This window comes from Daucus carota, chromosome 9, assembly GCF_001625215.2.
Source record: "Daucus carota subsp. sativus chromosome 9, DH1 v3.0, whole genome shotgun sequence".
In the NCBI taxonomy this organism is placed as follows: domain Eukaryota; kingdom Viridiplantae; phylum Streptophyta; class Magnoliopsida; order Apiales; family Apiaceae; genus Daucus; species Daucus carota.
The window spans coordinates 8,329,133-8,394,431 of NC_030389.2; the positions used below are offsets into that span (position 1 = coordinate 8,329,133).

A 65,299-nucleotide genomic window follows, 5' to 3' on the forward strand; every position below is an offset into this window, starting at 1 on the left:
TTGGATACATTCCGAACGAAAAATTTGTGGTAAAATCAATAGTGCGTCTTTAATCATGAAACCCTAGCTCCTCTCCCCCAATTTCTTCATCAATCCTGTATTATTTCATACTTTTCTCGCTTCATTTACTCCCCAATTTCATCACGTTCCCAAATTTTTAGCCTTATTTTTATCTAATTTTATGTAAAGTTTTCAATCTTTATCAAAAACACAACTTTTTTTCTTTCACAATTTTGATATCGAGAGAGAGCGAGAGAGAGATATGATGAGAGATCGAATTAGTGCATCGTCAGGTCAGAGGTGGTAGGAGGATCGATTGATCGAAAGCAAATCAACAATATGTCGGATAAGCATTTTGAGAAATCATCTTCGAGGTTTGTGGGTAATAAGGAGGAGGTGTTATCTGTTTCGGTTGGCGGTGGCAATTCGAAGCAGGAGAAGCGTGATACGGGGACGTCTTCGTCGATGCTCAGCTCGAAACATAAGTGTTCTGATGGTAAGTTTCAATCTTATCAAAATCAATGTTTGATGATAAATTTGTCTGCTTGTGAATTTCTATAAATAGTTTTATCTTGATTGGATATGATAATTAATTTTGTTGAAGTAGATTGTTACTCTTCAAGATCATTAGGCACTATTTGTTTAGTGGATGTGTTGTTATTAAATAGGCAACGTATCATGATACGTTAAGCGTAAATTGGATGTGCATCTTTTGCTGAATAACGGTTAAATTGTATAACGATAAAGGAATCATGGTAATTGTGAATATTATATAATAATAATGAAAGCGGTGGTGTGTGGTCTTGTTCAATATGGAGTTGTACACCTAACTATTTTCGTTGATTTTCTACATGCTACACAGCTTTAGGCAGCACCTTTTCTTAGATTGAAGTTTTGATGGGGCATCATTCTTAATTTAATGATGCCTTCTTTCTTTTCTTTAAAGTCTTGGCTGCTTTTAGCTTTTCATATAATTAAAATGTAGTAGCAATATTGCCTCATTATATTTAATGAATTATCATTTTTAGTCCTCATCATATTGGCGTAAGGTTGTAGCGCATACCAACCTGTCCTGATGTTAGAAAAACAAAATTCTAGGCATGAATTAATTGCGGCAGAATAACATGAAACAAATATAAAATTAGGTTGACCACATCATCTAAAATTGGTAAAAAGAATTTCCTTGCTGCATAAGATAATAAATTATGATAATGACTGATATAACTGGACTTTGGGGATTTTAACCTAATTTTTATTATTATTTATTAATTGAACCCTATATTTACATGTGAAACAATAAGCTATTAGATAATAAATAACATCTCAACTAAATTATAAATTACTAGATTATGCCAATTTTCATAGATCGGAGGAGATTCTTTTGTTGTGTATTTGGGAATAATTTTGCTCGGGGAGGGCAGTGTTGGTTCTACTTGATGATTGTTATGCTAAAACTATAGTCTAAAATCATATTTCATGATTCTTGCTATATGATATTGTCTACTTATAAACTTATACCAAACCAAACCAAGCATAATCAATATATCCCGCTTAAAGCAGGGTCTGTGGAGGGTAAGATATATGCAGACCATTGTTTTCACAAAGAGTAAGAGGGTTGCTTCCGTAAAGACCCTGGGTGAATACCCCCGGCTTAGTGCACACGACAAATATAGTTATTGATACAAATAAATATATGTATATATATACACAAGTGGATGTATATGTATGTGTAGCCGATTAATCAACACAGAAGAAGAATGTAACAACCAATGAACCACATTATGCGAAACAATATACATGCATAAAAATAAAAATGGAAAGTGATATAAGACCTAAGGACGACCGTTATTAATCATCCTAAGAAACGCATCTGACGAGAATTATGTTGGCGCTTTTTCCAAAAATGTGTTCTTCTGCAACTCCTTTCTACCCTTGATGTTGTTGCAAATCTCTTTGACCCAAAACAATAGCAATGTTGTACTTAAATTGTAGAGAATTTAATGGGTCTACCGGTTATAAGATTATATAATCCAAAAGTGCAAGCAATAGTTATGGTGATTTTAAGATTGATATGATATAATATATATAAACATATAGTCTATATATGTGTGTGGTGTGTACTGCAATATTCAATACACCTGTTGTATTGTTGGTGGTTTCAGGTTCTTAGGTTGTCTTCACTTGGATGGAATGGAATGAGAAGAGAATGAAATGAAAAATTATAAAGGAGTTTTATGGAGAAATAAGAAGGTATGAGAAAATAGTGAATAGATATGAGTGAGTCTAAATTCTCTATGATGAATAATGTTGGAGAACATGATGAAGAAGTGGAATGAGCATTCCTTCCAAAACATGTGGTTTAGAGTTTAAATAGTTAGAAACCGAATGATTGAAAGAATGAAAATCAGAGACATTTTCTCCAATCGCCCCCAATTCAGATTACAAATTTCATTACATTCTCCCCCACTTTCATTCCATCCAAGTGAATGTAGTCATAGAGATTAATGTTGTTGTTGCTGCCTTTTTGCAGAAGATTCCGAAACTGATAGTGAAGAGTCTGATGTTAGTGGATCTGACGAGGAAGACACATCTTGGATCTCATGGTTTTGCAATTTGAGAGGAAACGAATTTTTTTGTGAAGTTGATGAAGATTATATTCAAGATGATTTTAACCTTTGCGGTTTAAGCAGTCAAGTTCCATACTATGATTATGCATTTGATCTGATACTAGATGTTGAGTCCTCTCATGGTAAGGAACTCATGATAAAAGTTTGTTTTAGTAGTTGTTCCTAATTCTAGTGTTTCCTATGATAGGCTTATAGCATATTGGGGAATATGTATGTACAAAAAGTATCATCGTCTTGGACTGAAATATAATAATAAAAACCGATTATTTTAAAGATATTAATTTTACTTGACAGAAATTAATAGAATCCTCACCACATGCAACTTTTTTATACTTTCTTGTCTTTGTTCTTTTTTCGAACTTATAGTTATAGTAATGCGACTATCCAAATGTATAACAACCTCCAATGAAAAAATAACTTTTTACTTGCAAAGTTACGAGAAAGTAACAAGTACTGTTGCTTTTAGCCATACCATTTACCGTTTATCTGTACAAACAGAATTGGAGGGCATTTGTCAACTCATACAAGTTTGGCATTTCAAGTTGGGCTGGCAATTTCGGGCTTGGAGTTGTGTTGTCAGTCTCAGGTCGAAATTTAAATGAACCCGAACCTAACTCAAACTATCCATGAATAACCCCGAAGCGGACCTGAAATAATAGCAATTCATTGGTCAATATATATTTTATATAGTAGATGATTTAAGTTTTTAAATATAGATAATACATTAATAGTACAAATTACTGGTGTTTTTTTATAATATATAACGTATTATATCATACATAGATACATAATTTTGAGTCAGTTTCGGATAACCTGAGGATAACCTGATAATTACGTGATTCTTTCATACTTTGAGGGTTGAATTCATTTTTGGTTTTCCGGTCGGTCTTCTTTTGCCACCCTTAATTTCAAGGCGATAAAATAATATTTTGAAAAAGGAGAGAAGACCGGAAATGCTAAGTAAGTTTAGTATGCTAAAAAGAACTGTGAGTGTCTGAAATCTTTACATATTGTACATGCTCTGTGGCATTTATACTTCTCCTATATACTATATGTTGCAATTTGTCCCTTCTGGCTGCCATATCTTTGTCGCTGATTACATTCAATAACCCCCTGCTCTGCTTTTCTAAAGCAGATACATTTACTGAAGAACAGATTGAATTGATTGAGTCAGCAGCTGAAATGCTGTATGGTCTCATACATGTCCGATACCTATTGACCAGCAGGGGAATGGCTGCAATGGTGAGATTACAAGCTGCAGGATTATCATCTCCTTTAGTTGTTGTATTGTCTGTACGCAGGGGCGGATCTAGGATTCGAACTTTATGAGGCACCAAGCAAATTTTCAGAAAACTCTTATATAATTTTAAAATTTGCGGGGCACTTTTATCATTTTGCAAAATTTAGTTAGATGAAAAAATGGAAAAAAAATAAATTAGATGAGGACACGTGTTCGGTTGCCTCTTCTCAGATCCGCCCATGTTTGTACGTATTATCCTAGCATTGAAGGTTGAAATCCTTACTCTGTCAACTACGCAGTTGGAAAAATACAAAACCTATGATTTCGGGCGGTGCCCAAGAGTGTATTGCTGTGGACAACCATGTCTTCCAGTTGGTCAGTCGGACATTCCACGTTCAAGTACAGTAAAAATATATTGTCCAAGGTGTGAAGATATTTACTACCCTCGATCAAAGTACCAAGGCAGTATCCTTATGTCAAAAGCACCAACTTTATGTGAAGTATATGAAATTTAGTTATCGAGCTTGGTGTTAGTATATACAGTCCCATGGTTAATTATGATTTGTTTACAAATACGCATGCATGCATATACTTTTTCATACTTTAGCTTAGTGTGTTTGTTTTTATATGCTGTTATGTAATGGCTTAGAGAAACACATATCATATGAGAAAGTAGTACTTATAAGTTGAAGTGGGCGATTGTATATGATCACAATTGACCAAAGTATATGGCTCCAAAATTGTCCTGGAAAATGCATCTTTCTTTAGTTTCCATTTCTGTTGTAACTGGAGTCGAGCAAGTCGAGTTTTGAGCCGAGCCTAATTCGAGCCAAGTTTAATCGAGTTGAGCCGAGCCGGCTCGTTTAGCTAATTGAACCTAAACCTCTACCCGAACTCGACTCCTTTAATTTTACGAGTCGAGTCGAGCTGGCTCGTTTAGCTAAATGAGCTGGTTTTAACGAGACGAGCGAGCCAGCTCGTATAATTTTACACTTAATCGAGCCTAAAACTCTACCGGAACTCGGCTCATTGAATTTCACGAGTCGAGCCGGCTCGTTTAATTATACGAGCCGGATTCTTTGCCCGAGTTCGAATCAAGCCGAGCCCAGTTAAATGAGTTCGAGCCGAACCAACTTGCAAGCCGCTCCGACTCGAATTACAGCTCTGCAGCTAGTTGCTTGTGTGTCATTGATGCTCCTTGTAGTTTTGAAAGGTGATCAACTGAAATATTACTTATGCTGGAAACTACTAAAATGCATTAAGGCCTTTTTTTTTACTTTCATGTGCATGCTTTTTTTTCTTCATTTTTCTTTCCAAGCAGATGTTGTTTCTGTTTATTATGAAATTCCTTCTCAATTATTATTCTCTCCCTTAACTTTCGAAGATATCGACGGGGCTTATTTCGGAACCACATTTCCTCACCTATTTTTCATGACTTATGGCCATCTCAAACCACAGAAGGTAACACAAAGCTATGTCCCAAGAGTTTTCGGATTTAAGCTGCACAAATCGTGATAACTCTTGGACTGGATGTTGTTGAGACCCGTGTGCTGCAACTCGGTTGTACTAACATTGCAGTCACAAAGTTGTAGTTCTTGAATTGTGAAGATGCCGTGACATTGCAAATGTGGCGATAATGATATGGAAGGAACAGCATTAGACAGCATTGTTGTTGAATTGACAAAATCATGCTTTGATGAAGAATTTGCTACTGGCCTGTGTCAAGCCTGGAATTGCATTTTAATTTATCTACACGTCACAGACATGTACTTTTGTTTTGCTCTTGTTTTTATTTATTAAATGAACTTTATCTGTATTTTTACTTCCATATTAGCCATTAGGCAATTCTGCCATCATGCATTACCAAAAGTGAACATAAAGATCTAAGTATATTAGGGCATATCCAATCACAACTTTAAATTTCATATTTCTTCGATTTCAACTTCATAAATGAAGTAATCAATCTCCAATCATCCATTACTTTATCTTTATATATAAAGCCATCTACTATATTACTCTCTATATATGAAGTTGCACCATGCATATAAAGCAAAAGTTGCTTTATTTATAAAATGAAGTAATGGTTGGAGATGGAATCAATATATAAAATGAAAAAGATAAAAAAATGAAGATGAAGTTGTTTTATTTATAAAGTTGTGATCGGAGATACTGCCGGACAAAATGAAGTAATGGTTGGAGATGGAATCAATATATAAAATGAAAAAGATAAAAAATGAAGATGAAGTTGTTTTATTTATAAAGTTGTGATCCGAGATACTGCCGGACAAAAGGACTCCCTATGTAGTTTTTTCTTTTCACAATTTAGGATTCTATACGCCTTATAAATGAGTATCTTTGTTCTGATATTTCTCGAGATGAGTCAGAATCAGACCCAGATGTTCCGGACAACAGAAGATAAACCCACATTGTGTAATTTTAATTGTGCATCTATGTGTAGCCGGTGGGGTCCAGGATAAGATGCCAGTGTGAAGTGCCCTTTGAAGCCAATGTGAGGTTTCTAATCTTTCATTGGATGATACAGAGTGATCTTAAATCTATCTCGAATAAGCGTGAGATTCTCTCCGCTTTACCGCTCTTCCAGTTCAATGAATCTGATCAACAGCCTAGGAATCCACATTTTTGAGCCGGGGTAAATTGGTATGTTAAACCAAGGATGACAATTGAGGCCAAGTAATTATGAACTTGCTCTGAATCCTTTTAGGTTTGTGCTACCAAGTGTTTTCTCAAGTTGATAGATTCTCCTTTAATGCTTCTAGATGCTTCGATTCCATTGCTGATAAAAAAAATAATAATAATAATAATTTGTGCCTTTATAAAGTCTTTTCCCCGAGAGTGTGTTTCGGGTTGGTAAAAAATATGGGCAACTTCGTCAGGCATACGGTATTTCGCACCCTGTTCATTGCTCTGGATAAATTATTCTGGATCGACTTGTTTGTTTGTAGACACCGGTCCACGGTCATCGACATTTAGTTTTTATCTATTGTAATATATTTGCGTTAGCAATGTACTCTTGTGTATTAAGGGAGTGTTTGTTTCCGGTTTAAAAGCCAGGCTTCTAATTTATAAGTTAGAAACAAATGCTAACTTTTGTTTCAGGGCTTGTACTTATTTCCCAAACACTTTAATCACTTATAAGTCTTAACTTGATTCAAATTTCTACGCCATTTTTTATTTTAAGTAAGAAGCACTTATTTTAAGCTCTCCCAAACGGCCCCTAAATAAGTTGCTTCAACTTTTTCCACCTGATTTGAGTTGTCAAAAAACATGCTTTTAAATATTGTCTTTTCTTATTTTATTTCTGAATAGAAATATAGATATCAAAATAAAATTTGAAAATAGTTCGGAGCCGTATGTTTGTTTTGCATCTCAAATTATATGCAATAAATTAAAGCAACACTTATTTTGGAATGAGAGAATGTTTTATATAATATACTTATAATTACAGTCTAAGGTCTTTTGATAATTATTTTCAGTCAAAATAAAATGCACCAAAGAGAGATTTCAATTTTCATATTAATTACATATTTACAATTACAGCCAAAGGTCGTATTATTATTATTTTTTGTGACAATATAGAAAAATTCACTGAAAAAGGATTTTAATTACTGGAAAGTCCATCGCGAAAAATGAGAGGAGTAAAGTTTCAACTTTATAACCTTACATTTTATGAACTAAGTTTCAACTTCATCACCTTATTATTTTATAATGAATTAATTTCGTTCGCTAAAAACTAGTTATATATTTCGAGATGTACCCAGGAAGCCAGATTTTGGATAAAAAAAATATATGATTGTCATGGCCTCCCTAGAAATGTTGGAATACGTGGGTTTAAGTCCCACATTGTTATGTTAATTTTGAGTCACAAATTTGAGGGATTATTGTTGTGCGCACACGACGAGTGACGCTTGGAATGCGTTGTCCGAGAAATCTTTCGAAGACATTTTGAATCACACAAAATGACTAAAAGATGAATGAGATAAAAGTATCTAAAGTTGGTCTCTTAGAAGTGGAAAATGATGTTTGAAACTTATATCCCACATTAAAAAACAATATAGGCTCTTTATGTCTTTATATAGTTATACACCCATGTTGTGTTTAATTGTGTTTAATATGTTATGCTCCATCTTCTACTTGTGTCAGGGTTTTTGTTCATATTCTTCGTTTAATCTGTCTTCAATCGTTTTTATTCAGTTACATAAACACATATATTATTTTGCACTGATTAGACAACAAGAAAACCAAAGTTGTTTTCACCATTTTCTAGCCCTTTCAACTAATTCTTTTCTATTTCCTCTTCTCTTCGTGAGTAAATGAAGATCTTCTCTTTAATTTCAAGCTTCACCGGGGATCAATTCGATCAACTATGAACATTAGCACATTGGTTCACCCTCGCATGAATCAACCTGTGAACTCTTACTAAGGTTCAAATGTACGAGGTAAAAGAAACTGCGTTTTGGAATTTCTTATTGGATATACAACCTTAAATAATGTAAAATTAAAAGCTCATAGTACTTCCTCGTTACTTGTGTACGTGATATCGGTTTCCTGAAAAAAGATACGACGATCCAGATCGGGAGGCCAAGATATTTGGAGAAGCCACTTCTTAATTGTGTCGTGCACTTGTTGCATGTGACAGATGCCCATAAATTCAGCCTCGTTAAATGCAAGATCTACACACAAATGCAATATACTTAACTTAGCTATACCATGGTTACACGTATACAAAGAATGGATCCCAATACTGGAGATGTGATGCATCTTCATTCGAATCATTCGCATAGATGCGGCACCAAATGCCATACTGAATCTTGTCAGTTGTTAACTGTTTACAGCTGTGTAGGATTCTGGATTCGAACTGATGACATTCTTTTCATGGGTACTAAATTCTGCATGCACATGGACAATTAGTACTCCCTCCGTGCCTAAATGCTTCTCTCGTTGATATGTCGGCAGAGATAAATTATCAATTTATGTCTAATTTATAAAAATAAATATACTCATGAGTGATGTTGTTGGATTCGTATTTACGAGTACTTTAATACAATGAACTTTTTATATTTAATATTAATATGAAATTAAAAATATAACAATCAAAAGTGTGTGTTGGCAAACGTGATAAAGAGAAATAGAAAAAGTATTAAGACATGGAGGGAGTATAAAGACAAAAGAAGTCGATTTGACAGTAATGTTCAAAAATGGTACCATATATATGATGTTTTAAATGGATTGTCATACTAAAAATTGATAATATTTTCATAATTTAATATATAATATAAGTATATATTCTCTATATCTCAAAATAACAATCTTCATTTGATTGATTTGATTTAGTTAGCTGACCAAATTTTGGTCAATAATTAAACATATTATATAATTAGATTTTTTTAATAATTATACTTTATTTGAAAGTATATCTTTCAAAATATATTTTTTTAATCTTTAAGTATCGTAAAAAAAATTTTTATTTAAAGTTAAAATTAGATCAATTTGACTGCTTCGAAAATTATTAATTCGAGAAGGTGAGAGGTCTGAAACAATTTAGCACAAAAGCTGAATAGACTACCCTTCCAAAAACGAAGGAGTCCTGTTTTCGAACAAGTTGCCAAGTTGGGATCGACTGATCTTATAAAAACTGTTATCTATAAAGTCAACAAAACGACCGCTCTTGAAACTCGTTTAAATAACAAGGCAGAATTTATAATTTTTCAACGAAAAAGGAAATGGAAATAGTGTAAATTATATACGAAAACTGTAGGTTACCTTGCGGAGGCTCGTGAAATTGTAGGTTAAAATGTGGGAGATGAATCACAGGAATATTGGCAACCCTACCTACCATAAAATCACAGGCCCTCACATATTAAAGTACACAGGAGGAGGAAAATAGATGAAGTTGAATACTCCCTCCGTCCCATTTAGATGTATATATTTATATCGGGCACGAAGACTAAGAAAAGTGTATAAAGTAATAAGAAAGAGAAAGAAAAGTAGGTAAAGTGGTGGGACCCATTAATATTTAAGTGATAGATTTAGAAAAGTAGATGAAGCTAGTGGGTGAGTGGGATTTTTATATTATAAAAATTTACTATTTTAGGAAAGTTTTGAAATGTATAGAATTGAATGGGACATCCCGAAAAGGAAAGTGTATAGAAATCAGAGGGACGGAAGGAGTACATCCTAGTCTTGACTCGAATAATATCTACTATTTTGTTGACTTTTGTTAGCCTTGAAATTTATACTTAAGCTGATCTACATTGACCAGTTATGTCAAACTTCCAATAATGATAGTCCAAAGGGTCGAACAAGTGATTGGCATCAAATGTGATTTTCTACGATTAAGTAGAAAATCTCAAAATTGCGGTTTAGACTGCGGATGAGTTTATGTAGTATGAACCTCACATATATACGAAAAATCAAGCTTTTTTGAAGTATTTTTGAAGTTCTTTAAATATTTTAAGTTGTTTCTATTTTTTTTACGTACTGTGTAGCAAAAGAAAAAATATTTTTTTATGTTTTTAAGTCAGTAGCTCGAAGTCAAACATACTAGTTTTTTTTAGTGATTATCCATTTTATTATGAAGTTTTTAAATTTTTTAATATATATGTAGTCAGTTTTATTTATTAATAAATTTCTTGTATTTTTAATAATTTGAATTTCTTTAATATAAAAATTAAATTACCAAACACTCAATTAACTTAAAGTTATCTAAACACGCCTAATAATTAATAAGTCAAGTTCACTTATCACTTATAATGTTGTTGTCTTTTAAACAATAAGTCATCTTCTTTTATATTAAGTCAAGCAATTCTATAGTAAACTTGTATATATATATATATATATATATATATATATATATATATATATATATATATATATATATATATATATATATATATATTTCTTTCCCCAATAATATCATTGTAAAAGAGGTAAAGAAATTAATTGGTCAGTTATTAACCAAAAATATTTGATGAATATGGGACTTTTTGTCAAATGAAAGATGATATATTACATAAGAATTAATTGAAATTTTCAACAGATGAGGATTTTTACAACTTACAATCTGTTACCGTATATAGCAAATATTCAACTCTTTTTAATTGTCAAATGAAAGATAATATATTACATAAAAATTAATTGAAATTTTAAACATATGAGGATTTTTACAACTTACAATTCGTTACCATATATAGCAAATATTCAACTTTTACTATCAGAAAAAATGCCTTCGTTCTAGTTGCATAAAATGAAAACTTATTTTGATTATTACAAAGTTAAATTTTAGAAAGAAATATATGAACTGAACATTTTCTGCTATGACCACTGTCTTGTATCAGAACAAGTTCCACAATATTTTAAATAATGTTTTAAACCAAAATATAAGATATTTAAAATGAATTAGCATTTCAACATTATTTTTATGATATATTTAAAATAATAGGACATTCAACATCATCCAACACCTGCCTTATTTTTAAGATAACATTATGATTTTCATAAATCATTTTTATTAATAGGCAACTAGTTTATCTAATTTTCAACAAATCTCACTCATTTTTGCCTCACTTCATTAATAATTCAAATATATTACAAATATAATAAAAAAAATGTAATTATAAGCGTTGTTAAGTGCTCCATTTTATTTTTTCATTGAGGTCAAACCTTGTTCGAGAGATTGTTGTCTATATAAAGGAATGTATTCGACCTCAAGAAGAGAGAAGCCATGATGGTCTCCCGGACAGTCTGGATCTCACGCGTGAATCAACGATTTTTCTAGTATGTATTATGGGCACGCGCTAAGTGCAGAATTTTATATGTCTGGTTCATCTTTATTGATTCCTATATTTTAATAATAGTGGACTCACTGCATATACAATCATCACATTAATCAAAATCTCCCAGACATATAAAATTCCGCGTTTAGCATGTGCTCATGAGCACACATTAGACAAATCCATTATAAAAATATTGTTAAATTGCGCACCCAATATAAGAAAGAATCTGGGTCAAGTTACTCTGTAAGATAAAAATTGCTCGAAAATATCATTCTCTTCGTACAAAAAGTAAATATGCAGGGGTGCAGTTATTCAAAATTCAACCAAATTGACTTGTATTTAATTAGCAGACTTTGTTTCTGAAGATATGGTTGGGAGACTCGGGTCTCTCTCATTCACATGGCGCGAGCCCCACTATCTGCAAACATAAATATTTTGTCTATATTTCTTCCAGAAGAACAGCACACCACGGAACAGAAATTGGGCATGCTTGGTAATTATTTGTGCAACTTCTGATTTAAAATCAATTTATGTTATTTGCCTGTATAGAATATTCAGATTGAAAAATTGTTCATCATGTCAAGTATGATAAATTATACAATCTTTAATAAATATTTATCAGTGATACAGACTCGTCAGTTTGTATAATTATTCTCCAAGTTATTCAAAATAAAAACTTAGACCAGTAATCATTCAGGAATAGGATAAATAATCCTTTTTACCTTCTACACATATAATAAATGGATAAATATTTTGTTAGAGCATCTCCAAGCGACTAGAACCATTAGCTAAATTATCTACATGGCATCTAGTTGGCATCTAGTGGCACTATTTAGATATTATGTAAAAAGTTAAGCACTCCAACCATTAACCCTTAGCAAAAAAATATAGATAACTAAAAATGGGGTTGCTATATTTGTAAAACCTCTAAAGATATTATGTATAATTTTAGATGATATAATTATACATAACACCATTGGAGTGAATCTAGGATATTTTAGCTATAATTTTAGATGATTATTCATATATCATATTATAGCTAATAAATATACATAACACCTTTGGAGATGCTCTTATAACATTGAGGACATGTGTATTATCTATATTTTACATAATTGCACTCTATCATTATGTTAAATTAAAAGGATAAAATGGACTTAAGAACCAGTAACAATATATTTTAGTTAATTCCTCAGTCTATCTCAACCTTTTAATTTGCACAATGAGACGTCGAAATGGATAGATTTGAGACAAAAGGGTTCATAATGAGGCGCCAAAAATGTTAAGTGCATTGTGCAATTATCTAAAGTATGGGTAAAAAAATGTAATTATTCTGAACCAAAAGGGATGCGTTTTGCAATTAATTTAAATATAAACTTAAATGTCAACGAATGTTTTCATAAATATATATAGAGATTAGAAAGGTTTGTGAATTCCTGAAATGGATTTCGAAATGAGCCTTGACAAGATTTAGGTGGGGCCTACTGAACAAAGATGAGGTAAATTATTAGCTCTTGGACCTGTCTGGAACCCTTTTACATCATGTCCGAGTCTTTTTTTTGATAACAAGGAATCAATTCATTAATTAAAAGCCATGCGGCATCTACAAACACAATCGAAATTGGACAGACGCTGAAAAATATCGCTGTTGAATCCTTCCTTCTTGGAGAGGCAACTGAGCGATTTGAAGATGATTTGAATATACACACTTGTTTCCATCTGATTGGTTTTCATCTGAGTGTTCTGAACAATCGACCATAGATGCGATCCCATAATAACCTTCAAATTTGAATCAAACCCATGCAAATCATGCCGATCTATAACCTCGGTCATGAAAAACATCAAAACACACCAAAACAAAACAAACCAACTCTCACAAGAAGGAGAGACAAACAAAACCCAAATAAATTGGGAACTTATTGAATGAGAAATAAGATTTCAAAACAAGAAAACAGAAAAAAAAAAAAAAAATTGGGGCTTTCCACCAGTGAAAACCGATGGAAGCCCCTTCAAAAATCTTTAACGGAGGCTAGAGAGGCTAGGGTTTTGAGAGAGAAGGAGGCTACAAAGAGAGGGATTATGTCCGAGTCTTATTGAAGCTTTAGGAGACTCGAGGTGGATTGAGTGAAATCGGGAGTGGATCTTGAATAAGTGATGACATCTAGTGGTGGATCGTGACATCGAGGATAAATTATTTCATGTACTCCCTCCGTCCCATTTTAGTTGTCACATTTCCTTTTTTGTTGGTCAAATTGACTAATTTTTGACCAAAGATTACAAGTCACTCCTTCATTATTTCAAAAATCTGAAAATTACATCTTAAAGTAGATTAAAAGTTATTTCCGGTGACATATTTTTTTTATTTTTTCAATTGATAAAATATTAATAAATTGCAGTCAAACATGGGTCAATTTGACCGGCACAAAACCAAATGTGACAACTAAAATGGGACGGAGGGAGTATATCTGATTTCTCTTAATTCGCATTTAATAGTTTGTAATTTGATTATTAACCTATGTATATACATTAATACTTTGACAGTAAGATGGGAGGTATCGTGTTAGTTTTCTCCCGTGAACCCTAAAGAAATATTGAAATATTGATCAAGATTCTGGTCCACCCTCCATAACCGCGTCAAATATCCTGCAAAAGTCTTATCAGTTGAACAAATAAAGGCAATCAAAGTCACTTAAATTAGCCCCCTCATTCATCTATTGCCTTATTTTCTTGCTACCATATTTCGGGCAAGTCCTCCTTGCATTCTTTTTCTATAGCCTCTGCACTCGGTAACCAATTTCGAAAATACACCCCTCAAATATTTTATTTTGTAAAGGTCAACATAGACATAAAACACATCTTCATTAATTTCTAACCTTATATATATGTTTGTCCAAGTGTGTGAGTGTTACACTTGCTCATTCTCAAGTTTGTTTCACTAGGCAGAGAGAAAGAAATGAAGTGTTTTCACTACTTCAAGGATAAAAGTAACAGAAGCCAAAGATCAGAGCCTATACTCAAGAACACAAGCAGTTTAAACAACTCATCAAGTGTTTCTGCAGCTGAGAGGGTCATCAAATCTTCGGGCTCAACGTCTTCTCCCCGTGGCATACCCGAAATGTACGAAGAAAAGGCGGTGAATTTGAGGGTGTTTACGTACTCGGAGTTGAAGCAAGCAACTAATGATTTTAGTAGGTTACTTAAGATTGGAGAAGGCGGATTTGGAAGCGTTTACAAGGGTACAATCAAGCCTGTTGCAGGGAAGGGTGAGGGGATTGAGGTTGCGATTAAACAGCTCAACAGGGATGGATTTCAGGTAAATTTATGGCCGTTAGAGAAATTTAGATACTCACGAACACGTGTTTTTATCTGTACTTAAACTATTAATACGAACATGATCCCATGTCGCTGAAATATCTGGATAGACACTCGAATGTATGTCGTGTCCAAGTAACATCCGTAAAGATATAGATCAGGACACCGGCTCACTAATAGTGATAGTAACTCTTTTCATCATTTTTTGTTGACAACACAAGTGAGATTAGTTGATCTCCACAGGATGCACATTTTGACTATTTGCCTAATGAATTCCTCTAATAGGGCATTTGGAAACATACATTTCATTCAAAAAATGGATTTCAAATGATAAAATTTGAGTTGTCATTTCAAATTCTCAGATTTATACTAATATTTAAATGTCTGGATTTCAAATGAAATCCAAATCCCAATTCCCAAACATGTTATTTGTTCAAATCCAGAATTTCAAATGATATCCAAATTTCCAAACAGACCATAAAAGTAATTTGTGTATCCTGTTGAATAATTTCTACAGGGTCATAAACAATGGGTTGCAGAAGTACAATTCCTCGGTGTTGTGGAGCACTCAAATCTTGTCAAATTAATTGGATATTGTGCTGTCGATGGAGAAAGAGGAATCCAGCGCCTGCTTGTATACGAATTTATGCCTAATAAAAGCCTGGAAGATCATCTATTCAGTAAGGCATATACCACTCTGTCCTGGCCTAAGAGATTACAGATTGTGCTGGGAGCAGCTCAAGGATTAGCTTATTTGCATGAAGAGTTGGAAGTACAGGTCTGTCTTTATTCTAATGTTAATCATCTTTTGTCTTGTAAAAGTGTAGGAAGGCTTAGAAGCATGTTGTCTGTTGTCAGGTGATATTTCGAGATTTTAAGGCATCAAATGTCCTGTTAGACGAGGATTTCATGCCGAAGCTTTCAGATTTTGGGTTGGCCAGAGAAGGGCCAACTGGTGAGCATACCCATGTCTCAACAGAGGTAAGCAAAATTTTGGTTTTCCTCTGTTTCCGAACACTTGATTCAGAGAGACTGAAGAATTTAGTCCATGGGATGGTGAGATGTTCCTAGTGCCTTATGTTAACTTGTTTAATGTGAATAGGTTATGGGAACATTTGGTTATGCAGCTCCAGATTACATTGAAACAGGACATCTAACCAGTAAGAGCGACGTCTGGAGTTTTGGCGTGGTGTTGTATGAAATGTTAACCGGAAGGCGTTCATTAGAGAGAAACAGACCTAAATCAGAACAGCAGCTCCTGGAATGGATCAAACGTTATCCAGCTGACAGTAAAAAATTTGGTATGATAATGGACCCGAGACTTGAAACTAAGTACTCCCTCACCGCAGCTCAGAAAATTGCAAAGTTAGCTGACAGTTGCTTGGTGAAGAGCGCGAAGAATCGTCCACTGATGAGTCAGGTGGTTGAAAGTCTAAAACAAATAATACAGGTCTCAGGCGAAGGAAGCCCCTTTAGCAAAAAAATTGAATTCACCGATTGTGAAGAAGTAGAACTGGCTGATAAACAAAAGAATCAGGGAGTATCCGACTCAGCAAAACGGCGAATAGCACACTTAGCTAAATTAAGTGAACATGTTGGTGGAATCAGCAAAAGAGGGTTTATGCTGATGCAGAGAGCCAAAGTCACCTAGAGAGCTGTTTCGTCGAGGGGCCTGAGTTGTGCACATATGGTAACTGATTGCGTTATCGACCACGGAGTTGAAGGCAAAGGTTCTATGAGGTGAAGGTTAAACTTGTATGAGTAGTTCTATGCCATGAAAAAGCAAAACTTGACAAATAAAACTGTGGTCTTGTTATTCATTTGTACAAGTAATATCAGGAGAGTTGGGTCAAAGGCCTGTGTTCTTCTGGATATCCTACATAGTTCAGATATGAATTTCCGATTAATAACAATACCAGAGAAGTCAATAAACCCGAAAAATATTAATTCAAGTTACCTGCTCTTACGGTAACTTGTGAACAATCTTGCTCAAAATGTAGAGCTTCGCTATCAATACATTGAAGACCTTGGCTAAAACACTGCTAGCTGGATTACTATTCATATACAGTGTGTCAAGATATAAATAATTGCAATGCTTCAAAGTTGTCAACCATAATCTGCTGACTCATAATTATAGATGTTGCCTCTGTTTGCTTTTATCTACTTGGTGTTTTTCTCTTTAAGGATGTTTTAATTCAACAAAGAAGACGAAGTCAAAAGACATGAGTAAGAGATTGAGAGAAAATTCAAAAAAGAGCGGAAAGTACAGACTAGCACTTGAACCCAATGTGAAATATAATGTGAGTCGATACCAAAGGAAATAGGGGACAAGTTAGCAAACATCTATGCTTTTAGACATTGACTAATTAACTTAATTTGATGAAGCTGTACACTTTAAAATTGGATGAAAAAATTAATTTTCATGTTCAAATCAGTTATTTTAATCCGCTAATATGTCGTCCGGCTAATGTTGATGAGCCAATTAAAAAGGAGGAACAAACTCTGTTGCTATTGTCATCATTACTGAAATCCTTCGAGTATTTCAAGTAGACGTTAGTACTTAGTAGGGAGCAACTCTCTTACGCTTGATGATGTGCTAAAGACGTAAGAAGATGATGAGAAGATGACAAAGGATGTTTTTTCTCGAATGGGCGAACAATCCTAGCTATCAAAATTACTGAAAGAAGGAATCGCAAGCGAGCTGAATCAAAAGAAAGAAGTAAATCTCGACCGAATAAAAGGATATGAGCATGAGCAGTGTTATTATTGTAATGAAATCGAAAGCGCGCTGAATCAAAAGAAGGAAGTCAATCTCGGCCGAACAAGAAGGATATGAGCATGAGCACCGTTGAGTATTATTATTGTAATGATATGCGTTATATACATATGTTTTGTCCAAATTTGAAACCGATATTTAATTGTACGGAGAGAGTTTTTAGTGTTTTCTCACCGCTGCTAGATGTTAAAGACTTGATTAAAATATAATTTTCATCAATAACTAATCAATGGAACAGCATGAATTAATTAAATATATCTCAAATTGCTCACGATATATTTAATATTGGGTGATTAACATATGTCCAAGCCACCAGGTTTATGCATGTAGAGCTCTTTCATGGAACGAAAGCAAAGCAATTCTGTTTATTGTTTTTATACTTTATAATCTAAATTAGTTGCCCTTCCCTTATTTAATTCAACATTCATTTAATCTAAATTAGTTGCCCTTCCCTTATTTAATTCAACATTCATTTGATCAGAGCCTCTTGCGTTAACTGAACAACATAACAAATTTTGACTTAATGTTGGGGTACAAATGACAAATCTTTAATAAGCATTGACCTGAAATACGTTCTATAGCCACTACTCGTACTTTTCTTGGCCTCAATGTACTGTCAGTGTACTCTCAGTCATGAGATTGGTACAACCACTGTCAAACAAACAATGGGACCGTTTGAATAAGATTAAAATAAGTGCTTCTTGCTTAATGTAAATAAATTGAAGTAGAAGTTAGAAGTAAGTTTGAACTTATAAATGATTAAATTGTTTGAGAAATAAGTAGAAGCCGTGAAACAAAAACTAGTATTCCTAACTTTTTATAAGTACTTCTCGACTTATTACACAAATGGTACGAATAAGTGCTTCTAACTTATAACTCCAAAAGCGGAGCTTAAAAGCTCCCCCCAAACACCCACAATATCTCAGTTTAATGAATAACTGCGAAGCAACAAGCAGGACCGTTCCGTGTTATATACGGGCCCGGGCCGAAATGAAAAAAATGGGCCCTCGATTTTTTCTTCATTAATCCTATACGATAACGCGAATTAAAATTGCAGAAAATATGATATCTTATCAATGATAACGTAACTCATATTTAGCAAAATAAGCGAAAAACGGGCCCTTACTTGTATTAGGATCCTATTAGAAATTAATAATTGCACAAATAACACATACTAAAATTCACGACGAGACAAGTAAAAGGACACATTTATAACAATTTTGATTTTTATATAAAATACATGAACATATATTATTAAGATATCTGAATTTTGGGCCCCTTTGAAGGTATGGATCCTGGACGGTCGCCCTCTTTGCCCTCCCTCTGGGCCGGGCCTGGCAACAAGCTATAAAGAGTTGCTCCTCTTCCTTCTCAAGTTGACAACATTCTTTTGCTCAAACTTTACTTGTGTCACAATATTTTCATTTTTGGTCTTGCGAATTTTTGATGTCGTCCCATTTTCTGACATCTATAACATTACAGGTCAAGCTTTTTCGAACAAACAAAGATTAACTTGACCTCTTCTTCCACAATGTCTACAAGTAGAGCAATCATTTTTTCCCTTACTGGTGTTGGTAGAATTAAAATCCGAGTGTCTATTGTTCTTCACCTGTTTCTTCCATCATTTTTAGAGTCACTAAGCTAATGCATATATAGAAGTCATAAGCCTTCTCTGATCATGTGCCTGCAAAGCACAAGACTTTGCATCTTACACAAACAATTCGGACTTCAGACGCCTTCTCTGTTTTACCAAATTAACCTTTGACAAAATATAATAAAATCATGAACATCAAATTTTTCACAAACATTTAACAAAATTGGAATAAATCTGGAATCAGAAATTTCAGAACCCAATTGTTTGTGACGCCCAGCAATCTGTCAGGGTAATTTTCACTATTCAGAATCCTTAATCTTCTGTAGCTCAAAATCTCCGATCAGGTTCAGGAAAAATGATAATTTATGTAGTATTCCTAAATTAATGTTTGGAAAGAAGAAAGGGAGGATGAAGGAAGATCTCTCATTGCATTTACAAGTTCTAAAATAGGGAAGCGAAGAGAAAATAATGGAAGAATTAATACAAATCCTCGCCAAATCTTCTTCCCGAAAATGAGATGATAGCAATTCTTGTTCAAAGAAGAGAAGAGAAAAGAAATGGATGGAAGATTTGCTTCAATGCCTTCCATGTGTGGAATGATTTTAAAGGAAGCACTTAAACAAGTTTATACTCTAAATATAATTCAAAAAACACATAAAATATTTTTTCCTTGAAAAAACGAATTAACATTATTCATTTTCAGAAGAGATAGCAGAAAAATCTATACCTCTTGCCTACAATTTTATTGGCTTGCCCTAGTAATTCTTCACATGTGAATTTGCAGGTACCTGAGAGGCTTTTTTCTACAGGTTCTAATAGAGCAATTGCCTCCATCCTTGCTGCTCACTCATGATTACCTTCACCATCAGAAACTGGTAGGTCCTGCGCAGCATAATATTTAGAAGTAACTAAAGAAGAGAGCAAAGATTTCTTTATTAATTAAATAAAAAACTCAATCACAGGTCCCTCAAGAAGAGAGCTGCGACTGCCACTTGATAAGAATTTTGAAGGGAAATAAGTGACTATTAAATGTTCAACAGTAAGGACAAAAAGGTTGATCCACAAAGTTTTATATTTTGTTAAACTAGTTATTAGTTTTAACATTGAAACGACTGAAGAAACTAAAACAAGAGGAGGCACTGCATGGAACCAATTATCACGATCTTCGCTTAGCAATTAACAACTACTAGTGACCATGTTATTAGAAAAGTGAACCAAGTAGGAATTGAAAAGGAAAACAATCCAAAATTCCAGCATAGCATATTGAACAAAGGAACACAACAATTATTTGCATTAACATTGTTGTGCCGATTAGAGAACATCTTCATCGGAAATCTGTCACAGGGTTATAAGTTAATTAACAGATAAACTTAACATAGAGGAAATTATCAAGATCTTCAGAACCCATATTACTGGCCAAATGTCGTATGCCGGACTTCTTGCAAAGTATCTTCATTATCTCAACCTTCCAGATTTCATGTTAGGGAAAATAGATTTTTTTGCCACTCAACTTATTGTGTTTTTAGAAACTTACCACCCAACTAAATTTTTTTTCCTTTTACTCACTAATGTTAGGTTTGGATTTTTTTTAGCCACCCCCTTAGGTTCAGATTTGATTACTAGCATTATGATAATTTTTATAGCATCATTTAGACATTGTGATAGTGTGTAATATTTTGATGATGTGTCATATGTTAATATCTTTATATATAGTAATAACAATATAAAATGAGCCGATAAAAAATTAAAATCAGGAAAAATCGTAATTAGAATTCTAAAAATTCAATAAATCATGAATATGAAATCAATGACTTCAAACAATTCACCCAAACAATTCACCCTCCCTGATAAGATAAAGTGTAATTGGATGATATGATGCATCATCTTTCGCTATTAAAGTTTCAATCGACTAGCTCAGTCTAAGATCTCTCTTAAATTTATCTTCATAAATTTTAATAACTTTATCTTATTACAAATTTCAAGATATATAAATAGAGAGAGAAACTTAATTTTCGATGATTGTCCTCTATAATACATCATTATATGTTATTATTACTCCCTCCATCCCTCTCAATATTAGTTTATATTTTTTTCTACTGCTTAGCACGTATTTTAATACTCTTATAAAACATAGTTTCATAACTTATTTTTGTGAATTTTTTTTGTGTGTGTAAAAATTCAAACGTTGAAATTTTATTCGGAAGAAAAAAAAAATTATTTATGAAACTACAACTTTTAAAAGCCATAAAATGCGTGCACAATTCTTATCACCAAAGGTAAACGACCTTGGGGACATAAAAAGTACTATATATAAAGATATAAACATATATCAAATCATCAAAATATTACAGACTACAACTATATTTTAATAATGCTACACAGAATTAATGTAATGCTAATAATCAAATCTGAACCTAACTTCACTGACAAAAAAAAACTGAACCTAATATTAGTGGGTAAAATCAAAAAAAAGTTATAGTTAAGTGGTTAGTTACTAAAGACGCAATAAGTTTAGTGACCAAAAAAATTATCATAATGCTAGTAATCAAATCTGAACCTAAGTCGGTGGCTAAAAAAATCCAAACCTAACATTAGTGAGTAAAAGGAAAATAAATTTAGTTGAGTCGCAAGTTTCAAAAAACAATATAAGTTGAGTGGCAAAAAAATCTATTTTCCCTTCATGTTAATTATATTATTTATATCTGCTTCTGAGCAGTTTACAAACCTTGCAGAAGTAGAGTTGTTCCCTCAAGAACCTTACAGAAACAGAAAATGTTTAGAAGCGTAAAGCAGAAAGCTAGCAATATACATCTTTAAGATAGGAAAAGATGCAAAACATGTATTTATACAGTAAAAAAGGTAAAATATGGTCCAACATGGCGCTCTTTTTGCAAAGAATCAAGAAACAAATCGACAAGAGAATTTAGTGGTACCTGCTGGATCGACTTTTTTGGCAAGGTTGATAGAATTAGTAGCCATGATATATAGAAGTCACAGCTTTCAAGACTTTAGATCTATTCATGAGCTCCCCAATTTTGTCTGAAACATAGAATAGTGAAAGAGTCAATTTTCAAAATATTAGGTATGTTAAATCACCGATTTGGAATCGTATGCCACATCACTTGGCTAGTACTCATGACTCAACCAACAATAAAAGTCCATAATCATCAAGATAACTTCTCAGTCGTAGGATATAGCAGCTAACTTACTCAAGCACAAAAAAATTTCAGCACCTAAACTTATTCATTCAAGCAGAATTCAGCATTCGCCAGTACAGCCTGGTATCTTACATCATCCATATCTGCAGATGAAAGAAAACTCTGCTTTCCAAGGGAACAATATCTTCACCCTTTTTCAACGTCGGCAACCTTTTGTTCTGACTTCTCATCTGAACCATTATATTACTTCTTTTCGCTTTATGTCCCCGAGTTCCTGCAAGGAAAAAAGTGTAAAGATGTAAGTAGAACATGACATCTTATTTCCAAGTAATTTTGAGTAACTGGAATCATATCAAGTATTAACACACTGTATGAAATCATGAACAGTGCAAACTGCCTTCTTATACACCTTAAATGAATTAAAGGAACACCAGGAATACAAAATTCACACACAAAGAAATTTTTGGCAACTAAGAGAAAATAAATACCTAAGCGAAGCATGCCGGATTGTACCAAGGACGAACTTGATGTATCATTATCTCTGGTATTCAGATGAATGCATTTTTCAGAATAGCAAAAGATGAAAACCTGAATAACATGAATACTCTGGCTGCTCTTTCGTACAACTACAAGTTTTAGTACTGGCAACATTCACCAACCAAAAAATTGCTGCTCTACGAAATGAAATGGAAGCTTTTAGCTCGTCATTTCAAGCATTTTTACGGATCCAACAGATTGGTTGTTGATCAATTTCAAAGAATAGTCAGTTGATTCATTATGAGGCCTATTTCTAGAGAGATAATCATAAGTAATGTACATAAGAACGTCTAACAAGAGACTATTTTCCGGCGTCACTTCTAATAGCACAGCATCATCTTGAGAATCACGATATGCTCTCTCCAGTATATTATACGTTATATCATCAAATTCAATGCAAACCTGCATCAGTTTCTCCCCCCACATCAATGCCTTTACTGGTTGCCCTTGCTTACGAAGTTGAGATAATAACAAGTTTGTCGTAACAATGTTCGGTACAAAGGCCATCTTAAGCAGTTTTGCAATCAAGATCATGGCGCGGTCGATTATATCATTACATACAGCTTTCATCATAGTGTTGTATGTTACTGTATTTGGCACTACTCCACAGGTGACAAGTTCATCTAACAACATCACAGCTTGATTTATTCGTCTACTAATACAGAAACCATGGATTCGTATATTATAGGTGAAAATATCAGGGTCCCACCTGCTAGTGTACAATTTATCCAGAAGATTATCTGCATTGACCAAGTCAAATGCCTTGCAGTATCCATTGAGCAATGTGTTATAAGTAACGATATCTGGTTCTAACCCCCACCGGTACATATCCATGTAAGTGCCAACTGCAGACTGCATTCTTCCTTGCTTGCAAAACCCATTAATTATAATATTGATAGAAAATATATCAGGGAGAAGACCTCTTTGCCTCATCTGTCTTATCAATGTTAGTGCCTCATTTAATCTACCACATTTACAGAACCCATCAATCAAAGAGTTATAAGCAAAGTTATTAGGTATCAGCCCTCTCCTAGACATTTCTAGAAACTCATTATATGCCTCATCAATATAACCAGCTTTCGACAGTCCATCGATATAGGCAGAAAAAGCTACAGCATCAGGTGCCACCTCTATCCTAACCATCTCCTCCCACAAACTTTGAGCACTCTCTATGTGCCCTCTTTTAAAATAGCCATCTAAGAGAAGAGTGAATGCACCTTTATTAACAGGGAAGTCATTCTGTATCATCTTATCCATAATATCTTCTGCTTCTTTTAACCTACCCATTGTTGTAAATCCAATGAGTAGAGAACTACATGTGGAAGATGAAGGAGGGATGCCAAATTTTAACATTATACCATAGACTTCAAAAGCCTTGTCCTCCAAACCTGCTTTGCCATATGCAGTGATAATTGAATTGAAAGCTACCACGCTAAGAGGTAAACCCTTCTCAAGCATGTTCTTTAAGAAATTAGTGGCATCATGTAATCTTCCTGCCCAACATAGCCCTGCAACCAACACATCAGTAGAAAAATGATCTGGAACCACCCCTGCTTCTGAAAACTCCCTAAACAAACGGCCAGCATCCTCTTTTTTCCCGTACTTGTAGTGACCACCAACCAAAGTATTAAAGGTCACACCATCCGGAGCTACACCCTTGTTTCTCATATCCAAATAAAGCACAATGGCATGATGAATTTTTCTAGCCTTGACATAACCATCCATCAACGCATTGTATATAGTAGTATTGGGAACAAGACCAATCTCTAGCATTCCGTCAAAAAGGTTTCTTGCATCCACAATATTTCCCTCCTTGCACAAGGCATTAATTAATGTACTAAATGTAACCAAACTAGGGGAGCATTGCCTTTTAACCATCATATCCACCCAATGCCACGCCTCCGGAATTCTACACCTAATGCAATACGCATTAATCACAATGTTATAACTAACAGCATCCGGTTCACAACCAAACTTTATCATAACATGTAGCAAACTTTCTCCCGTACTCAAAAACCCTTTTCTACAAAACCCAAGTATCATCGTATTAAATACATAATTTGAAGGCCGAGGACCTTTCCTCATCATATCCCTAAATAACTTCCACACACTACAATATCCCCCTACTCTAAGTAACAACCTAAACAAACTAGACATAGCAGACAAACTCGGTACCAATCCAACCTCCCTCATCTTTCCTACAATCATTAACGCTTGCTCCGCCATCCCCACATTCAAAAAACCACGCATAAGCGAATCAAGAACTGAAAAATCCGACTCGTACTCCCAATGCCCTCTCCACATACACTCAACCAATTCCCCACACCTACTCCCTCCAATTTTCAACATAACCCACGAGATCATATCCTGCGCCAAATACCTACTCCCCTCCCTCGCCAAAACATGACACGCTAAACAACACGAAAACACACTATCCTCCAAATCATCACAAAACGAAAACCTAAAAAACGCAAACCCGGTCTCCCGATCACCTAAAAGCCTCAATATCTTTACAAGTATATACGGACAAAAATTCACCGAAAACAACTTCAAAAACTCACATTCCTCACTTTTAATCATTCTAGCTAAGCCTAACATGATTTTTCGCCTTTCGTTCGAGTTAATCACCGTATTCAAAGCATTCGACGAGTTCTTAAGAGGCGCAAATTGCGAAAGCACATCAAATGTTTGATCAATTGATGATGAATGAGCTGATATATACCTAATTGATGTGTATGTATAATGTGTGTATTGTAGTGAAAGAAATTGAGGATGCGTAATAAAATGAAGAACCTGATTGATAGAGTGCGCGCGGCGCACGATAGCAGACATAGAGCAGCGGTGAATATTCCGGCGACCGGTGGTTGCGAAACGACGGCGGTTGGTGGAGGGAGTGGTGGTTTTATTACGGAGGGAAAGAATGAATTGAAATGACAATGAAATGAAGCAGAGGCATTTTTAGTGGGCTGGGCCAAGTGAAAGTTTGGGCCAACTTTATTGTCTTAAAGACGGTGGACTAGTTTAATTAGCACCGCCTACATTTTACAAATAATGTAATTTCGAGAAAATTCACAAATCTTTTTTACGAGTGAAAAAAGACGTTGGCTGTTTCTTGAGGTTTTACTTCTTTTTTTCGAGAAATTTTTTTGAAGTTTCACTTGTTCTATTTATGACTATAAGAGGTCGAAACGTTGATTTGAGTTGGGAATAGTTGGAATGTATTCCGCTTAGGGTGGGTGGGTTGACCTGGATCGGATGAAATGAAGATAGAATGTAATAAATTTTGTACGATTGAAAAGAAATGTATTTAATTTTCATTCATTTATTCATACTATTTTAACTAGAATTTTAACACATAAAAGGATTGCTTATTTCATTTCTATATATATCCTTATAATCTTCATCACAAAAAATTTAAATTTATTTATATTTAGTCATTTTTATCTTATATTTTCTTCTTTATTCATAAAATTTTTATATAGTATTTTGTTTCGTTCTTCACTCATTTTATTCCGTTTAAGTGAACACAATCCAGAGAATTATAAATTGAGCATCATGGATTTTATTGATTTATAATTTGAAAAAATATTAAGTTGAAAAACACTTTAAAGAAAAGTGTTCTTTCATGCTAAATTTACACGAGGATTACAACTTTTCTAATTTTTATGCTAGGTTAATAGGAAGCCTAGGTTTTGCCTTCACGATTTAACTTTACTTTGTTAGGAGCAGGCCTGGTTTTGCTGACTGATAAAATCGTACATAATTAGTTGCTGAATACTGAGGTTGTAAACTTGTAGCAATAGATAGTTCGATTTTTCTATGGTGTGCTCATGGGCACATGCTAAGCGCGGAAAATTTTGTGCTTAAATCATTTTGATTGGCTCCTATCTAATGATAATGGTGGACCCTCCTACAACTACACGAACCACACCAATCAAAATTTCCCAAATATAAAAATTTCCGCGAGCCAAACCCTAGATAGTTAGATACCATCGTGAACATAATCTCATATTTTGCGATTCAATTAATTAATTTATCTATTCTTGCCGATTCAATTAATTAAAGTGAGATTACGCATCAATTATGTCTCTTAAGAGAAGAATATGCTACCACTTCTATTAAAAGAGATTGATGGAGTACGAAAACTGAACCTTTGTAGCTCAAGTTAAATCCAATCTTTTCTTGATGTTCATCAATTTATTTGTAAATTTAATCTGTTTATTTCCCATGTAGCTTAAGAAATTGATGAAGCAAAGCCAGATCTATATATAGCAGATATATAATAAACAAGATTTATAAAGGACAACCAAAATTGTATGGTGCCAAATCTCCTCTCTCAATCCCATCCCCATACTTTCCTTTCTGACTTTCTTGTTCTTGGACATCTCATCTTATGTCCTCTCACAACATTTTTACAGATCATCAAAACCAAGGTTTTCTTGCCTTTCTTACAAGATCTCCCAGAGGAATGTTCATTTTCAACACTTTTACCAAAAAAACAGAAAGATATAAGTAGTTATATATGTTTGTTTTATGTATCAGGACACAGCTATGGTGCCTGTCTGCACAGTTTTGCTGGATGGTTTCTTGGTTGAGCTTGTTGATGATCTCTTTGATGATGATGACACTTTCCACTTCCTTTCACTCCCTTCATCTATTTCTATTTGCTCTTGCCTGCACTCTTGGCTACAAAATGGTGTGTTTCCTCTGCAACAATTTCATAATAAATATTAGCGAACGGAAACAGGATTTCGAACAGTCGGGACTAAAAATAAATTCTGTTAGTTACCTGTACATGAAGATGTCACAGTTATGGAGAGACTTTCTGCAGAGAAAACAAGATTCGAGAAAATGGGAATCTTCAAAAGCAGCGTACGATAGTCTGGCTGATTTCATTGTGGAGGTGAGAGCTGCTAAAATGAGCTTGGCTTGGTGTGTAGGCGAGGGAAGGAAGAGAAGATTTGGTGAGTGTGAGAAGAAGTTTAGCAAGGGTGGTGCTAATTATATATACACAAAAGGGAGGAGCCTAGAAGAGTGAGATTGGAATCCAGTGTTGTGGAGACCAGTTTATAATCTGTGGGCTGCAGCATTCTGATTTTGACATGTTTTCAGATGCCTTTTTTATTTTTAATTACAACTGCTAGGCTCCAATTATTTGGTTACAAAACCATGAGAAATTTACATAAATGACATGGAGAATGAGTCAATATAGTACACTGTAAATAATTCCTTTTAACAATTCTATAATTACACTGCAAACTCATTTTTCTGTGGAAGCTTTGTTATATAAAATGACCGTTCCAGTCAGTTATTTATATCAATCAATATACTTATATAATGGAGAAGCGAAGCTGAATCTGATTTTGTTTCAGATTATTTATGGAATGTAGTAGCTTAAAAGTTTTAATCTGATTTTATTTAAGATTATTTATGGAATGGGAAAGAGTAGCACACAAGTCTCTCTGCACCTATAAATACCCCTATATGTTGTAGGTTTTAGATCATCTAAACACAACCTCCTTTCTCTCAATACCACAACCCTACCTCTGTCTCTGGCGTGATATATATAGTTCTCTTGCTCGATTTCTAATTCTGTGGTGCCGTTCTTCTGCAACGATAAGTGAAAGCTGCTTATACGGTATTAAAAAATAAAAGTTGTTGCAAGCAAAGGTAGTTATAAACCGTTATGTGAGAGTCAACAAATCCAAATAGGGGATAATAATATAGTCATAACATGATATTGATAGATGATATCAATAAATTAACTATTAGTGATGTATGTTTGTTCGTTGTTCTTTATAATATTTGTTTTTTTCATTGGATATGTTTGTTTTTATTAATTTTTATATGATTTACTTTGTATACAGAAAAATATTATTCATGCATTATAGACCGCTATACAAGGAAAATCCTTATATGAAGGAGAAGCGAGGGGTGTGTAGGTGGCGACTCTTAAATCGCTCCGTTCTATTTTTCTAATTTTTTGGAATTTTTGGATGAAAAATATTAAAAATTGGTCCGTTATATAGTATTAAAAAAATAAAGGTTGTTACAAGTAAGGGTAGTTATAAACCGCTATCTCACGGATTTAAGTTAGACGTTTTTGTGCACAATCAATCCAAAAAAATTGGAGGAAGGTGATGATGTAAAAACATGATTACTTTTCAAAAAAAAAAAACACAAATAAAATTAAGATCCGTTGTTCTTTAAATTGTTAATTACATGTAGAAATTTATTTTCATTTTTCACCATGAATTATAATCCAATTTTGCAATTTTATATATTAGTATTGGTATTACATCAAGATTTTTATAATATAAAATTTATTTTATCCTACAAATATTAATTTTGAATCACTAATATACTTTTTATAGGCAGCCACAAAATTATTGCATCTTACAAATGTTAATATTAAATAATTAATATAATTTTTATAGGCCGCCGCAACGCGCGGTTTCTCAACTAGTTATTTATATGGAAGATGAGACTTGTCACGCATTATCATATTCTCATCAAATATAATTTGATAAATTATTTTAATTTTTTCTTCTAATTAAAAATTTAATGTTTAAATCTTTATATAAAAAAGAAAATAATTATAAAACTATATTTTATATGCGACTTAAAATACGTGTCAAATAACACAAAAAACCGTAAACTCGTAAAGAAATGAGAGGGATAGAGTATATAAAAAAGGAATCACGAGCCTAAAATTTGATAATAAAATTTAATCTAAACTATTTTAATTAATAATATAAATCATTTAAAATATTCGATTATGATACGGGACTATAATTTATTTTATTTAATATAATATATGATATTGATGACTTCATTTTCAGAGCCATGTCACATGTGGTTGTATAATTTTCATTGTCATGTCACCCAAATATGTGAAAAATATCAACTAGTAACAAAATAACATAAACTTGGTTTTCTTGGGTGGAACCATCTATGATGGTCCCTTTGACACTACAGAATTGCTTTTTCAAACAACTAAAACCATTTACAAGGATTCCACAAACCTAGGGGCTGATTCCAATGAAGTGGTACCTTGTATATTGTAGTCGAGAGAGTATTTGACAAGCACTTGAAAATTTAAAAATGTACTTTTTTCTTGCATTGGTCCCTCATGTTAAAGATGTAATTGATGTGTCCATTAACTTATGATGTGTATTAAAGTTAGCTTACTTTGTTAGAATTTCAGTCACTTGGACCCTTAACAAAACATTAAAATGTTCTAATAAATCTTTACTGGTTCACTTAAATTTTGTGGGGTTTGATAGTTTGATGGAAACTCTTCGCGAAGAATATTTGTATCTTTTGAATTTTTTTATGTATTGTTTACGTTGTTGTTTATACTCATCGATACAAGATACCAGTTGGTTAATATTTTAGTTAATTTTTTTGTCAGATATTTTTGTTAAATTTTAGTTACCCTCCAACGGCAGTGGTTTTTCCATCGGAGACTGCATTTCTTACTTTAATTTTATTTTTCTTTCAATAAATTTGATCCTCCGGTGAGGTGTTTTTATATATTCAATTTTTTGCATTGTTTGATCTATTTCCTTGAGAGAATTTAGTATATTTGTTTGTATTTTGTGTCGATCTTTTTGTTAAGAATGATCAATATGATACGGAAATACTCGCATCAAAGTGGTGTGGTGTTGTGTGATGTGGAACGACGGTGGAAATCACAAGAGTTCACTCCTTGTGACAGAAAATTATTCATACTATAGGAACATTTGTATCTTTGATCTTATTTAATCCGAACACGGGACTACATGTGGATTTAATTGTGTGAAAGTTAATTGTGATGCTATTATTGCGTAAAAGATATTAAAAATTATTTTAGACTTAATTACTCGAGAAATCATCAAATTTTTTTAGCTTCAAGCATATACGTATTCAACATGTTAAGATATTCGGAAATAAAGTGATTAATGATCTGATTTGTTTATTTGTTTTTCAACATGATTGAAGAGCCGGTTGCGGATTTATCTGAGCTGTGAATGAGTTGATGCGCTCGATAACAGCTCGGTGTTCGGTTCGAAAAAAGCTCATGCGCTCGATAACAGCTCGGTGTTCGGTTCGAAAAAAGCTCGGTTCGATTCATGAACGAGTCGATCTTGAGCACAATTTTAAGATTCGTTTTATAAACGAGCTGAACTAGCACGGTAGAGTTCGACTCGATAGTTCACGAACAAGTTCGAATTATGAGTTCGTGAACTCACATAGTTCGTGAACTAGCCCGTGAACATGGTTCATGAACTCGGCCTGTGAATTAGAATATTGTAAGAATTTTAATTTATTTTTTAATTAAATTAAACAACAAACAAGCTCTTAAATAAATTTATGAGCATAAGCTAGCTCGTCAGCAAAGTTGATTCAACAAAAGCTCGTGAACAAAATTAATGAGCGCTTAGTGAGCGAAAATTCGTGAGACATGTTCGTGAGCAGAAGTTGATAAGCGGTTCGTGAGCAAAAGCTTGTGAGACATGTTCATGAGCGGTTCGCGAGCCGTTCATGAACAGAATTATTCCTTAATGAGTCGATTCTCAGACAATATTTTTGGCTCAATTCAAACTCGAGTTTGAGTCCGCATAGAGCACTCTAGAGTTCGTCTCGACTCATTTACACCCTTATATCTCCAATAATTTACGGACACATAGGAGTTAATTAGTACGATCGACAAAGCTGAAGGAGGGATATGTCAATATTCATAAATATTGGGTGCTTAATAGCTTATCACCAGAGAAATTAGAAATGCTATAAGCAATCCCGAAATAGCCAAAAAAATAAATAAATTACAAGTCGTGGCAAGTAGGCACAATTATTATTTATTTAAATAAACAACTCCATCACTCAACTTCATGTTACTCCCTCCGTCCCACCCAATTGTTTACATTGGGTTTGGGCACGGAGGTTAAGAAATATCTATAAAGTAGTGAAAAAGAGGAAGAAAAGTGGGTGAAGTGGTGGGACCCATCGATTTTTAATATATAAAAGAGAGATAGTGGAGTAAAAGTAGTGTGAAAAGGAAAGAAAAGTGATAAAGTGGTGGGACCCATTAACTATTTTGGAAAAGTTTTGTAATGTAAAGAAATGGATGGGACGTCCAAAAGAGGTAACTGTAAAGAACCTGGTGGGACGGAGGGAGTATGTTATTGTACAAGTCTCTCTCATCCCATCAGGAGTCTAGTAGGCGTGGCCCCCACAAGGCCATATAATTCACTTTGGTAGGTCCAGGCGTCCCCCATAATACAAACACGAATAATCAAAGAGGTGGGGACAACTTTTGTTAACTGGTCCAAGCGTCCCCATCTGGGTTGTCATTGTCTCCCCTGCCCCAAATGCTTGCCCGTTGATATCGGGCAGCACTCAACATCTATCTCCATTCTTGCCCTCAAATATACTTTTTTTTTCTTCGTTTAAGATCTGAGGCTAAAAATTAGCCAGTTCCATATTTTAGTTATTTTATATTAAATTTCAAAAGAGTGTCACAGAATTTTACAAACTCTATTACTACTCCCTCCGTCCCCCTCAATTGTTTACATTGGAGGGGGACACGGAGACCAAGACAATGTATAAAAAATGAGTAAAATTAGATGAAAAGTGGGTAAAGTGGTGGGACCTATCAATATTTAATAATAGATTTGAGATAGTGGAGGAAAGTAGTGGGTGTAATAGTAGTTTTTATTGTTAAATACTCCCTCCGTCTCTAAATACTTTTCTCATTTGTACTTTTCACGTTTGCCAACACAAACTTTTAATCAATAATATCTTTAGTTTTGTATTAGTATTAAATAAAAAAAATTCACTGTATTAAAGTACTCATAAATACGAATCCAACAAGATCACTCATGACTATATTTTATCTTATAGATTAGACGTAAATTAGTAATTTGTCTCATGTTATAAACAGTGCCGACATTTCAAACGAGAAACGTTTTTAGAGACGGAGGGAGTATGAGATAGTGGGGGAAGATAGTGGGTGTAATGATTGGAAAAACTTACTATTTATAGTAACGTAAAGAAATGAGAGGGACATCCCAAAATAGTAACTGTAAAGAAATGAGAGGGACAGAGGGAGTATATTTTTTGTGATATAAAGGTTAGACTACTCGAACATCGGATTCTAATTAAAAAAAAAGAAAAGAAAACATACTCCCTCCCCCCTCCCTCCGCCCCTAGTTGTATACTCGGGAAGCGACGCACACTAATATTTCTCTATAATTCTTATAATTTTTTTTAGAAAAGATTTTCTAAATAAAAGTTTAAATATTAAATTTTTATTCAAAAAAAATCTCAAAATTAAATTATGAAATCATAATTTATAAAAATATCAAAATACGTGTCAAATAATCAACATATAGAATCCAGAGGGACGGAAGAGTACACTATTTCCCGATAGAAAACTTTGTAACTCTCAAATTCGCAAATAGAATGAAATACAAAAATCTCGTTTCACAATAATCATATTAAAAATATTTCAAATACTTATAACGGTTAAAAAATTTAAAAGTATGTATTGAACTATTAAAAATACTTATAACGGTTCAGAATTTTTTTTAATATTAAATATATGACCCAGACAAAAAGATCCAACACTACAATGAAATTAAATTACTATGAATGAGAGGTCCCAAAGCAACATAACTTCGATTAATAGGAGCAATTGACGATTTAAATTTCAATATTGATGTATAATGAAGTTTATATTCAAATTTGGTAATTTATTATGATTGAGTAATAAAATTGGATAAGTTATTATTTCCTCCACCATTCTCATTTGTTTACACTTTTTTCACTGCCCGACACGTATTTTAAGATTTTTATAAAACATAATTTCATGATTTTTTTGAATTTCATTTATGCATAAAATTTCAAACATCAAATTTTTTTAAAAAAATTAAAATATTGTCAAAGTTCTCATTTTTAAAGGTAAATAAACTACTACCTCCATCCCAAATTAGATGACCCCGTTGACTTTGGGCACGTAACTTTAGGTGCATTGACCGTCTACTTCCGAAATTTATTTTTTTGTTTTTTCTTTTGTAAATAAAAATTTCATATTTAAATATTTATTTGCAAAAATAAAATTTTAAAAATAACTCATGTAGCTATGCGGTCAATGGACCTTAAACTGTGTGCCCAAAGTCAACGGGGTCATTAAATTTGGGATGGAGGGAGTATCCCGCAAGACCAGGGGGTAAGATTTACCTGCGATGGGAAGCGAAATAAGGAGCTACGAGAATATTAGTTTCGAGTCAAATGCTGGAAAAATAATATTGGAAGGAGTAAAAGGAGATGAATCTCAACTATCTTGAAGACACGTGTTACTCCCTCCGTATCTTTTTTCTTTTCCTGTTTGTGATGTCGGTATTGTTCATAACATGAGACAAATTACTAACTTACATCTAATCTATAAAACTAAATATACTCATGAGTGATCTTGTTAGATTCGTATTCACGAGTACTTTAATATGGTGAAGTTTTTATATTTAATGATAATACGAAATGAAAGATATTACCGATCAAAAATGTGTATTGGCAAACGTGAAAAGTACAAACAGGAAAAGTATTTAGAGACGGAGGGAGTAAAAGTGACCATAAAAGGGACAAAAGGTGACACTACTCATGAGTGATCTTGTTAGATTCGTATTCACGAGTACTTTAATATGGTGAAGTTTTTATATTTAATGATAATACGAAATGAAAGATATTACCGATCAAAAATGTGTATTGGCAAACGTGAAAAGTACAAACAGGAAAAGTATTTAGAGACGGAGGGAGTAAAAGTGACCATAAAAGGGACAAAAGGTGACACACGATGAGATAGTTACGCGTGGCAGTGAAAGACGTAATAACTGTGAAAGACAATACAAGACGTGGCAGATGACAATTGAATGATGCTTGAAGTTTCTAGATCTACGTTATCGCGACTGTCAGATTTCTTTATTGTAATGGACGGTTCAGATTTGTGTGTACAGCTGTTGCGCTTTATACTGTGTACCTATCCCACGAGTGAATCAACTGAACAAACTGGTGTCAGTTTCTTGGAGTATGTGAAATTGTTATTTTTATTTATTTTAAACACAAAAAATTAGCATCACTAAAATTGAAAATCTCAGTTATGCACAAGTTGAAAGAAATAACACAAATATTTGCATAATCTTTTTGAACTCGAGAAAGTTACATTTCTAAATAAAAATGCATCAATTTCGTCGTTCAATACTTTTTCTATTTGTTTTTATCATGTTTATCAACACACATTTCTAATCATTTATATCTTTAATTTTGTATTAGTATTAATGGTTTGTTTAGTGTGCGCCAATGGACATATGCTAAACACTGAAATTTATGAATTCGAATCCTTTTAATTTGTGTGGTTGTTGTCAATGCTCGTTCATCATTACTCCTTCCGTCTCTAAATACTTTTCCTGTTTGTACTTTTCACGTTTGCCAACACACACTTTTGATCGTTAATATCTTTCATTTCGTAGTAGCATTAAATATAAAAACTTCATTGTATTAAAGTACTCGTGAATACGAATCTAACGAGATCACTCATGACTATATTTAGTTTTATAGATTATATGTAAATTAGTAATTTGTCTCGTGTTATGAACAGTACCGACATCACAAACAAGAAAAGAAAAAAGAAACGGAGGGAGTATTAAAAAGTGTTAGCCAATCTAAATAAGATAAGTTCATCAAATTTTGTGCTTATTTTATGTCATGACCACATTATAGAAAAATGTAGTACTCCCTCTGTTTTTTTTTATATGACGCTTTGACTTTTGGCACACACTTTTAAGTGCTTTGACCGGGTAGTTAAAAATATTATTTTTAAAATTTTCTTTTTCTGAATAAAAGTTTTGATCATATATTATTATTCAGAAAAAAAAAATTTAAAAATAATATTTTTAACTACCCGCTCAAAGCACTTAAAAGTGTGTGCCAAAAGTCAAAGCGTCATATAAAAAAAAACAGAGGGAGTATAAAATATAAAACCTCATCATGTTAAAATTCTCATGAATACGAATCAAATAAGATTTAATCTTATACTATAGATTAGACACAAATAAGTAATTTATCTCATATTAGAACAATCCCATATCAAACATGCAAAGCAGAAAACGGAGGGAGTAATATTTACAGGGTATTTATCACATATACCCCATTTCATAAAAGTTATTGCAATTTATCACATATACCCCATTTCATAAAAGTTATTGCAATTATATGGCACTAGCAGAATCATTGCATATTTACGTCCTTTTCCAAAAATAATTGCAAGTTTCCCCTCTCTGTTTCTCCCGGTCTCTCTTCATCTTCCTCATTCATAAAATATACCATCGGCCGGCAGTTTCCACCACGATCGCCGTATCTTATCTCACCGTCACGTTGTCACCTCCATCTCCCTTCAACTTCCATCACCGCCACATCTCGAGACTGGCAAAAAAGAGAAGATCGTGTTTGGACGACGACGGCGAAGATCGGAAAATCATCGGGGGAGATCTGGTGGCTGTAATTGGTGTCGGTGGATATGTAGCTATCTGGTGGTCGCACTGGTGTCAATGGAGATGGAGATGTTCATGTATGGTGGGGGAGTGGCAGTAGTTGGAGGTGGTCATGTCCTTCTGATGTTTTAATTGATTTTTTGGTTGCAATGTCTGTTGATTTTGCTTTTATGATTGTATTTGTGGTTGTTTTTGTGTTATTGTTATTGGCCCCGCAGGGGCATTCTTTTTTTAGCCATTTGCAACTAATTGCAACTTATTATGGAACTGAACGTAATTTTCAAAAGATTTTTTTAAAGTTGCATATGTAGTTGCAAGTATGGTTGCTCGTAGTTGCAGATTTGGTTGCATATGCAAAATCGTATTTTTGCAAAAAAATAAAATTGAATGATAGTATTTTTGCAATTTGTTTTGAAAAATGACAATATTTTTGCAAAAAATTTTTTTGACTTGGATATTTATAAAGAAAGCCCATATTTATATTACTTTCTTTTCAATCCCTTGTGATTTTCTTGTAATAATATTTCTATCCAAACTACGTAGATCTTGCCATTTACTATTCCTAACATTTTTTTTTACACATTTTTTAGATTTTCCATCCAATTATTTACATTTCAAAACTTACCAAATATAATAAAATTTTGTATTATAAAAATCAAATACTCACACTATTTTTTTGAGCTATTAACCAAAAAATCCAACGAACTTGTCATTTTTTTCCCAAAATTTTTTTAAACTTTTCTCTTCACTAACAACTCCAACAAACTTTATTAAAATCATATAAAAAAAATACAAAACAAACCATAGTTAAATATTCTAACCTGACTTGTCAAGTATCTCTCCATGATTTGTATCTATTTATACACGCGTGTGCCACATAACGCCTATTCATTACACGTGTCTGCCATGTCATGTCTATTCAATAATAATTTATCTTTTAATCATTTATAATATTTTAATTAATATAAACCGAAAGAAGATCCGATGGTTTTCTCTGTCCTAGTCTATAGGTTTCTTGTCATCTGAATCAGGAGTTGTCTTTGCTGGGATTAGGGTTGGATAAAAATCTTCCACAGACAAGAAATTGACCTTCTTTTTCTCTTCCCTATCAACCAAGATTCTTAATTCATTGTCGGGCTTCAAAATTACAGTGCACACTGGGTTAATTTGTCAGACGACACAGATGGTGGGAACTTAACATGATGCTCAACATACTCTCTGGTCTTGGGGTTTTTACGCTTCAAAACGAAATGGACCTTGTTTGTAACTCGACATTTATGAGGGCCAAAACATAATAGAGTAAGGAGATTGATTGTCAAATCCTTTGGCTACCCAACCAGCCTCCTAAGGTCCTGACCAAATAAAAATGAGCTGTATCTGAAGCTTTACTACACAGAGGAACAGGAGGTCGTGGTGCGAATATAATATCTGGACACCAAAATGCTACCTTGTTATTCAGACAATTCAAACAATAAGTTAGATTGTAGAAAGGGGGGGGGGGGGTTGAATACAATCTACAAAAATTTCAATAACTTTTTGCACAACAGATCATATTCAAATTACAAGAGAATATAAAAGCTAAAACAGAAATTTAAAGAACAAGGATCTTAAAAATTTCAGGTGGATTGTTTGATCCACCTGAGAGATTTTTATATCAAGAACCTTCCAAGTAAAAATACTTGGCTGCTTACAAAAGAATGAAGAGCAGAAGCTTACAATTTCTTGCTAACTTTCTCTAGTGCTTTGCTCTTCAGTTCTTGGTGTTTGAATACTTTGAAATGTGAAATTACAAAGTGAATATATACTACTACAAACAAAACTAGTCTGTAAAAGTATTTTCCTACTCACTTTCTAGCTAGTACAAATATAGAATTTCTTGGACTTGATACTGCATTTGGCAGCTTGAAATTCTTGTTGCTTTGCCAGAAATGGTAGGCTTCGAGGTTCTCAATATTTGACTAAACTCCTTTTGGTTTAGCTTCCAAAGCTGGTCTAGCATCTGTCACATCAACCCATGTGAACTTTGTCTTTTACCTGACTTGTAGCTGTCAATGGCTGATAATCAATTGCTAATATCATCAATTGATGATACACTGAAATAGCAGTTGATAGTCTTCTTTGAGTTATGGGATAATGATGATGTTGATGTAGCGGTTGATAGTCTTCTTTCCAAATAGCCATTGATACTTTAAATTACCGATCGATCTTCACTTCACTTGGATAGATTACATGACTTCTCATATTTACAATTATGTCACCCTATCTAAACATCCATTGATAGATCAACTGCTAATCTAAAAGTACACATTATTTTTACATCAACTGCTAAAATGCTCTAGCTTTGTTACAATACCTCATCAACCGTTGATAGGTCAATCTGATCAATTGATACTGCCTTAGCATGCTACCAATTGATCAGCTACATGCAATTTTATTCTAAGTAAGAATAAAATACTTTGTATCATCAAGCATCACATCTATCTATATAATCCTAATTCCTGAATACAAAGAAGTTGGAAAAAGACGTTTTCTGCCCTTCCTTAAATTTAGCACCCCATACAAACCTACCCTTATTTTAGTCAATTCACATCTTATTGGATAGTCCATTTCTTGAAATGGATCATACCCGACCTGAATATAGTCATTTTTCTGCTGCACAGGTTTTACCCGTTTTCATCCGGGTTAACACGAATATCAGAACTGATCATCGGTTATCTATGTAACCGTGTAGTTTAATCGTGTGATTTGAATATATATGTTTTTCAGTTGTGACCCATGATTTCAGCGGTCAGTTACTAAGAGCATTTCAAAATTGTGCACACCTGTGATCCCGCTTCCTACCGCGACCTCGCTTTCTCATCATTCCGACCCACACTGAACTTATTGACCATGGATAATGGTGAGATTGCATCTTCGCTATTTATGTTTCTTTCTGTGATATTCGCTGTATGGTTTCTTTTTGATTTTTGTGAATAGATGGTAACTGGTGGTTGTGACCAATTTTCGAGCAGGTCGTAAGCGCATCGGTTTAGGTGAGGTCTCGCCTTCGTCCGTCAGAACTGGTGAGCATAACTACCCATTAATGATTTAATGATAATGATACTATTAGTTATCGCACATTGCTTGAATGTTTTCCGGTGTTGTCTGGCCAGCGTAGACGGTGCTTGCAGTCCTGTCACTCTAATGCTCAAGAAGGAGGTATAGATAATAGATATGTTTGTTTCTCTATAATTTAGGAAGCACACATATTAAATTTGCGGCACAGAGATGTTATCACTAGACTTTTGATTAGTAAAATTGTAGTTTTTACAGGTGCTGTTATACCATACATTTTTCGCATAGTTATTAGTGTATCTTTTTTGCAGGTACAGGATATATGCCGTCAAATGGGGTCAGATTGTTTGTGCAGGGCAACCATATATGTTAATTGCTAAATCCGGCCACTGTAGTATGTGCTTAGTTGATGTAATCAAGGTAGTATGTAATATTTGTATAAATAAATGGAACACTCAAGTATCTAAGTGCAACTCTATGTGGCTATTAGCGTAAAACAATCCTGCTAGATCTGAGAGAATATTGATTTTGTAGCTATTATTAATACATTATGGTACTTAGACCTTCTGGACAGGGGAGTAATTACTTAGAATTAATTTTGGTCTTAGAGAGCTAAAGGAAAAGAGTTAGCGTTTACTGGACCCTCTGACCAATTGCTTCTGGCATAAGTACCCTACAAGGATATCTGAAATAAACAGGGAGTTTGTTGACACAGGTGAAATTCATGAATTTGATAAAAAAAAAAAATACCAATTTTTGTTCATGTTTTTACGCCAGCCCAAGTATGTTTTTATGATATGTTTTAACTACTACATTATATGGCACTTGAAGTACTTGAATAAACAGGTTTCGATATATGGCAAGTAGCATTGCTCGGTTGGTATTAGACAAAAAATTAGCATACTGACGTGCATCTATGTGGTCTTAGGCATGTATGCATTTCATATATGGTCAATGCAGTGAATGTGGTGATATACTGGGTGTTTAGCTCTTGATTTAGTTGTTGCTCATATTATATACTCCATAAATATATAGTCATTCCAGTCACAATATTCACGGCTTCTCAAAGGTGCACTGAAGCTCGGTATAAATTGTTGAATAATTTTACAAACTCTTATAGTGTCAAAGTTGATGTGAACAAATTTGATTGTATTCCCTAGCAATAAAAAGCAACCTAAGTAGTAAATTTAAGCATATACCACATTTTCTCCATTTGAGAAAGCACCTGGAAAGGGAATCTGCCTTGTGCTTGGGCCCTCTTTCATTTGTATAACAATTATAACTCGAATATATGATACAGAAAATTCCTCTGAAACTATGCCCGAGAAGGCCTGGAGATGCCACGGCTGTGTATGCATCAACATAAAAGGTTGAGAAAGAGCTTGGCTGGAAGTAAGTTTGAAGTTTTTACTGTTTTAAGTTTTAGAAATTTATGAGTTGCTTATTGAGAACTCAGTTGAGCTTCTTTGCTGCAAATTCAGGTATTTTGTGGCAAATTTAAGGTAAGCAAATAAGTTATTGCAGGGTTCTAGAACTTCTATTGTTCTATTTTTTCAAGGCAGATTCTTTGCTTCTCTAATGTGAACCAAATATTAATTTATAATTTTATAGTGTTTGTTTTATGTAATGTGTTCAGAGGGTTTCGTATTTGGCTGAAGTATGTTCCAGGGATTAATTTCAGGACATACAATGAGCCACTTAAGGTTACAGGGAGTCTGAAAAAGGCCCTATTATTCTCTCTCAGGTTAGAGTTTAAATTAGCCCATTAATTCTTTATCAAAAATTAGCCCATTAATTCTTCATCAGAGTCTATCGCTATTGTTAAAATGTCTTCATGTTTTATTCTAAAATTATATAATTTATTTCTCACTTTAATAGCAAATTAATACATGTAATGGATTCTATAAACCTACAATCTGGACAGAAGCTTGGAGTGGATGGTACGTGTCTGTGTGATATTGTACTCCTTTGGAGGCTAAAACTATGAACAGTCAAATTGATCCCATTTTGGTGTGCAAACTAACAGGTTCACCGACTTTAGAGGCCCAATATATAAGAGACCAGTTCAGGATTTGACATTTGTTGTTCCGATTAGTACAAAAGAGAGGATCATTTGTTAAGCAATATAAGTCATGCAAAAAAAATTCTTGGAACTCAGTTATTTTCAATGGACTGAAAAGGTTGATAACAAATCTCATTGTTCGGAAGCGTATAATGCTCTTTTTATGGTAGTGGTGAAGAGAAAAAGTTTTGATATGGTGGAACAAATTTTGAAGAAGATGGAGTTTAGCAGGTTTTGAGGGCATACTTATAGTGTTTGTATAGATATAGTTGTTAGTTGTGTAAAGTCTCACAAATTTGGGGAAGCATACCAGCTTTTTCTGCTTATTCAACTCTTATATGCGCTTTATCTGAAGCTCTGAAGCGGATCTCATGCTCTCGCTATTTCATCAGATGCAAGAAATAGGGTATGAGGTAACAGTGCATTTATTCACAATGGCCTCAGTCCTGATAATGTCACATATACTAGCATGATAGGAGTACTCTGCAAAGCTAATAGATTGGACGAAGCTGTGAATATTTTTGAGCAAATAGATCTGAACAGGAAAGTCCTATGTGCATATGCTAATAGACATGCTCTGCAAGGCAAGGAAACTTGAGGCCGTTTTGGAGGTTTGTGATAGTATGAAAGCCATTGGTTTGTTTCCTAATGTACTGATTATGAACATAATGATTGATAGGCTTTCTAGGTCTGGATTGCTCGAAGAAGTTTAAGTTTGTATTTATTTTATAATACTATTTTATAAATATCAAATTCTCTTTTAACAAATTTTTAATATCTTTTGTAATATCATTTACTTCTATGAATACTACAAAAGATATTATAGATTTACTTCTATATACTCTTTTTATATTGTCAGTTTTTTTAATCGAATAAAGAATTTTTTTTGAGTAGAGATTGATAGTTTATACTTTATATCGTTAGAAGACGGGGCCAACTTATAACATTGTTGTTTTGCAGTACATGAGAGTACATGAACACACAACACAGTTTTATTATTAATAAACTATTTGATGTTCGGTCTTTGTGTTAATCTTTTGTCAGTTATGACTCTTGCCTGTATGGTTTATTGATTCTATTGATCACTTCGCAGAATTGGACAATTCATGGGTTTTACTAGGAAAGTCATAAATTAAACAAACCCGGAGTTCTTGAAGATTCGTTGAATGAACTGCTCTCCTGGCTGGCAAAGGGTTTAATTACCATTAATGTGTCTCATACTTTCAGACTGTGACAGGTTACGTGCTCTTAGTCTTTTGTTTTTGTATCGAAGTGGTCCTTATTTTTATTTTTATTTTAATTCTTATAGTTATTGTCTAATATAATTTAATAATTTGAGGCTATAGGAGTTTTGCTATATGATAGATGATGAGTATTTTGCTTAGAAATCACGTGAACTGTGTTGTACTGTTGTTATCTTCATTTCGGATTAGACAGTAGAACTAATATATATGTTATGCTTTTGGCAGGCCAACCTTGCATTTGCTGCCATTAGGGATAGAAAGTTGATTGGAAAAGTTTGATTGTTTTTTATGATCCAAAATATGTCAAATCTAAGCTTTAATTTGTTTAGAAAAATTATTGGAATTGGCCGCATGAACTCGACAATTTACTCAAATGTTACTTTCCCCCATCACATAGCAAATGATTGTCCTGTTTCCAGCATCAAGATCACAGTCTGAATAGTATGAACTGAACTACCAAATATCACAAAAGTGTGGCAGCTAAGGAACTGATTTTTGTAAGACTCCGGAAATTGTCTCCAGTCATGTGTGGTTAATAGTCCCATTTTATTTGCTCAGTTCTATGGCTATAGTTATTTTTGTTAATCCTTTTTAATGGCATTTATTATATATATTTATTAATATTTGTGTTTTTCTTAATTTTAATTATTTAAAGGAGCAACTTTTGTATACTAATCTTATAATTTCTCATCATATTTGGATTACAAAATATGTGTAGAATCAAAGGAAGTTGTGAAATGACTTGAAGCTGCATGCATATTAAATAAACTCTGTGAACAGATTTTGCAGTGTAAATGAATGGATTCTGCTTGGTCCAGACCTACACCATTTTGAATGTCAGTGGTTGCTGACAAATACAATCTTTGCAAAATACCCTCCAAGGAGGACAATCCCAGTCAAGAGAGACATCACATAAGAGCCTGTAAGAGTGCTCATAAAAACTTATTATTCTATTTAAATGATAATTTGTTATTATTAATATTATTTCATTTAAAATAAAATTGAGATTGTAATTTATTATAGTCTTTTCATATCATCATTTAGAAAAATATTAATAATAATTTAATTGATTGTGTTTTATAATTTTATTCACTCTAAAAAAAGTAATTTTTCAAGTGGTAGAATGTTTGAACTTTTTTTTGAATAGATAAATAAAGTAATACCTATTAGAATTTTATAAAAATGAATATCTATTTTAAATGTTTCATATGAAAATAATTTTAAAAATATGATTTTTTTTTTAAAGTTAAGCCAGAAATATTTAATTACTTTGGAATAAATAAATAAATTTTATAAATTATTATTTGTGTGTTGTCTGATGGAGGAACTGCTTAATATAAGTTTTGATGAGGTATATATAATAACAAATTAATAATTAAATTTGACCCATATCATTTATAAATAAAATAAATTCATTACGAGACATAATAGGAAATTTATAATTAATTAAATAAAAAGTTTAATTTTATGATAAAAATAATGGAGGCCTACACATTTATTTATTGTACATATCTAAATCTTAGCGCATTTAATAAAATAATCAAAGCCTAAATATTCTTTGCCTCTTTAGTATACAGGGGTACTGGATTGTACTCCCTCCGTTTCAAAATGTATGACGCTTTGACTTTTTGCACGTAGTTTAAAGTCTTTTGACCATGTACTTATATTTATTATTTTTTAAATTTTATTTTTTAAAATAAAAATATATAGTCAAAATTTTAAAGTATAATTTTTTAAAAGAAAATTGATGATTTTAGATGCTTGGTCAAAACACTTTAAAATGTGTGAAAAAGTCAAAGCGTCATACTTTTTTAAACGGAGGGAGTAATGTTTTAATCTTTACATGTTTGTAATCTTACAGTATAGCATCTTCCATGTATTAATGAATTTGCTGATTTGCAAAAGTAAACTAATTAATTAGATGATACAAGAGTTTGTATACTATTTCAGGCAGCATTTAATGAATAAGATTTTATTTATGCCTTTAATATTAACATACTGATGCGGTATTTAATCACAAATTTTAATTCAGATATGTGTGAGTAGTTGACTATACCTTCACAAATAAATCACAGAATCAGACAACAAATATATTTCCTCCAAATATTAAAGCTCTAACGGGAAAAGACTTAAAACTTAAGATTCTTACTAACGAAGATAATGTCAAAGTGAACAGCATATTGTATTTTGCTACTGATGTCTGTGATGCAGCGGCTTCTTCCTCAATAATCTGTTCCATATTAGGCACCTCTAGCACAACTTTCGCAAATGACGATGTAAGATTCATGCATACTGTTCTCTCACGCATTTGAAATGTGTTTTGCGAAATTTATTGTTGATAGCATGTCATACCAGACATGCTCATGCTATAATTAAAGTTGGCTCAAAATTAAGTAGGAGTTTGGGATAAAAAAGACTAGCTAATCGAAATACAAGTTAAGACGGATATAAACTGTTAATATTGAATGGATTGTTACCAAACATGCTCAGGATATATGTGAATAAATGAAATTAAACAGAAAATGAACTTCCTTTCAAAGCTTTGCTGTCAAAGTCTCACAAGGCAGCGACACACCGGGAACTGCTAAATCTTCTTTAAACAGAGTTAAATTGGTATGATTCTTTGAAAAATCTAAGCTAACTTCTGTTTGGATGGATGTTTTTGTCTGCACTGTGAGCCGTGACATGTATGACTGAATTTGACATCAGTGGTGATCTTCTGAACACCAATACTAAGCTAAACGCACACCACTTCAAAACACTGGTTGACAAGCGCAATAAGTTTGCAGTTCCAGTGCAGATGCTTCTCAAATGACAATATCATGTTACGAGCAAAGTAACCAGTTTCCAATTCTTTGATCTGCAGCTTGCACTATGATTTAAACTTATAAGCGTATAGATTTCAAAAACTACTTCAGCCATGAGGACAAGTATTATTTCTTTCATTTGTCTTGGAGCTTTTTCTCCAATGTTCAAGCAGTGGTTTCGTGTAGTACATTAACCTCAAGTTTTGTTCGGACTTTTATTTTTATCATACATGAGGAAGTAATGTTGCCCTGTATATGCAGCCACTTTATTATATATATATATATATATATATATATATATATATATATATATATATATATATATATATATATATATATAATATATTGGCCTATAGTTTCATAACTAATGCTCCTATCGTGTAAAACATCTGATGTTCAGTTTCGTCTAATGAATTAAACTTGACTTCATTAAACTCCGAATCACTCAAAGGTTGATATTACATTGTGGGTCAGAGAATAACAATTGTGATTCGTAACACTGTGAGCACCCTATTGTATTTTTATTAGTTCATGTTATAATTAAAAACACATTATAATTAATTATTTAAAATTAAAAATTCAAACGTTACCCGTGTGCGAAGCACGGGCAAGATTGCTAGTATATTCTTAATTCCTGAACACAAAGAAACTGGAAAAAGACTGTTTTTGCCCTTCCACCTTTTTAACTTCTTATTTAAACTTAGCCTTTTTTTGTCTTTTCACAGCCACTTGGATAATCCAGATAAAAATGGGTCAATACCCGACTTGAATACAATGGTATTTGCCGCAGAGTTGGAGCAACCCGTTAACATCCGGGTCTGAACATTCAGTTACGACTGACGCTACACTTGCAGTTCTTTATCCCTGCATTTTAGCCGTGTGATTCGAACGTGCCAAATTTCAAACTGGGTAGTTAATGGATTCATCGTGCTCTTAGCGACTTCTATAGTCTGTGTTCATTGCAAGAAATCGTCTTCTATGGATACGCCTGACTTCGTTATTTTGTTTTCTGTTTGGGCAGGAGATGATCTTCAAGCGGTGGTTCAAAATTCATGACTTCATGTATCTCTAATTATCTTACTCATTCAATTAAGGTACACATTGATTCGATTTATATATTATCAAGGTCTCATTGATTCAATTCATGTATATATAAAGTTCATATCCCTCTTTTTTATCAGGATATTGTAAGTTACATGGTTATTTTGATTACACACGGTTTGTACATCAAATGTTCGATTAAATTTCTTATAGATAATATATGATCATATATGCTTACTAATTACAACTTGATACAATGTGGCATTGGCAGGTTCCTCCGGCGTAGCTCATTCAGAAAAAACCACTGAAAAAGATACTCATACGAAATAAGCTCTTACAAATGATGGCATTTGTGTTACGCTGATTGACCAGGCCACTCTGCAGCAACCCCAAGCTCCTGCTTCGCTCTAGGTGTTTATTCAAAACTCTCATATTTGGATCTTATTAATTCTGTTGTATTTAAGATTAAGGAAATTTTGAATTCTAGGTAACCATTTATGTCATAAAATTGAGATGCTTAAATGTCTAAGCTGTATGTAAAGCTTCTTTTCGTGATTAAATCTGGTGTGTAGCATGTGAGTTGTTATCTTTATCTTTGCTAGGCACCCAGATGTTGATTATTACTTAAAGGCTTACTAAAGATTTTATTAATGTCACTTTGCATAAAGTTAGAGTTTATACATTGCTTCAGTCTGAATTTTGCGAACCCTGTCAAAATTTTTCACATAGTACCTGTTTAACCTCAAGAAAGATAGTTAGTAATTTTGAAGTTAAAATTATCTAAATTGGATTAATATGAAGACAGAATGAGTCTTTATATGTATGCTTCAAAGGAAACTTTATTCTAGAGGACTTTAGATAATCTTAGCTTGATGAATTGTTATAACTTTTGTCTGTGACTTGCATGTCTTTATCGTGTGTAGAATAAATATTATTATAATAATATTATTAATCAAAAAGTCTGATCAGTCACCATGCCAACCAGCTTGCCGGCTATAAGAGGACAATTTATTACTAAATTTTAGTAACAACTAATATAATTTGATAATTACAATAAATCATAGTTATTCATCACGGAAAGTCAAAATTGATGATTAAAATAATATTAATGATTAACCGTCTGATGAGTGGAATATATGCGAGATCTCAAGTGAGATCAGATCATACGGTTGGTAGTGCAGCATCAATCAATATGTTGTCTTGGTTAATGTACTTAGACATCTAATCTTTGCTTCCCATGCAAAGTACCTCTTAATCTAATCAGTAGTAACAAAAACAGAATCACAAATCCTTAGAGACGTTGTTTAGGAACCTCCCAGAATAGTATAGTTACCAAAGTCAATGGATAGTGTCCTGTATTTTCTGTTGCAGTCCGTGGCTAAGCTACTGTCGCTCTGATTATTTTTTATAATCAAATCTGAAATCATACTATATATAATCTGATTATAAGAAAGGCTATCAGTATCTTTTAAATATATACAGAATATCACATAGCAAAACATAGGAAAGGGAAAGAGGTGGCTAGAAAACTTTGATGCCTATTGATCTCAGGTTTAACTTGGGCACCCCTGATGAAAATGAACCCAACATCGAAGATTTTAATTTTAAAGGCTTGGCAAGTGCAATATGTTCCTATAAACAAATAGAAGTGCAATGGGCCTATACAAGCATCTCAGTTTCCAATCTAATATATACATTATTCCCTGAGGTTCTTTTTTGTTATTTGGATCTTATTAATTCTGTTGTACTTAAGATTAAGGAAATTTTGAATTCTATATTCTACATTTAATTAGATGTCAAAGAGTTGGTGACAGCTTTTAAGAGAACAAAAGATCTCTCTTTGCTATTGCTTATTTTACCAGATTCTGGAATACCTGCTAAAGTAAATGCCTATCTTTATACAATTAAACATACCTCTGCTATGGTGAATGCGGGTGATGTTTAGGCTAGGGACAAGTTGGAACGTGTTCTCCAGTGCCTTGATAAGGGCAGATGTGACGCTCTCCAGGACTGCATCGTTCTTTTGCCATATTCAGATGTTACTCAGCTACACACCCCATCAACATCTACTTATTTGTCGCACCTCTCTCCACATTATGCATCATTAAGCTTATCAGGTTAGTTAAATGAAATATGAGACATGTGTGCTGGCTGCAGTTTTAATATCGTAAAGCTAATACATTTGTCTAAATTTGGTCATATATAGGTCAAGTTAACAAACACCCAATGTCTCCACTTTTTACCTCTCCTTCTGCGAGGAGTTTATAGCATATAAATTTAACAGGTATGGTCAAATAAACATTAGGTTTTAAATATAAGCTATATATTTAAGACAAATATTATGGAATCTTTAATGTTATAAATTTAATTGCATTCAGCATATGATCTTTTTAATATATAAAAATATTGGCGGCTCATATTTGTTGATCTTTTGTTAATAAACTGCATCGTAAACTTTTTACTTATATCTGCTAAACCACAGTTCCTTTATTCATTTTTCTGTTTCATTAATTTGTTGTATCTGTTGAATTTTAAGTTTAAAATTTCTTGGTGATTGAAATGAGTCAGACCAATACAGTAATTTTTAGCAATATGTTCAATTGATTGATGACTGATTTTATTTATAGATATATTGATATATTTATTCTATCTTCGTGTGTGCGAATCCTTCAAACTCCTTTGACCTGTCTGTTTAGTTGCAGTATCTTGGATGGTTTCACAAGTGAACTGATATGTTTGCCATGATATTATTTTTATATAAGAAATCAGGATTTGAAAAATCTTCCCTATGAACACTTAAAGGTTTCATAGTTGTTGATGCACGGGAAGATGAATGCTACTCATTCCTGATGATAGGCTCAGAGCATCTGGTCTCACCTTTGTCAAGCTCATCATCAAGAGAGAACTCATTGTGTGGACCAAAAGATTCAAGAATTCTTGAAGAGGGAGTCGAAGTTTTTTTTCCCACAAAACGTAGGTTCGATCCTTAACACACTTCAAATGCCACTGATAAGATTGATGCACAAATAGAAAGGGTGGCATATGATAATATTACGGTCATTATTCCCCATTAAGAACAACTTGGTATTTCAAGACCAGGTTACTATATGAAATATGATACCACAGATTATACATTTTTTTTGTATCCTTTTGTTCCTATTATTGATTTTAGTGCATTTCCATTTTTACTTATATGATTACACAGTTTGGTTTCCTGCACAAGCATGGAACTTTGGTAATGTTTTGATTGTTGTTTTCATTGATCAAAATTATGTTTTTATATTCTGCACACATGTTTACTTTTCTCTCGACAGGTAGTGGTGGTAAAAACTTATTGGAGTCCTTTGATGCTGAACACGATAATACTTTGTCCAAAAAAGATCTTGGAGGCATGTTATAAGCTTCACATCTATTTAGTTTATTCTACTTAATTAGATGCATTTTATAACTTACAGTACACATATCATCCAAGGGTTGACTAAAAGCCTTTCTGTTGCGGTCATACAGAAGCCATAGAGCTGGAGAAGATTCGATTAACAGCTAAGCTGATCATCTCAAGTTCTATTTGAAACTAAGTCTCACCTCCAACAACATTTCCGTCTTTTAACCTTTTTACAGCTACAATTTTTCCATCTTGCAGGTTCCCTTTGTAGACTATTCCGAAACCACCTTAAACAACAATGTTCTTGCTGCTGAAGTTGTGGGTGGCAACATGAAGTTCTCTAAACTGAAACCTTCTCAGGTCTCCAAGCGATTCTTCTTGACGATATTGTCCTGAAATTTTAAACAGAAAATAGTTCTATAAAAGAATTACACTTCAAAATTGCAAGTTTTAATTTTTTTTGAACTTTTTTAGTAGTACCAACCATTTATTTCATAGAATATTTGTGACAAAAAGTAGGCAGATGCACCTGAGGATTGACAGAATTGCTAATGCAAATCTTCTGACTTTTAGATCTTCCTGAAGATTGAGAACATTAAAAAAATACAAGATTCAGGTCACTAAGTATGTCATAGGTTAACAAAATTGTGGTTACATTATAAACAAAAAGATTAACTTAATTACCCTCATGAAACACAGACAGTTCATATCATTACCCGAAGAATGAAAAGATCACGAGGGTATTGTATTTGTAATAAAGATACTTTTTTAAAATTTCCATAATATATAATTTTAAGAATGAAAATAAAGAGAAAATTTTGAAAATAATTTATAAAACTATACTTTATAAGAGTATTAAAGTATAAGAAATGAGTGGGAAAAAGAAAATATTTATTAACAAAGTGAATATATTATTAATCGATTATATTAAGATATATTTAAAAATATTGTATATTAAATTTTATATTGATATTTTCTATGACACACGAAACATTTTGGAAAATTTTAAATATGATATATGTCTTATAAATATTTTAAAAATATTGGTAAAATAAAAATAATTTTTTGTGTGCAAATTAAGAGCATATTGCTTTGTCGAATAGAAATAACAGTAATGCTGGAACGCCGGATAAGAACACAAGTAATTTCGGTTCCTATTATTAATCTCTACGCAGTAGATATTAGTTAACTTATTGGTGTTTGTCAAAAAGTTTCATTTGGTTAGACTACTCAGATTTACAATTTTTGAAATAAGAAGTCATTGAATTCACTCTTTTTATAAGTTAGCTTTTCTCTTTGATGAATTCCCAAAAAGATTTAGATCATCTTTTAATAACCCGACTATGGTATGTATATTCCATAAAATTGTGCAACTAGGAATTAGAGAAAGAGACACGTAACAATACACAATAAAAACCTGATTATTAGATGTGTACAGATAAATTATCAATTATAAAAATATGAAAATAACAAATATTACCCGTGTGCGAAGCACGGGCCAGATATACTAGTATTCCTAACATACCTAGGTGATGTGTTGGCGGTTCTTTGGTCTTATGAGGCTTGAGTAAAAAATTTATTTATTTTTCTTATTTTTTGGTTAATTGTAATCATATTGTCACATAAGATTTGTGATGATCATGGTTAGTTCACGTCAACTATAATTAACTCTAGTTAAATTTTTTTCAAAGATTGAGTAAAGTTTAATGGGTTGTTTAAGAAAAAAAAGATTTAAAAGTTTATTGGCAAAAAAATAACAAGTTAGTTGGGTTTTTTGGTTAATAGCTCCTATTTTTTTCCATTATACCTAATTTATACATTAAATATCAACCGATCTCATATCTATCTTCACTTTTCTTTAATTTAGATCCACTTGCATGTTTCTACATTGTTTATTGAGTGTCTTGATTTCTATGACCCACTCATATGATAATCAATGGCCGGGACGGTGAGAGTATCAAAATATCGAAAATTCAGATTTGTAAAAAATTAAGAGAAACAATACTTACTAAGTTATTCAAAATATTGAAATTTCGATGAATAAAGTACTCTTATCATCCCAGAGGTATGTTGAGTTAGGTACTACACGACTAACGGGCCGAATAATCTTTTGATTCTGCGAGAGCCATAAAATATTACTCCTTCTGTCCCATTTGATTGTATACGTTTCTTTTCAACTGCTCGACACGCATTTCAATGCTCTTTTAAAATATAGTTCCGTAACTTATTTTTGAGATTTTTTTTTTCTGAATAAAAATATAACATCCAAACTTTAATTCAGAAAAAGAAAATTTTAAAAATAAATTACACAATTACATTTTACAGGAGCATTAAAGTCCGTGCCGCGTCCCCGTCCCCCAATGTATACTACTCAGGGGGACGGAGGGAGTATTATTTAAGAAGCAATAATCTAACGATTGCCAACACATTATACTCAGATTTGACAACCAATAATAAATTAACAAGAATACATGATTGTACACAATTATTGGGATATTCATAGCTGCTAGTGTGTCTGATTCGAGTCATGCATGTTCTCGTGTGTCTGATTGGTATTTTATGACTCACACCATGCTAGTTTGTGTGATTATCTATCAAATTAGTGAGCTAAAAAACAAGAGCACATTGTCTCAGATGCACAGTTGTTAGACCTGTAAGTTGATGTGTTTGTGGATGCGAAGAATGCACGCATGTATCCGATTGGTTTGTGATGACTCAGACCATACTCGTTCGTGGGTGTGAAAAACTTTAAATTACGAAGATCGCAATTTTTTTAACGATTTTTGTAGAGTATACCAATGTGCACATGTTAAGTGCGAAATAGATCAAGTCAGATAAACATTTTTAATACTTCGTCTACTTGTCCGGCTCAAGGTATGTTACCATTGACCATTCTGATGTGATAATATTGTCGTTATGGGCACTCGTGTGATAATATTATCGACTTCTCGTAAATATCGTCCTCCCGCAAATTATTCATCAAAATTCAGAATAATTATAAATTTATCTTCTGAGTATTGATATAGAAGGGAATTTGCTTTATCAAAATTACCGACGAGCTTGGTACTGTTTTTTTTACTCGAAAGTATAAAAGAAATTGTTTTGTAAATTTTAAGAAAGTTATTGATTTAAAACTGATTTAGAGAAAACATGTGTCATATTTTTTTTAAAAATTACTTTTCAATTTTTTGTGAAAAATTGTAATAGAATTCAATATCAAATATCCCCAAAAATTAACTTTTATATTTGTAGAAGAAAATTTAAATATAAAATACTATTATACAGTTGTCTGATTTTATTACTAAAATCTTTTTAGTTATGTTTTTTATAATATTTTTTTAACATAGACCTACTTCTAGTTATCCCTCCTGGTACTCATGAGCAAAACTGTCTCTATATGAAGATATAATCGATACCAACTCCTTTTTCTAGTTATTAATATAGTTATATTGTTAAAATTGAGTGCCTCAATTAATAAACTCAACAAAATATAACTTATCTGTCATAACTTTTGCTTTTTTTCGAAACTCTCTATTAATTTATTTAAATCTTACTTTTAAATAAGAAATCATTTTTTTTAAGTTTGCCCAAACGGCCTCTATATGTCGAGTAAGCAGAACATTACAGAGTGGATTATATTGTATTTGTAAAAGATATATGTTTCCCCAGTCCTTGAATAAAATTATTATCTTCATATTATATTTTTTCACATATCTATATAATTCTAGAATTACTAAACAAGCGATAAGTTAGGCATGCGCATGACTTTAGTTCAGACCATCTCCAACCCATGACACCATTTTGGTGTGAAAAATACACCAATTTGGTGTGAAAACTACACCAAATCAAAATTTCACTCCAACCCATCAACACCATATCCTACACCAAAAAGAATCTTTTACACATTAAATGGAATATTCTCTCTTTTTAAGTTATTTATATCAATATTGAATTTGTACTTAAATTTTAACATGTTCAATAAACAAGGACCTAAAATAATTATAAATTCATTAATAAATTCAAGAGTACAACTTAATTATATGAATTCCCGTGCTCTTCGCATATGTGCTCGATCAAGGCGTTGCGAAGTGCAAAATGAGCTTCCTTATCTTTAATTTGTCGATATCTACTAAGAAAATCTTGAAATTCGTCATCTCCATTTCTTTCCATTTCGACAACAGCAGAAGATGTTTCCACGTAATCATGTACATGCAAATTCAAGTCTCGTTCATCCTCAACTATCATGTTGTGCATGATACAAGCTGACATAATATCTTTTAGTACATTTTGCAGCTAATACAAAAATATGATCAATCACTGCATGACCCGGAACTGAGCCCCTGTGGATCACATTTTCACTTTGGTGATATAAAATGTGAGTAATTAGAGCATTATTGGATTTAATTATGCGCGAAATGTGAGTACTGCATATTCATTTTAGATGCATAGGCAGGTCATGTAATCATGGTTTCATGCAAAAGTAATGCAAACTTTTTAGTTTTATTTAATTTATATTTTAATCATCGTGTATTTTATTTTTAATCAAATCTATTTAAAAAACATATCTTCTATATAAGAATATAAATTTATTGATATTTGGAAATAAATAAAAAACTTGAGTAAAATAGTAAAGAAAGAAAATTTAAAACAATTATGATTAAAGAATAAATAATATAACATAAAACAACTTTAATGGGACATAGATGGAATAATTTTGTTTTCAATAACATATGCGAGGGTATAGTAGGTATTTTGGAAAACTCCAAATTTGGTGTAAAAGTTGCACCAAATCCATACTTGACACCAAATTTGGTGTCAACCAATTTATTTGGTGTTAACTTTACACCAATTTGGTGTTGGGTTGGAGTGAATTTGACATCAAATTTGACACCAAAATGGTGTTTTGGTGTTGGGTTGGAGTTGCCCTCAGTACCATTCACATGGGAAAGGAAAAGACTGAACAGATGAAACATACAAAGAGAAAGGATATATATAATTCATTTATAGTAAATAGGATTGGTCTTATCCACGAAATTTTACTATTTTGGTATAATTATGAAAATTAAATAGATCAAGCAGAGACAAAAAACATAAAATTATCGTGAGAACAGTCTAGTCATTTTCAATTCTATTTTCGCGTACAGCGTACTCTTTTATTTTTTCTGTATTTTTGGCATATAATTATCCCGATAAGATCATATATTACTGTAGATTTTACTCCTTTAATCTTTTTCACGGAAATGTACCTTGTAGCAAATTGAAAAGCGATTGAGAAACGGTTAAATTGTGCATGCAGAAATAGCAAGAAGAAGAATCGACTTTGTTTTCTTCTCACTTCTCAGTGGGCTTATCAACTTTTTTCTCTTGATGGGTTTGTTGAAGTCTCGAATGCGGAGAAGTGTAATTATTTAGTGCCCCACGGCCCACATATTGAATTATTTATCATTAGTTGTCATGCAGTGTTGGTTTGTTTTCTATAACGACAAAAAGATGAACTATGCACACATACGGCGATGCGGATCATGACTATCAAAATTCAAATGCACCTTGAATTTAATCTAAATAGACTCGGTTCAAATGAGATTAAATTGTTAGAATAATACTAATATTATTCTTATAATTTAATTGAAAATAAATTTGAATGGTTGCAATATAGGAAAGTAGTGCATGGTGACTGTTAGAATATGAAAGAGTTTCAAATATTTTTCATTGTTTATTTGTATATGTGATGGCCACATATTAGACATATTTTTGTGAAGACACATTGAAAAACCTATCCAAACACCAAAATAATAGTCACAATATATATAATTTTCTTAATTTTTAGTTAGCCGATATAAGAATCTGTAGTGCTTATAATTTTTAGAACGATATTATGTTCAATCTTGAAAATTTACTGCCATCTTTTCTTGATAGCACGAGTGGGGAGGCCTAATCTATTCTTTCTATTAATAATAGCCCAACATGGGGCTGGCTGAGCAAAAAAAATGATGAGACTTTTTAATCAACTGAAAAGACTTTTTTTCCCCCCGTCAGATCGTTCATGGTGAGACGAAAAGAGAGAGATAATCTATATGCACTATTGATCCCCAATTTACTTTCGGGTTTCTTCCCTTCTGCCGGAGTTTCTAGTTGTGTTTTCCGCACTGTGTGAATCTTTTTGCCGCGCAAAAACTGGGTCGCCATGGGTAAATCAATCCGAGCTTCGTGGTTCCAGGTGATGCCTTCTTGCTTCCTCAGTTATGATTTTTCTTTATGATGCTCATCCGCCAGTTATTTTTATCTGGTTGTATTCGGCAATAACAGAATCACTCAATCAATTACTTTTCTTCGGATGAAATTTGAATATGATTACCCTAAATATTAAAAATGGTATGCATCTTAGAATCCACAAAGGCGAGAGTGAGAACAGTAAGCAGAATAAGCTAGGGGTTTTTGTTTGCAGTATCACATACAGGTTTTAAAAAGAGAATAGGTATGAGTCTCGATGTAGCGACAAACAAGAGCACAACTTATAGTTGTCACATGAAAAAGGTTTGTGCTCGTGTGTTACTAGAATTGTGCATCTACTCCCTCCGTCCCTTTTTACTTGTCCCTTTTGAAAAAATAACGAATCTTAAGAAAATGTTAGGTGGATATCTTGTTTTCATACATATTCCTAATAAATGTAATGAATTAGATAGAGTTGTGTATATATATATGCTAGTCAAACATTGGAAGTTGTTACATTTTGAAAAAACATACAACAAGTTGCTTTGAAAAGAGAAGTGGACAAGTAATTTGGGACAAATTTTTTTTTCAAAAGGGACATGTAAAAGGGGACGGAGGGAGTATAAGTGTAGTACAGAAGTTTGTGAATATTCTCGTGCATTAATTTGAGTCACTATTTGAAGCATAAGTAGGACTATAATTAAAGGATTACTTTATAAATCAATTAAAAAGATGCCAGTTTAACTTATATAATTCTTCTCTTCTATTGTTATTTTATATAATTTTTAGTATACTTCGGCAAAAACTTAGCAAGCTTAATATGGCTATTGGAAAAATGGTGTAATTGTGTATCTTATCATTCTTTTGGCTGTTATAAATTTAAAATTATATTATTAATGTAGAATACATGAGTAATTTAGAATTATATTATTATACTGTTTTAGTTATATACATTGACAAGGGTGAAGCCAGGATGACCTAACAAGGTCGTAGTAAAAGATTGAAGTGTGTAATCAAACATGTGATTGGTGCCTCTTTTATTAAATTTTTGTCGATTTGCTATGCACTATGATCATGAACAGACACACACAATAGTAATAATACATTAATGAACAAGCAGATGCTTTGACAAATGTGGTCACATGCATGTGATACTAATATGTCTATTTCCAACATTTCTCAGTACATGTGATAATGCAATTGTTCTTTTAGATTATTTATTATTATTTTTGTTATCAATCTCACTGGGTCCTGGATTATCTAATGTTGGTCTCCACAAATGCTTGTATAACGAAAAGAGCTCCTTGCAACATTGGCCTGAGTCTTTAGTTTAAATAGTGAAGAGTATACTAGCTAAATTCTGTATACGAACTAGGTGGCATATTTTGTAACACAAGCATGTCACTCTCACTGCTTGGACTATTTTTCATAATTGCTTACAGCCTCATCCGATTTAAAATGTCTTTAATGATTACATCCTCGACTCCACTTCAGCGTCCAGTAGGTTAAGGTGTCCAGTTCAAGGTCTTGATTACATGACTATACTCATGTGCCACTTTTTGTCAGGCTATAATCTTCTCGTCAAAAAATTAAGTTATGAATTAAATTAGATCATGTGATTGTACTTAGGGTAACCGATCGATGTAGGTGGAATTTTTTTTTCTAAAAATTTTATTTTGTTTAAACGATATTTTCTCCATGTCAAACCAGAGCCTCTCATTTCTTTGTGTTCTTTTGACTAAGAAAGGTGTAACTGTTCCATTACTTATATCCTGTATAGTAGATTAATAGTTTCATTGATTGATAACAGGAAATGAAATTATGAAACTGAAATATTAAGTCTTGATCGCAACTCATTATCCAAGTTAAAATCTTGCCATTTATTTGTGTTATTGGATATCGGAGATGATTATGTTTAATAATCCAAAGTGTATCTATATGCCTGACTTTTGGTCGGTCAATACTACTATCAAGTTTCTTAATAATTAATTTTTTTCTAACTAGATGCTAATTGGTAGTGTTGCATTGAATTAGATTATTTATATTGCAATTTACTGTGGTTTATAACCTCGGTTAATGTTATGTGTTGATCCATTATCCTTCCTTTCAACCAACATGGTTGATGCGGACTTTTAGTATCTGTCTCAATTAACTGTCATATTTTAAAGGAAAAGGCTCTATATTTTGTAAGTAGCTTGTTCAATTCCTGCTCATGAATTTCATTAGTATGTTGTTCTCTTTCTGTTCAGAATGATCACTGTCAAGTTCACGTTCTGTTTACTAACTATCTTGGTTTATCTATGAACAATATGCAGTACTCTAGCAGCATAGCCTATAGAAAAGAATCGCAGTTTATCTTAGATTAATTTAAAAAAAAATGTCCAAGTTGATTACATTTATAGTGATATTTGGAAGGCAAAAAATGGTTGTTTGATGAAAGTGTAAATGTAGTGATCCTTTATGCACATAACATAATCTACAAAAATGGTAACATATGTACTCCAAAAGTTATGCAGGTTCAGAACAGTGGTCTCTGTCCAAGACACAACTGCAAACACAACTTTAACACGTTTCAACAAGGAAGCGGAGCAGCTTGTCAGTGTGCCCTTAGCAAAAAATTTGGAGTTATGCAGGTTCAGGACAGTGGTCTCTGTCCAAGACACAACTGCAAACACAACTTCAACACTTTTCAACAAGGAAGCGGAGCAGCTTGTCAGTGTGCCCTCAGCAAAAAATTTGGAGTTGGGGCAGGTAATAAGAATTTCAACTTGGGTATCGCAATACACATTACGATATCACTCCATGACTGCTTCTTTGTACACAGGATGGAGACATGTCCAAGATTCCAGTAACCGTGAATAACATCATTAGAAAGGTTTATGTCTTTTAAATTAAGGTCACACCATACAACACGTCACAAGGATGTGAGTAATACATCGTCACAAGAGTCTTAGAAGACGCAACTACAGAGGTTTCAAAATTAGGCGCGTGCACAGATGCAGAGACTTCAAAAATAGAAGCACACACAGATGTAGAGCCGTCAAAAACAACCACACAACCAACAAATGCAACAGGAGTCCAGACTTTGAAAACTTGAATAATAGGACGAAAATTGCTTGACGATCAGAACTTCAAGGCTATTAGAAGTACGCTTGCCATTAGATAATAGTAATAAATAATGCATGAAAAATGTGAAAGACAAAAGGTGACATGTCTTTCAGTAAATTGAGAAATTAAAATTAAATTCTCAACACTCATATTTCATCTTTGTTTCACCTCCGGGCAAGCATGACAGAGGTAGACCAAAGAAATTTTCGTATTGTAAACGTAGTTGCATTACCTGATCATTGAAGCTCAAATTATGTATATTCAACTTGATTAGAGTTAACATTACAAATTATCGCCTACTACAGATAGCTAACTCACGCATATAAATTTGAAAAATTATCTTATAATACTAGGAACAACACCCGTGCCTTGCACGGGTTTTAGGGCTAGTTATTTTTAAAGACACAATTTACAATATTGGGATTGGATTCTCTCTTTTGCATACTTCTAAAACAGGTTTTAATACTTGCCTTTTATTTTAATTTGATTTACATATTAATTTTATGTAATTTAGGATTATACACATTTTTGCATCTGGAGTAAATAAAATGTTACGTTTTACTCTGTTTATTATTAATCACTCTGTTTGTATTTTTGTTATTATTTATATTTTTAATATACTAATTATTAATATATTTTACTAATTTTCTAACATTTTTAAAAGCAATTATCTTATATGTTTTTTCTGTGTAAATATATTTGTATGATGTGTATATTATATTTGTTTATGTGATTGGCATATGTATATAAATAATTTATCATTTTATCTTATTGGAGATATAATATATACTTACATTTGTTATAATTATATTTGTGTAATACTTTTAATTGTTTGATTCTCTTGGTTACATAAATAAATACCCGTTTGAAACAGAATTAGATGGCATCTACTTCTACATCAATTCCGAGTGCAAGTGCCGGTAAGGAGCTCCAAAATTTAGTGGGACTGATTTCAAAAGATGGCAACAGAAGATGTTGTATTATCTGACTACACTCAATATGGTCAAGTATCTCAAAATGTTCGCTCCATGTGTAAATGAGAATGAGACGATAAAATAGTTGCTGTTGATGCATGAAATCATTCTTACTTCCTATGCAAAAATTATATTCTCAATGGTCATACAAATACACTTTATACTGTGTATTCTGAAATAAAGACAACCAAGCAACTATGAGAAACTTTAGAGTATAAATATAAAACTAAAGATACCGGGACAAAGAAATTTGTCGTTGCAATATTTTTGAAATCTCCTATAGTTGATGCCAAGCCTGTTATTAGTCAAGTGGATGAATATCAAATGATTCTTCATGGTATATATACATGCAGAAGGAACTTTTCTTTTTGAATCCTTTCAAGTGGCTCCTTCTTGGAAAGATTTTAGAAGTTATCTTAAACATAAGAAGAAGGAGATTACAATTGAGGATCTCATCTCAAAGCCAAGAATTGAGGAGGACAACTCTAAAGCAGATTGTTGAACATGGAGCCAAGAACAATAAAACACATAAGTTTCAGTAGGGCACTTTCAAAAGGTAAGTTTTTACAAAGAAATTTAAAGGCAAATGTTATAATTGTGACAAGCTTGGTCATCGTGCAAAGGATTGTAGAAATCCAAAGAAAAAGAAGAAATACAAGCTAATGTTGTTGAGACGTATGTTAATGTTGCTTATCTTTATGATGATGTTGGAAAATTAAACTTATATTCCGTTGATTTTGATTGCAACTTGATTGGAATGTTGGAAACTCTAAAGAGTGGTTTGTGTATACTGGTGCAACTCGCCATACATGTGCAGAAAAATAGATTTTTCATGATTATATTTCCACAAATGGAGATCAACTCTTCATGAGAAATGAATCTACATCAAATGTGGTAGGACGCACATGGAAAAGTGGTACTGAAAATTACTAGTGGAAAGCACTTGACATTAAATGATGTAGTGCATGTGACATCCCCAAAATCCGGGGTCTGGATTTGGTGCCACTAAAATAAATTCATTTAAAAACCTGTAATTGCGGAAAAAGGTAAAACATATATATAAATATCTGGATATTTTAAAAGAGATTAAAATCAAAATCACTTTGACCCCCCTAAATACAGGATCGCTAATAGGTTATAGCACTGAAATCAGAAACCAAGCTATCAAATCTTATTACAATTTAAACTACATTATCAGATAAACCTGGATAAGAAGAGTAACTGATAACCAAATAAATAAATCTATTATACAACTAAACTGAAACAATTCAATTCTAACCAGAAATATTCTTGTACACATCTCCCTGGCAATCTCGCCTAGCATTATTGTTACGCGCAGCTTACGCAGATGAATCATCTTAAGCCCTAGCTGAAAGGGTTAGAAATAATAGCAAGGGTGAGCGAGAATGTTCAGCAAGATAAATTTTAGAAGCATAATAAAGTAAATTCATAATATGCAGGGAATTTTTCAATCCAATAGATAATGGATTTCTATTAAAAACATTTGTAATGCAATTTTTAAACTGAAGAGAGAGTTTCCAAACATGAGAAACATTTAGAATCAAATAATTGATTCACTTCAAAATCTTTAAAAATCATTTTGATTTGCACTACAGCAAATCTCATAAAGAATATAACATTGTAAGAACTTCAGAATTTAATCATTTAGAAGTTCAAAATAACTTTTGATAATCAACTGTTCATAAACAACTGTTCAAGAAATCCCTAAATATTCAGTGTCCATCATTGTCGACTAAATTTCCATATATTTAGTTGCTGAACCAGCATGACAGTGACGAGTTGAATAATAAGGAGATCTCAACTCATTCTTAGCTCTAACTATTACTGAGCAACAAATGCTTCAACGACAATATGAATTTCGAATTGAATTTATAAAACTTTTCTGAAACTTAATGCTAATAAAGAATAGCATTATTATATAAATCTTCCACAACATTTTTAGGGATTGGAATAATTTAACACTATGCTATAGCCGATGATCAGTCACGAGATAACACCGGATCATGCACGAAGCATGTCACCAAATTTTAAGGGATCCAAGGCACTAGGCACACATTGGCCTAAATTGTAACTGGACCGGCGTTCGGTCCCCGAAGGTACTTCCAATCACAAAATAAGCAAGGTATCGAAGTAATCGACAACCTTGCTTTATATCAAAAAATAATGTCATTATATAAATTTTTATATCTTTTGAAGTCAAACAGATTCAAATAAATTAAACTACTATTAACTAGCTGTGTGCATTCAGTTAACCGAAACCGAAATTTTTTTCGGTTAACCGAAATTTTTTTCGGTTAACCGAAATCGAAATTTATCGAAAATCTCTACCGAATACCGAACCGAATTAATTTCGGTTTTGTAACCGAACCGAAATTTAAATTTCATTACCGAAAACCGAATTTATAAACCGAATTTTTTAAAAAATAGTTGAAAACCTGAAACTCCCACTTGCAAGTCTGATATCTACAATTTTAAATCATCAAAGATTCAAGTAGAGCAATTAATAGCAGCCAATTTTTTAGTTTGTAAATAGCAGATAAGGTTAAGTTTGATGTAGTTGAAGGGACATAGATGAACATAACAGAAGATCTGGAAATGGGACATAATGACTGACTGATACTAAATTACTAATACAACAAACTTACTCAGCCGAAACCAAGCCAAGCATTTCAACAGCGGTTATTCTTTGATGAATCTAAGGAAAAAAAAATGCTGCCAGGTGAAGATGATGTTCTTGTAGTCTACTGCTTAATTCCCAAGCCAAATATATACATGTATATAAGCTGAGTTTGTTATATCCCATGAGCCAATAATATATATTTTATTAATTAAAATATTAATTTTTTAGAAAGTATATAAAAATTCGGTTAACCGTGGTAAAAAAACCGAAAAATCAAAATAAATTTAGCTACCGAAAACCGAACTGAAATATAAATTTCAGTTAACTGAACTGAAATAATTTCAGTTATTCGATACGGTTTTCGGTTAACCGAACCAAATGCTCCCTGATATTAAGAGGGGTGTATTGAATTGGGATTTTAAAGCATTTTTTTGCATTCATGAAATCCGAGGGTATTCGATTGGGATTATTTGAAATCTATTAAAATCTTGAGGTATTCAATTGAGATTTTAAAATATGCTACAAAATCTAGTGGTATTCAATTGAAATTTTAAATTATGCTTTAAAATCCGATGGTATTTAATTGGGATTGTTTAAAATCCATTAAGATCTGATGGTATTCAAATGCTGATGGATTTTTTTTCATTTCATAAAATGATGGATTTTGTGGCATTCTTCAGTGTATTTTAAGTTTTTTGAAATCCCACCAAATTCAATGGGATTTTGAAGCATTGTACCTAAATCCTATCAACTCTGCGACATTTCATTAAGAATCCGCAAAAAATCAAAATCACATACAATCCATTAAAATCCATAGACTAAAAACAATGCATTAAATTCTCAATCGAATACACCCCGTAAGTATTCACATAGGTCAAAACTATCGAATCCGACGAGAGGCACTCTTCTCATCCAATTTTACCATGTTATTTTACAATCGAATCTGATTTTATTATTATATTTTTTTATTTTGTATAAAAATAAAATCAGCATTTTTTTTTTTTTTTGAGGGTAATAAAATCAGCATATTCTGATCACTCACATAAAAAATCATAGAGTAGTCAACTCTGTTTTGTTTTGATCTCAGACAATTTTACCATGTTAAACCCCCACAAAGCCCTGAAATTTCCATCACTCCTCCGCCGCGCACTCTCACTCTCTTTCTCCACTCAAACCCCCACAACTGCTCACCACTACGACGACCTTATCAATGCCGCCGGTCGCTCAGGCGACTTTTCCGCTGTCCGCCGCCTCCTCACCAATCGCTGGCGCGACGGCTTCTTCAACACCAAGTTCACATTCAACTTCATCACCTCCGATCTCGCAGCACTCGAGGAGACTTTACAAACCCTTAAATCTCTCGCAAGAGGGTTCGCGAAGAAAGGCGCGTACGACTCTTTGATCGCTCGGCTGTCGAAGTTGGACCACACGCGCCACGCCCTGCGAGTGGCCAAAATCATGGCCGCTGAAAATGTCGGGATCAATGCCGTCTCGTTCCACCCCATTTTGAACTATGTATCCAGGAAGAACGCTGATGAGGCTATGGGGGTGTTGGAAATGATGAGGGAAATTAAGGTTTGGCCCGACGTGACGTCATATAATTATGTGCTGACAGCTTATTGTTGTGATGGGAAGTTAGAGGAGGCAGTAAAATTGGTTGATGAAATGGATGAGAATGGGGTTGTTTATGATTCCAGAACTTACGACGCGCTGGTGTTGGGTGCGTGCAAGGTGAAGAGAGTGGATGGGGGTTTAGTATTGTTGAGAAGAATGGTGGATGAGGGAGTGCCAGCATTGTATTCCACACACATTCATGTTATAAATGAATTGTTGAAGATGGGGTATTATGGACAGGCGGTGGAGTTTGTTTTGATTTATGCTGGGAGGGATAAGGCTATGGATCATGAGTGTTTCGGGGTTTTGGCGAGGCGGTTGATTAGTTTGAAGAGGTTTGATGATGCTAAGTTGGTTTTGGAGGAAATGAGGAGTCGGGGTTTGGAAATCGGGGGGAAATTGTCGGAGGCAGTTGAGATATGGGATGGTAATTTGGGAACCAATTAAGGTGTTGGTATTGAACGAGGCAGGCTGCGGATGTTGGGTACATGAGGGTATGGTAAATTTATGCGATTTTAAGTGTTTTATATTGAGATTTGTCATGGATATAAGATATGTTTATCAATGCAATGATCATATGAGCCTAAGCATTAGTAGTT

At 33.0% G+C, this 65,299-nt stretch overlaps 4 protein-coding genes and 3 long non-coding RNA genes across 18 annotated transcripts in view; 6 read left to right on the forward strand and 1 right to left on the reverse strand.

Moving 5' to 3' along the window:
- LOC108201197 (casein kinase II subunit beta-2) overlaps positions 1-5,382 on the forward strand; it is a 5,421-nt gene extending 39 nt beyond the window's left edge. Inside the window, exons 2-6 of the mRNA XM_064085110.1 lie at positions 294-496; positions 2,531-2,749; positions 3,763-3,869; positions 4,167-4,332; positions 5,252-5,382. Of these exons, the coding sequence (XP_063941180.1) occupies positions 294-496; positions 2,531-2,749; positions 3,763-3,869; positions 4,167-4,332; positions 5,252-5,382 (826 nt within the window). The remainder of the gene's footprint in view (positions 1-293; positions 497-2,530; positions 2,750-3,762; positions 3,870-4,166; positions 4,333-5,251) is intronic.
- Positions 5,383-14,381: 8,999 nt separating this feature from the next.
- On the forward strand, positions 14,382-16,885 carry LOC108202767 (probable serine/threonine-protein kinase PBL19). Its single transcript, XM_017371301.2, has 4 exons — positions 14,382-14,973; positions 15,490-15,750; positions 15,831-15,953; positions 16,075-16,885. Exons 1-4 carry the CDS (start codon positions 14,614-14,616, stop codon positions 16,621-16,623), a joined length of 1,293 nt encoding a protein of 430 aa, XP_017226790.1. The 5' UTR covers positions 14,382-14,613; the 3' UTR covers positions 16,624-16,885.
- A 2,052-nt stretch (positions 16,886-18,937) lies between these two features.
- LOC108202766 (pentatricopeptide repeat-containing protein At1g12300, mitochondrial) lies at positions 18,938-26,022 on the reverse strand. 3 transcript variants are annotated; one of them, XM_017371300.2, is made up of 4 exons: positions 22,989-26,022; positions 22,633-22,774; positions 22,276-22,381; positions 18,938-20,224 (listed from the first exon to the last, which is right to left on the reverse strand). In XM_017371300.2, the coding sequence occupies exon 1, from the start codon at positions 25,867-25,869 to the stop codon at positions 23,197-23,199; it is 2,673 nt and encodes an 890-aa protein (XP_017226789.1). In that variant the 5' UTR covers positions 25,870-26,022; the 3' UTR covers positions 18,938-20,224; positions 22,276-22,381; positions 22,633-22,774; positions 22,989-23,196. The 3 variants fall into 3 exon arrangements, with proteins under 3 accessions (XP_017226789.1, XP_017226788.1, XP_017226787.1); XM_017371299.2 differs by having other exon boundaries at positions 22,576-22,774; XM_017371298.2 differs by having other exon boundaries at positions 19,982-20,224; positions 22,552-22,774.
- Positions 26,023-39,207: 13,185 nt separating this feature from the next.
- Positions 39,208-43,548, forward strand: LOC108200636 (uncharacterized). 7 transcript variants are annotated; one of them, XR_001802782.2, is made up of 9 exons: positions 39,212-39,462; positions 39,575-39,625; positions 39,716-39,761; positions 39,929-40,037; positions 40,918-41,009; positions 41,099-41,119; positions 41,254-42,290; positions 42,773-42,916; positions 43,149-43,548. It is a non-coding gene; the product is annotated as an uncharacterized LOC108200636 (long non-coding RNA). The 7 variants fall into 7 exon arrangements; XR_010287977.1 differs by having other exon boundaries at positions 39,208-39,462; positions 40,918-41,557; positions 41,644-42,290; XR_010287979.1 differs by having other exon boundaries at positions 39,209-39,462; positions 40,918-41,361; positions 41,496-42,290.
- Positions 43,549-46,517: 2,969 nt separating this feature from the next.
- Positions 46,518-50,916, forward strand: LOC135149229 (uncharacterized). 3 transcript variants are annotated; one of them, XR_010287508.1, is made up of 4 exons: positions 46,518-46,639; positions 46,752-46,792; positions 47,043-48,888; positions 48,978-50,916. It is a non-coding gene; the product is annotated as an uncharacterized LOC135149229 (long non-coding RNA). The 3 variants fall into 3 exon arrangements; XR_010287509.1 differs by having other exon boundaries at positions 46,550-46,792; positions 47,043-47,182; positions 48,717-48,888; XR_010287507.1 differs by having other exon boundaries at positions 46,550-46,792.
- Positions 50,917-56,092: 5,176 nt separating this feature from the next.
- LOC135149356 (uncharacterized) lies at positions 56,093-59,753 on the forward strand. Its single transcript, XR_010287784.1, has 3 exons — positions 56,093-56,370; positions 58,880-59,114; positions 59,188-59,753. It is a non-coding gene; the product is annotated as an uncharacterized LOC135149356 (long non-coding RNA).
- Positions 59,754-64,116: 4,363 nt separating this feature from the next.
- LOC108200608 (pentatricopeptide repeat-containing protein At3g56030, mitochondrial) overlaps positions 64,117-65,299 on the forward strand; it is a 2,389-nt gene continuing 1,206 nt past the window's right edge. For both annotated transcript variants that reach the window (XM_017368825.2, XM_017368826.2), the window contains exon 1: positions 64,117-65,194. In XM_017368825.2, coding sequence (XP_017224314.1) covers positions 64,185-65,147 — 963 coding nt within the window. In that variant the 5' untranslated portion in view covers positions 64,117-64,184 and the 3' untranslated portion in view covers positions 65,148-65,194. The remainder of the gene's footprint in view (positions 65,195-65,299) is intronic.

Coding starts and splice junctions, on each gene's coding strand:
- LOC108202767 (XM_017371301.2), top strand. CDS start 14,614: ATGAAGTGTTTTCACTACTTCAAGGATAAAAGTAACAGAAGCCAAAGA. Junction 14,974..15,489: donor TCAACAGGGATGGATTTCAG/GTAAATTTATGG, acceptor TAATTTCTACAG/GGTCATAAACAATGGGTTGC. Junction 15,751..15,830: donor ATGAAGAGTTGGAAGTACAG/GTCTGTCTTTAT, acceptor GTCTGTTGTCAG/GTGATATTTCGAGATTTTAA.
- LOC108202766 (XM_017371300.2), bottom strand. CDS start 25,869: ATGTCTGCTATCGTGCGCCGCGCGCACTCTATCAATCAGGTTCTTCAT.